This window comes from Hippopotamus amphibius, chromosome 1 (genome assembly GCF_030028045.1).
Source record: "Hippopotamus amphibius kiboko isolate mHipAmp2 chromosome 1, mHipAmp2.hap2, whole genome shotgun sequence".
NCBI classification, from domain to species: Eukaryota; Metazoa; Chordata; class Mammalia; order Artiodactyla; family Hippopotamidae; genus Hippopotamus; species Hippopotamus amphibius.
In genome coordinates this window covers 150,553,945-150,626,033 of record NC_080186.1, presented here as the reverse complement: position 1 = coordinate 150,626,033, position 72,089 = coordinate 150,553,945, and the positions used below count along the sequence as shown (strand labels likewise).

The following is a 72,089-nucleotide window of genomic DNA, read 5'->3' as shown; positions in this document are numbered from 1 at the left end:
GTTGGCGGCCAGTACCCATTTCCTCCTCTCTTTTCCTTTCAGTGACTCTACAAACATTAGCCGAGTATTGTGCCAGATATTAGGGGTACGTCAATAATTAAGACGGCCCTGCCCTCAACCCTGAAAGATCCCCTTTGATCTTTGCTCCACCCCCCATCTCCAGGGCTAAGCCCACTCTCAAGTTTGGTTGTAAGAGCAGCCCAGTCCCCAAAGTGGCGTGACTCAGCACCTAGTCCCCCACTTGCTCTAGAGATGTGGTTCTGAAAAGTGACACTGCCTGGTGCCCTGTACCTGGTCCCTTCCAGGGTTACCTGCCTCTGCCTGGGTTTCTCCCAGGCTTGGCAATAGCCTTTTGCTTCCTGGCACCTCCTCATATCTGCCCTCCCTTCCCAAACACATAGCTGGGATTATAGAAGGTGTCCAGGAAAGGCAGACTCACTGGCTGTGCTGAGAACCAAGGCAGACATCTGTTCTCAGCCACTGTCCCCCCTCTTGAAGGATCCCTCTGGTGCACGGGGTTTTTAACAAGCAGCTCCTGTTGACTTTGTAGCTTCATTCGCCAGACCCAAGACCACAAAGTAGATGTTAGCAGTGGTGGCTTCTTCATTAAGCAAAACACACAAACTATTCTGCTGTCCCCAGCTCAGGCCCACAACTTGTGTCCCTGGGTCGTCTGTTGTTGAGAACTAACTCTGAGCTGAGCAGATGGGCCTGAATCTTCCTTAGTTGGGAGCCGTGCCCATATCACCTGACTTGGATGTCTGTAGTGTAGAGGGTGATGTATTCTGCATGAGAACCAGCTTGGGGTAGGGCAGCAGTATTTAAATCTTTCTGAACAGCAGAACTCTTTCTTTTTAATGAAATTTTGGTTGGTGAGTCAAACTATACAACAGATAAAAGGACTCTGTTCTGAGTGAAGGAGGGCAGACTGGGATGACTGGAATGCATCTCCCTTCCCAACCTTGGGCTGGATTTGAGACCCATCTTTGTTATATGCTAACTTAGGAACTAGAGAAAACATTCCCCAGCTTGACTTCCGGTTCCTTATCTGTGATGTGGGGCTCATTCACTCATCCAGACAAGCTCTTAACACTTGATATGCACCAGACACTGTGCTCGGGTTGGAAACACTGTGATGTGCAAAACAGACATGGTCCCTCCCTGCACAGGGATTCCTTGAGGGAAAGGGAGGAAGATGCAGATGCAGATGTGAAAATGGAACCCATGACAAATGCAGGGAAGGGAAGCTTTGCTGCCCTGGGGGAGGTGTGGTGTGGCAGGGGCTGGATCTGGGGCCTGAGGCAAAGCAGGCCCTGTTGGCCAAAGAACAGGGTCCTTTGATACTTGACTTTCTCACCTTACAGGTATTGTGTGGCTAAATGAGATGGTTTGGTAACTCTTTGGCTTCACACACTTGTAAAAACTGCTTCTCGGCTCAAATGTCACCTCTTCTGACAGTTGTCCCTCGTCCTCCAACATCTAATGAAACCTCATGCCACTGGCTCTCATGAAATCCCTCACTCTTCCTTTATAGCCTTAATTGCAATAATTATTTATTTACTTAGCATCTGCTTCCTCTCCTAGGCCAAAAGGACAGGTATCATGTCAGTCTTCACCTGTCAAACCCCAGCTCTAAATATATCTGAGTAAAGGCTCAATAAATATCTAATGAATAAATCAATACAATGATTAGAGATGACGCTGAGCTCTAGTAGGTAAAAATCGTTGTATTCTGCAGATTTGGGAAACGTCTCATTTGGGGTTTAGAGACCATTAAATCAATCTCATGGACGGGAAAACAAGGCCCAGAGAGGGGAGGTGACCTTAGCTGAGACACACAGCAAATTATTAGTTGCGTCCAGGTTGTGATTCCCTTGGTTTGGGTTCTTATTTCTGCTACTGTGGCTGTTTTAGGTGAAGCAACATAAGCTCTTAGAAGCAGTGTCTCTTAAGGTTTAGGTTTCTGCCTCTGAATTGGGACTCAAGGCAAACAGAGGAACTACCTTAGATAGCCCTCTCCACCAGCCTGCTTTTGCTGCCTGGAATCTTGCCATTAAGGATTCATCATGTTGTGTGCAGTTGTGCCCTCTACACGTGCCTGTTTGAGAAGGCATGTGTGATTGTGAGATGTGGCCAGAGACTCATTTGGCAAAACATGTATCTAAGTGATTTGCTGCTTGGAATGCACAATTAACATTAATGTGAATGTTTGTTTCAAGAATGCGAACATGGTAAAGAGAGCAGCATACAGAAGTGATAACTGATGGGTAGGGAGGAGGCTCAGGGTACATGAGTTCAGCGGGATGCAGGGGGGCGCCAAACACACATGAAGAGCCAAAGGGAGATGTTTGTAGGAATGTGGCCTCGGCAATGAACACGGGCTGCTTCAAGTTGAAGGAGCTATGCTGTGTGGAGGAAAAGGAGGGCGCTGACGCATCAGAGGCCATGCAGTCATGTCATGTTTACATTATCTGAGCTGTTATTGACTGTTCCAAGGGGCCTGAGCCCTGTGCTAACTGCTGGGAGAGTGGGGAGAGCCCAAAGGCATGGTCCCCCCTCTTGGTGCTTGTGGAATAGAGGGAGAAACAGATCTTAAGCAAATGATCATGTAAATGGATGAATAAATAGAAACTGAGGTAATTGTGTGAAGGAATGGGATCTGTGAGAGCAAGTGATAAGGGACTTACCAGGACTGGGGTGGGGGAGGTGGAGGGGTGTGTGTGTGTGTGTGTGTGTGTGTGTGTGTGTGTGTGTGTGTATGTAGAGGGTGGTGGTCAGAGCAGGCTTTCCTGAAGAAGCAATTGTAAGCTAAAACCTGAAGGATGAGTTGGAACTAACTAAACAATGGGGCATGGGGAGAAGGGAGAGAGTTCCAGATGGAGGGGATAGTGTGTTAAAAAGCCACGAGGCATAAGAAAGAGGGTAGCGGGGACCAGAGCACAGTGGCTGTAGAAGGAGGGAGGGGGGACTCCTGTTGGATGAGGCTGGAGATGTCAGGGGTCAGGGGAGGGTGGAGGGTAGATGTGACTGAGCCTAGATGCCCAGTGCTACTCAAAGTGTGGTTTATGCACCAGGACTGTAGCCAAATTGTTAATTACAGATCTATGATGAGACAGGCACAGAATAGAGAGTGGGCTTTTATTGCAATCTGACAGTAATTTTATGTCTGTTAAATCTTGTATTTTTAATGTCTTTTTATTCACTTTTCAAGCAATTCATATTTATATTACTCAGTTTTTTCAGTGGGATGGTGTGGGAGAAGCCATCCTCATTGTTCATGGTGGGAATTTGGTCTTTTTTTTAAATTAATTTTTATTGGAGTGTAGTTGTTTTACAGTGTTGTGGGGATTTTGGTCTTTATCTGAAAGCCACTGAATGGTTTTGACTAGAAGCATGACAAAATCAGAGTTAAGTTTTGCAAAGATAGCTCCAGCTGCCGTGGGAACTCGGAGTGGAGGGGGCAGAGAGGAGGCTGGGAGGCAGAGAGGGCGCTGACCCAGGGGCTCAGGAGGCTGTGGCTCAGGCCAGGGAGGTGGCCGTGAAGATGGATTTGGGACTGGGCAGGACTTGAAGCCAAGGCAGATTTGTTGGCAGGGATTTTTGTCAAGGCAGACAAAAGAGAACTGGGAAGAAGTCTTTGTTTGGAGAGCATTTGGTGCGTTGGTGGCACGAAGTGTCATTGCTGGGAATGCAGAGGGATCTAAGTTCCCCTGGAAGAAAGGCCCTGGTTCCCTCCCTGACCAGGGAGCTGAGAGAACTTGTCTGGGCAGGCGGCAGGTGTCCGTGTTCTACCTTTCCCGGGCGCTGCCTCCTCTGGGCACATCTGGCTGTGTGCTGAGCCAGAGACAGGCACCAGGGAGGTTGTGACCCTTGACAGTGCTCACGAGCTCGCCACACCCCTGCAGCTTCATTTCTTACGGAGCTTCCAGCTTCCTAAGGCACGTGGGTGAGTACAGCGCTCTGCAGACTGGGCTGTGAAGATCAAGGAAGACTGTGTTCCAAAGACGGTGTTGCTCGGGGTGAAGGAGGTACTCGATTTGAACCTTGCCTGCAAAACACCATCCTTGAGATTCTTTTTGGATCATAGTTGCTGTCTAGCCATGTTCTAACCAGGGTGTCAGGAACAGTCGGGCAGAGGAGAGGCAGAAACGGTGAGCTTCACTGGCCTGATCTGTGCTCCTAAAAGGCTCCAGGAGACTGGCTTCTCTGAACCCTTCTCAGGGAAGCCTCAGCCCTTCTGTAGTTTCTACTCTACTGAGGATTTTTTCTTTCTCAACCATGACACTGCTCTAAATCAAGTTCACTTCTGGTCATAATCCTCATGTAGTGGAACTTGAGAAACCCATTCAGGTCTTTGCCAATTTGATCTCAGATCAGATCTGGTGAAGGCAAAGCTAAGAGAGTGACAGACTCCCAGGCTGTCTCCAGAGCAGAGAGGGGCTGGTGCTATCCAAGAGGAGCTGGAGGCAATGGTGTGGGGGAAGGCATGGTTCTCTCCCCGCATATCCCCCATTCACAATGCTTTTACTCCTGGAGGGGCATAGGGATTTAGGATTATAGAATCATATATTATCCGAGCATAAAGCTACCATAATGATTATCTAGCTAAAGGATGGCAAAAACCAAGGTTACTACTCCCTTCTCTCTGTAGGAAAGACATCATAAGTTAATCCCTGTATCCTATGCAGCCTCAGAAGCCTTCTCAATACACCCCTCCAAGCAGATACTGTCAATAAGTTGGAGTTAGCATGCGGTTTGGGGAGATTTATATTAGTTTCCTAAGGCTACTATTACAAAGCGCTGCAAACCAGCTGGCTTAAAACAATAGAACTTTTTCTTTTCACAATTCTGGAGACTGGAAGTTCAAAACCAAGATGTCAGCAGAACCATGTTCTGTCTGATAGCCTTAGGGAAGAATCCTTCCTTGCCTCTTCCAGCTTCTGTTGGTTTCTGTCCATCCTTGGTGTTCCTTCGCTTGCAGATGAATCATCTGATCTGTGTCCTCTCTTCACATGGCTTCTCCCCTGTGTGTCTGCCTCTTTCTATAAGGATACCAGCCACTGGATTAGTTATTATTATTAGTTATTATTATTATTAGTTATTATCTTATCTCAATTGATAATCAAGGTGATCTTAACTTGATTATATCTGCAAAAATCCCATTTCCAAATAAGGTCACATTCACAGGTTCCGAGTGAACATGAAGTTTTTTGGAGGGAGGGGCACTATTCTACCCAGTTCAAGACCTAATGCTATCCAGAGCCCCGTCTATCTTCCTATTTTGTAGATGAGAAATCCGAGGTCCAGGGTGAGAAGGGACTTGCTGAAAGTCACATGGCTATTAACATTTGGTCCAAGATGAGAGCACAGAATTCCAGACTGCCTGTCCGGCACTTTTGTGTTGTATATTTGAATGAACCATTAAAATCAATATTTCTCCTCTTCCTTGGGAGAGACTTACATAATCTAGTTTCATGGCTTGTTTCTGTGAATGCTTAGCCACAAGGGTAAGGCAGCTGGGCACGTAGAGATGGTGATTCTTGCTTTCTAGTTAGGGTGCTTTCCATGAGATCGAGTCTTACAGGAATTGCTATGTGTTGAAATCCCATGTGCTCAGATGACCCTAGCCTGGATCCTGGCACCACTCTGGACACACGAGAATAGATGCTCAATAGGTATTTGGTGAATTTGATGTGTAACATACGTTTGATAAATGAACAATCCATGCATCTGTTGCTTTTCTCTCTCTCTCTCTTTTTTAAGTAGAACCTTGGAATGAAAAAGCTGGTTCAGGAAAAGTGGAGAGAACTGAAATTCTCCCTAAACAGTGTTGAAGATGCAGATCAGGGAGAAATGTGAAGTGCAAAACCGGGGGCTGCCTCTACCTATTCATTAACAACATGCTCATTAAAACTGCAATTTCTGTTGAAGGAGACAAGAGAGCAAACACAGAACACTTTCTGTGGTGCTTTTGGGCTTTGTGTAGGGCATAGTGTTAGATGCTTTATAAACATCACTTACCTAATTTTCTCAATTCAGTGAGGTAGATGTTATTATGTCCACTTTATAGGTTAGGAAAAAATAATTAGGGAATTCCCTGGCAATCCAGTGGTTAGGACTCTGCATTCCTACTGCTGAGGGCCTGGGTTCAATCCCTGGTTGGGGAACTAAGATCCCACAAACCACATGGAGTGGCCAAAAAAAGAAAAAAATTAATTTGTTGAAAGTCACGTAACTAATAAATTTTGGGGCCTGGATTGAAACCAATTCTTTCTGACTCAAACCTATTTTATTTTAAAGATTTACATTCGAGTGGAATGTGGGTCTTACTTCCATTTCAGAAACAAGGTATGAGGAGCTCTAACTTTTTAAAGCGATTTGGTTTGTATGAAGCTGTTTCTTTTGGCCACCTGTAGAAATATCGTGTCATCTGAATATGTTTTTAAAAGTTTAAATTTCCCTGTATCCCTCAGAAATTCTCATATGACAGTGCTATCATACAGCTTTCACCTTCATTAGATAGTGTGATCTTCAAAATTATGTGGTGGGGTAGCAGAATGGGGGGATAGTGCCCATTTATAGGTGAGACAATTGAAACTTAGACAATGAAAATGACTTGGATGAGGGCACACTTGGAGATAGTGGAGAAAGTGGGCACTTAGCCAGGTCATCTGATCCCCAGTCCAGTGCTCTGTCATGTAATCAGTGATGCCCCCTATACTTAGGTGTGTGCAATGGAATTGTATTCCCCTGACCCTATCACTCTTGCAAAGGAACAGTGGGATTTACATACAAATTTTGGAGTAAATAACTCCATCCTTTTTTTCCCTTTATGCATTTGTCCAGCCACCCATTCATTTATCTAACCATCCAATTTGTCTGTCCATCTATCACCCTTTCACTCATCGTTCATTGAACCAACTGTTGATCCCTCGAAGGATCCTTATCCACTGTTCTCATAGTTTATAACAAACATGTACAGTTTGACTTCTAATCTGTGGAATGAATCAAGGTATATTTAAATAAAGAATGTCAAGGGAAGACGTGTTCCTGACTTTCATGGTATTAGTAGAAAAGAGAGACCTGTCTACAGAAAGCTGTACTACAACACAGGCTACGTTCATTTATTTTTTTTTCAGCTTTGAAAAAAATTTATTTTATTTTATTTGTTGGCTGTGTGGCATGTGGGATCTTAGTTCCTGGACCAGGGATCAAACCTTCACCCCCTGCATTGGAAGCATGGAGTCTTAGCCACTGGACCTCCAGGGAAGTCCCTAAATTCATTCAGAGAGATACCACAATATTTAGAGAAGGGAGTGCTTACTTCTGGCTGGCAGGGCTTCAGGGAGGAGGGACCATTTGATCTGAATCTCTATGCAGGTCAGTACTTCCTAGAGTGAGTTCCACAGGCATTGGAATCACATGGGCTGATTACTGAAAAAGCAGATTTCTTCTTCCACTTTTTTTTTTGGCTCTTTATTGGAATATAATTGCTTTATACTCTTGTACCAGCTTTTGAGGTACACCAAAGTCAATTAGCCGCATTTATACACATATCCCCATATTCCCTCCCTCCCGCGACTCTCCCCCACCCTCCCCGTCCCGGCTCTCTAAGGCATCACCCATCATTGAGTTGATCTCCCTTTGTTATACAGCAACTTCCCACTGGCTATCTATTTTACAGTTGGTAGTATATGTACGTCTATGCTACTCTCTCACTTCATCCCAGCTTCTCCTTCACCCCCCACCCCCCCAACCTCTTGTCCTCCAGTCCATTCTCTGCATCTGCATCTTTATTCTTGTCTTGTCACTGGGTTCATCAGTACCATTTTTTTTTTTTTTTTAGATTCCATATATATGAGTTAGCATACAATATTTGTCTTTCTCTTTCTGGCTTACTTTACTCTGTATGACAGACTCTAGGTCTATCCACCTCATTACATATAGCTCCATCTCATTCCTTTTTATAGCTGAGTAATATTCCATTGTATATATATGCCACATTTTCTTTATCCATTCATTTGTTGATGGGCATTTAGGTTGCTTCCATGTCCTGGCTATATTATGTAATGCTGCAATGAACATTGCGGTGCATGTTTCTTTTTGGATTACGGTTTTCTCTGGGTATATGCCCAGCAGTGGGATTACTGGATCATATGGTAGTTCTATTTGTAGTTTTTGAAGGAACCTCCAAACTGTTTTCCATAGTGGCTGTACCAGCTTACATTCCCGCCAACAGTGCAGGACAGTTCCCTTTTCTCCACACCCTCTCCAACATTTGTTGTTTCTAGATTTTTTTTTTTATTTTTTTTTATTTTTTTTTGGGGGTACACCAGGTTCAATCAACTGCTTTTATACACATATCCCCATATTCCCTCCCTTCCTTGACGCCCCCCCCCCTCGAGTCCCCCCCACCCTCCCTGCCCCAGTCCTCTAAGGCATCTTCCATCCTCGAGTTGGACTCCCTTTGTTATACAACAACTTCCCACTGACTATTTTACAGTTGGTAGTATATATATGTCTGTGCTACTCTCTCGCTTCTTCTCAGTTTCCCCTTCACCCCCCGCCCCCTCCCATACCTCGAGTTCTCCAGTCCATTCTCTGTATCTGCTTCCTTGTTCTTGTCACTGAGTTCATCAGTACCATTTTTAGATTCCGTATATGTGAGTTAGCATACAATATTTGTCCTTCTCTTTCTGACTTACTTCACTATGGATGACAGATTGTAGTTCTATCCACCTCATGACATATAGCTCCATCTCATCCCTTTTTATAGCTGAGTAATATTCCATTGTGTATATATGCCACATCTTCTGTATCCATTCATTTGTTGATGGGCATTTAGGTTGCTTCCATGTCCTGGCTATTGTAAAGAGTGCTGCAATAAACATTATGGTACAAGTTTCATTTGGGATTATGGTTTTCTTTGGGTATATGCCCAGGAGTGGGATTACTGGATCATATGGTAGTTCTATTTGTAGTTTTTTAAGGAACCTCCAAATTGTTTTCCATACTGGCTGTACCAACTTACAGTCCCACCAACAGTGCAGGAGAGTTCCCTTTTCTCCACACCCTCTCCAACATTTGTTGTTTCTAGATTTTTTGATGATGGCCATTCTGATTGGTGTGAGGTGATACCTCATTGTGGCTTTGACTTGCATTTCTCCGATGATTAGTGATGTTGAGCATCTTTTCATGTGTTTGTTGGCCATCTGTGTGTCTTCTTTGGAGAAATGTCTATTTAGGTCTTCTGCCCATTTGTGGATTGGGTTATTTGCTTTTTTGGTATTAAGCTGCATGAGCTGCTTGTATATTTTGGAGATTAATGCTTTGTCTGTTGCTTCGTTGGCAAGTATTTTCTCCCATTCTGAGGGTTGACTTCTTGTCTTGTTTATGGTTTCTTTCACTGTGCAAAAGCTTTTAAGTTTCATGAGGTCCCATTTGTTTATTCTTGATTTTATTTCCATGATTCTAGGAGGTGGGTCAAAAAGGATCTTGCTTTGATGTATGTCATAGAGTGTTCTGCCTATGTTTTCCTCTAGGAGTTTTGTAGTGTCTGGCCTTACATGTAGGTCTTTAATCCATTTTGAGATTATTTTTGTGTATGGTGTTAGGAAGTGTTCTAATGTCATTCTTTTACATGTTGCTCTCCAATTTTCCCACGACCACTTGTTGAAGAGGCTGTCTCTTTTTCCATTGTATATTCTTGCCTCCTTTGTCAAAGATAAGGTGCCGATATGTGCTTGGGCTTACCTCTGAGTTCTCTATTCTGCTCCATTGATCTTCCTTTCTGTCTTTGTGCCAGTACCATACTGTCTTGATCACTGTGGCCTTGTAGTATAGTTTGAAGTCAGGAAGCCTAATTCCACCAACTCCATTTTTCCTTCTCAAGATTGCTTTGCTATTCGGGGTCTTTTGTGTTTCCATATAAATCGTAAGATTTCTTGTTCTAGTTCTGTGGAAAATGCCAGTGGTAATTTGATAGGGATTGCGTTGAATCTGTAGATTGCTTTGGGTATTGCAGTCATTTTCATAATGTTGATTCTTCCAATCCAAGAACATGGTACGTCCCTCCATCTGTTTGTGTCGCCTTTGATTTCTTTCATTCGTGTCTTATAGTTTTCTGCATACAGATCTTTTGCCTCCTTAGGCAGGTTTATTCCTAGGTATTTTATTTTATTTTATTTTTTGTTGCAATGGTAAATGTGAGAGTTTCCTTAATTTCTCTTTCTGCTCTTCCGTTGTTAGTGTATAGGAATGCAAGAGATTTCTGTGCATTAATTTTGTATCCTGCTACTTTACTAAATTCATCAATTAGTGCTAGCAGTTTTCTGGTAGAGTCTTTAGGCTTTTCTGTGTATAATATCATGTCATCTGCAAAGAGTGACAATTTTACTTCTACTTTTCCAATCTGGATTCCTTTTATTTCTTTTTCTTCTCTGATTGCTGTGGCTAAAACTTCCAAACTATGTTGAATAATAATGGTGAGAGTGGACACCCTTGTCTTTTTCCTGTTCTTAGAAGGAATTCTTTCAGTTTTTCACCATTTAGAATGATGCTGGCTTTTGGTTTCTCATATATGTCTTTTATTATGTTCAGGTAATTTCCTTCTATGCCCATTTTCTGCAGAGTTTTTGTCATAAATGGATGTTGGATTTTGTCAAAAGCTTTTTCTGCATCTATTGAGATTATTGTATGGTTTTTATCCTTCAATTTGTTGATATGGTGTATCACGTTGAGTGATTTGTGTATATTGAAGAATCCTTGCATCCCCACTTGATCATGGTGTATGATTTCTTTAATGTGCTGTTAGATTCTGTTAGCTAGTATTTTGTTGAGGATTTTTGCATCTATATTCATCAGTGATATTGGTCTGTAATTTTCTTTTTTTGTGACATCTTTGCCTGGTTTTGGTATCAAGGTGATTGTGGCCTCGTAGAATGAGTTTGGGAGTGTTCCTCCTTCTGCTATATTTTGGAAGAGTTTGAGAAGGATAGGTGTTAGCTTTTCTCAAAATGTTTAATATAATTCGCCTGTGAATCCATCAGGCCCTGGGCTTTTGTTTGTTGGGAGATTTTTAATCACAGCCTCAATTTCCATACTTGTGATTGGTCTGTTCATAGTTTCTATTTCTTCCTGGTTCAGTCTTGGAAGATTGTATTTTTCTAAGCATGTATCCATTTCTTCCAGGTTATCCAATTTATTGGCATATAGTTGCTTGTAGTAGTCTCTCATGATCTTTTGTATTTATGTGGTGTCGGTTGTAACTTCTCCTTTTTCATTTCTAATTATGTTGATTTGTGTCTTCTCCCTTTTTTTCCTGATGAGTCTGACTAATGGTTTATCAATTTTGTTTATCTTCTCAAAGAACCAGCTTTTAGTTTCATTAATATTTGCTATTGTTTCCTTGCTTTCTTTTTCATTTATTTCTGCTCCGATCTTTATGATTTCTTTCCTTCTGCTCACTTTGGGGTTTCTTTGTTCTTCTTTCTCTAATTGTTTTAGGTGTAAGGTTAGGTTGTTTATTCGATATTTTTCTTGTTTCTTAAGGTATGACTGTATTGCTATAAACTTCCCTCTTAGCACTGCTTTTGCTGCGTCCCATAGGTTTTGGGTTGTTGTGTTTTCATTGTCATTTGTTTCTAGATATTTTTTGATTTCCTCTTTGATTTCTTTAATGATTTCTTGGTTGTTTAATAGTGTATTGTTTAACCTCCATGTGTTTGTATTTTTTGCAGATTTTTTCCTTTAGTTGATATCTAGTCTTATGGAGTTGTGGTCAGAGAAGATGCTTGATATGATTTGAATTTTCTTGAATTTACTGAGGCTTGATTTGTGACCCAAGATGTGATCTATCCTGGAAAATGTTCCGTGTGCACTTGAGAAGAAAGTGTATTCTCTTGTTTTTGGATGGAATGTCCTATAAATATCAATTAAATCGAGATGGTCCTTATTTGTTTTCTGTTTGGATGTCCTATAAATATCAATTAAATCGAGATGTGTCCCTATTTATTTTCTGTTTGGATGATCTGTCCATTGCTGTAAGTGGGGTGTTAAAGTCTCCTACTATTATTGTGTTCCTGTCAATGTCCCCTTTTATGGCTGTTAGCATTTGCCTTATGTATTGAGGTGCTCCTATGTTGGGTGTATAGATATTTACCATTGTGATATGTTCTTCTTGAATGGATCCTTTGATCATCATGTAGTGACCTTCCTTGTCTCTTGTAATTGTCTTTACTTTAAAGTCTAATTTGTCTGATATGAATATTGCTCCTCCAGCTTTCTTTTGACTTCCATTTGCATGGACTATCTTTTTCCATCCCTTTACTTTCAGTCTATATGTATCCCTTGGTCTGAAGTGGGTTTCTTGTAGGCAGCATATAGAAGGGTCTTGTTTTTGTATCCATTCAGCCAGCCTGTGTCTTTTGGTTGGAGCATTTAATCCATTTCCATTTAAGGTGATTATTGACATGTGTGTTCTTATTACCATTTTCTAAATTGCTTTGGGTTTGTTTTTGTAGGTGTTTTCTTGTGTTTCCTACTTAGAAATGTTCCTTTAACAATTGTTGTAAGGCTGGTTTGGTGGTGCTGAATTCTCTTAACTTTTGCTTGTCTGTCAAGCTTTTGATTTCTCTATTGAATCTGAATGAGAGTCTTGCTGGGTAGAGTATTCTTGGCTGTAGGTTTTTCTCTTTCAGGACTTTCAGTATATCCTGCCATTCCCTTCTGGCCTGCAGAGTTTCTGTAGAAAGGTCAGCTGTTATCCTTATGGGTTTTCCCTTATATGTTAATTGTTGCTGCTTTTAATATTTTTTCTTGTGTTTAATTGTTGTTAGTTTGATTAATATGTGCCTAGATGTATTTCTCCTTGGATTTATTCTGTATGGGACTCTCTGTGCTTCTTGGACTTGGTTAATTATTTCCTTTCCCATGTTGGGGAAGTTTTCCACTATAACCTCTTCAAATATTTTCTCAGACCCTTTCTTTTTTTCTTCTTCTTCTGGGATGCCTATGATTCAAATGTTGGTGCACTTAATATTATCACCAAGGTCTCTGAGACTGTCTTCCATTCTTTTTATTCTTTTTTCTTTTTCCTGCTCTGTGGCAGTTATTTCCCCCATTCTATCTTCCAACTCACTTTTTCGTTCTTCTGCCTCAGTTATTCTGCTGTTTATACCATCTGGAGTATTTTTAATTTCAGTTATTTTGTTGTCTATTGCTGTTTGTTTGTTCTTTAGTTCTTCTGAGTCCTTATTAACTGTTTTTTGTACTTTCTCTATTTTGTTATTGAGCTTTTGTATCATTTTTATGATCATTACTCTGAATTCTTTTTCAGGCATTTTTCCTATTTCCTCTTCATTTATTTGGTCTTGTGGGTTTTTTTTCCTGCTCCTTTGCCTGCATGGTGTTTGTCTTCTCATGGTAGTCCAAACTTCAGAGGTTGCTTGTCCCGGCTATAAAGGGGTGTAAAGAAGACTTTCCAAGCCCAACACTAATGGCAGAGTGTTGGGTCAAACATATACTAAGTCAAGGAAACACATACATGTATAAGACACACAAATACTGAATCCAATAGAACATAAGGCACTAGAAAGATCTAACAGAAGAACCCCAGTATGCTATCAGACATTTAAAGAGAAAACCAACAGAAATTCAAAACCAAAACAGAACGAAACAGAAACAAAAACAAAAGCAAACAAACACACTAATAATACCACACACACACAAACACAAGTCCAAGGAGATACTGGAAGCTAGGATCAAATATAATTAAGAGCTAGAGTACCACCAGACAGACTGAAGATTCTCAGAGTGAAATCAGACCATTATACTTAGAACTAAGATAAAGAGAAAAACCTAATAATAAATCCCAAAGCAGTGTGTCATCTCGAGAATAAAGCAAGGAGACAGAGCAGACTGATAATATTGCTTATGAGTATATTAAGATAAAATAAACTAAAGAAGGATAGAAGACAGGGCAACAGAAGAGCATAGTGTGACTGGAAATATGAACGTTAAAAGAAAGAAATAGAAATGTATAAAAGATAGGGATGAAAAGAAGGTAGGAGAGATACAGTCAGCACTACAAAAAACTTAGCTAGAAATAGAAATATATAAAAAGGTTAAAATAAAAATAGAATAAAAATGGAATAAAAATATGTTATAAAAACTTGTAGATCCCTTAGGACTAAGCTTGTAATTAATTAAAAAAAAAACAACAACCAGAACTGACCCCAGAATGGACCAGTTCAATAGAATCAATACCAATATTTCTGTTTCCTTGGGGTCTCAGCTGTAAGTGTCCTTCTACCCGCCTTGGGTTTTTTGTATTATTCTGTGACCAGCAGAGCTTCCTTTATTGTTTGTTTGTAAGTGCCGGTGTGTGGGGAGAGAGAGGGTACAATAGTGGTTCCTTCCCCTGGGAGTGAGTGAGCAGTGGCGCCCTGTCTGGGACTCGGCGGTTCCATCAGGTGTGGCGGTGCCCGTTGCAGAGGGATGCCAGCAGCTCAGGTGTAAACAGAATGTCTCAGAGTTGGGCCGCTCTGCAGGGCTTTTGGCTCATGGCTGCAGGCACTCTAGGCCAACCCCGCCCAGGGGCCTTTGTTATCCCTGAGTGCCTTAGCTTGGCCCACAGGGGTCCTTCCTCTGTCCGTCACAGGCGCTGAGAGAGAGACTGCGCCCACGGCTCCTCCGCCTCACTTGTGAATCAGCAGTGTTCAGCCGCCGCTATGGTCTCGCAGCTCTCTGCGGTAGGCACTCCTCGCTGTGGACCTATTCCCTCTTGTCCCATGTGTCCATCTCCCCACTGCCAACAATGTTTCTCACCCTGAACCAGCTCTCTGGTTCCCATGGTCCCACTCCCAGACCCTCTGTTGAGCTGTGAATCGATGTTTCAGTCCAGGCACTCTGAGCCGTGGTGTGGACCCTCCATGTATTTCTCACTCCCTCCCGTCTGCCACAGCTGAGCCGCTTCACCCTCTTTGATAGTCGCAAATGCCTCCCTACCGGTTATGTCAGGATTTTTGCAGTCCTTTCTGGTGTCCGAGGTCATCTGCTGGTGTTCAGCTGGTTCTCTGTGGGAATTATTGCGTCTTTTGGTGTATTCCTAATGCATCTGTGGAGAGGGATGCACTGCACATCCTTCTACTTTGCCGCCATCTTTCTTCCCTGCTCTTCTACTTTTACTGAATCAGAATTTCTACGGGTAGGGAATGGAAAAATGCATTTCTAATACATGTCCCTTGGGCGACTTAAAACAGGCTTTATTAAGGTATAATTTTTATATTGTAAAACTCACCCATTTTTAGTGTACATTTCAACAATTATTAGAATATTTACAAAGATGTGTAGTCATCACCACAGTCTAGTTCCCTAGTGACTTGTAGTTTGCACACTGAAATGGATCAATTATCAAAGAGGATGGGTGGGGGGTGGGGTCATTCTCGTCCAAGGAATGACTTAAGCAAATGTGTAGGGGGACGACGTATAGATTGTTTGGGGAGAAGTGGATAGCCCCATCTGGCTGGGTATAAAGTGAATAAAAAGAGGAAAAAATACTACAAAGAGGTGATGACAAATGATCAGATCATTTCCAGAGAGCGAGTCTGGTGGGGAGAGGGGACTGGGCACCTGTTGTCTAAGGTGAAGGTTGAGGGGGTAGAGAGAAGGGATGCTCAGAGATGCAAATCTTGGCTGCTCGCTGTACTGCAGACGGACCCCCACAGGACCCCCCAGACCAGCTGGATGAAAGCCTTTTTGCTGAATGATCGATTTGCCAGAAGAAGAATTCCTTTATGCGCTGAGGCTATTTTGTCTCGGCTTGCTCTGGGCTCTATCTGTGAATGGATAGACTTTCTTTGATGAGAACTTCACTGTCTCTTTCAATGGTCACTTATTCCCCATTCCTGCTCCCTATCCTCTGCCCCATGTCTCTGCTGCTGCTTATCCCCCCATATCTGCTCCTTCTGCCCACACCCTGGAGGGAGGGTGGCGGTGGCTAATTCTCTTAGAGTGAGCTTCAGTCTTTGTCTGACAGCTTTGTGTGAGTCAGTCCTTTGCTGAATTGATTTTCATTGCATTGGCTTTTGCCTATCCACTCTCGAGCCCAGACGGTTGGCCTTGATAGCTACTTTGCTGCTCTGTGATTTCTGCATTGACCTCTCGGTGCTTCCCTTTCCCCTACATGTAACAAGAAAGCCCTCAGCCTTCCTCAGCTGGTCCCAGGCCTCGAGAAGGAAGAATTGTAATAACAATTGTGAACTTCTTTGGCCTCCTCCAACGGAAAGGGTGAGGTAAATGGAAGGCGTTGCTATAGTTATTATGTGATACCACATATATTGGTTTTTCTCTCCAAATCATTGCCTGGGGCTCTGTTTTGAAATTGGTTTTTACCCTTCTCACTCTTATTGCATCCTCCCATGCTCCCATTCCATATTTAACTTTTCTGCAATTCAGCATCTGCTCTGTTAGTACACTTCCCTTCCAGGCTTTTAGCGGAAGGTACCTGCATTTAGATCAGCCTAAGCTATTGGGGGCTCTGGATGCCTTCACAGCCAGGCCTTCTAGACTTCCCCTCACTCTAAGCAAGGGAGGCCAAGGTACCTGGACCCCAGAAAGACCACTCCTCCCACCCTACTTAATGTAGTGATTAAGAGCCTGGACTCTGGAACCAGACTCCTGGTTTGAATCCTAGCTCTGCTACTTACCTGCTGTGTGACCTCAGACAAGAACCTTAACCTCTCTGTGCCTCCATTCCCTCATCTGTAAAATAGGGGCCACACTAGTACTAACCTCACAGGGTTGTAAGAAGGATTAAGTGAGTTAGTGTGTGAAAAGCACTTAGGATATTGTCTGGCATATAGCTAGCACCATGGAAGTGTTAGTGTTGTTTCCTAGCTCTTTAGTTTTCTTTCCTTTTTGGTATGTCAGGCTGGCATTGAGGAGCCTGAATTCTGTTCCAGGCACAGTTGCTAAGTTGCTGTGTGACTTTGGTATGTCATTTTTCCAAATTCAGCTTCCTCCTCAATTAAATGAGACTAATAGTCTCCAGCCTACGCTGTTCACTGCCTGGGGTTACTCTGAGGACGAAATGACATAATGGGCATGAATGGGCCTTATGAATGTTAATGCTTCGCCTGCAGGAATGGCGACAGGATGCTAGGTGTTCTGAGAAGGGTCGACTGTGTTAAGATCGTTTTTTGGAAGGCGCGGCTTGCTCTCAGGGAATGAGTCCAGCATGGAAGCAGTGAGATCCTGATTGGCTTAGCCCTTACGTGCCGCCCCAGTCGGCTTAGTCCTTACATGCGGCACCATTCTGAGATGTTCTCTTCCTGGGGTCTCCTGGAAGAACAGCTGTTGCACTACATTTTGGCATCAGGGTTCTTGGTTGCAAACCATAGAAACCAACACTTGCTCGTTTAGACAGTAAAGTATCAGGTAGCTCACAGAGTGTTCTGGAGCACCAGAGGACCAGGAGGCTGGGCAGCCAGGATCAATGTCCAAAGTCACACAGCAGAACTGATTCAGAAGGGAGGCTCTGGGAGTCACTGGCGCTCATACTCACATAGGGCAGCGGTATAGAATGCGGCACGTGGAACTGGGGGCTCATTGTGACTTAGAAATTTCTTATCACTGCTGCTCCCTGCAGAGTGGCTTCATTCTCTCCAACCCCTGACGAGCTTTTCTCTTGCCCAGGGATCGTGGGCCACAGAGAGATTGGCACCCATCTCTTTTAAGCTCCACCCCCTTTTTCTGGTTTCCAATGAAGAAGGTATCCCAGGAAAAGGATTGGCTCTGATTGGCTGAGCGTCAGGTTATTGTCCATTCTTGGACCAATCAGGATAGGCCTTGGTGGTGGGGTACCATTAATTGGCCAGCTTGACTCCTATGCCCACCCTTGGGAAGGAAACCATGATTGGCAGCCCTCAATGGAAGTGCGTGGTTGGGATGGTGAGGAGGAGGGTGGATTTCTCAGAGGCAGGAATAGGGGATGGGAAGGACTAGCCTAGGTAATATTTTCACCGTCCGGCCCTACTGGGACATTTGTGTCCTGACTTCTCCGCTCTTTCTGTTCTCACTGTGCTATGGCACTAGACCAGGCCTTCATAACCCCATGCTAGGATTGTCTCCTTTTCTCCACCAGGCTGTCTTATCACGTCTCTACCTGCATAGAAACTTTCGTGGCTTTCAGACTAGCGTCCAGCTTCACAGTATAATACTTAAAGTTTCAATTATTCTTTTTAAAAACTTTTTTTGTAGTGATAGATTTCAAATGTAAATATGATAATGTATTTTGAACATTCGTGTATCCATAATCCAGCTTTAACAGATTTTAATATTTTGCCTTCAGGTCTTTTTGAAAAGAAGTAAAAAATTACAAATAGATTTGAACTACTCTAGGAACCTCTTCCTAATCTTATTTCCCCCTTTTCTTCTCTGAAGTTTACCACCATCTTAAATAGAGTGGCTGTCATTTTCAAGCACAACTTTATGAATTGCCTACCTGTTTGAGTCCTTATAGAGTGTCTAGCATTGCTTTGTATGTTTTAGAACTGTATAGAAATATTCATACTATGCATCTTCTTTTGCAGTTTGCTTTTTTCACTGACTGTAATTTTGAGATTTATTCACATTGGTATATGTAGCTCTAGTACATTCATTTTAACCATTGTATGGTGTTTTATTTATCTCCTATTGACAGATTTTACTTTTTTCTTCCTTTCTTTCTTCCTTCCTTTCTTTCTTTCTTTCTTTCTTTCTTTCTTTCTTTCTTTCTTTCTTTCTTTCTTTCTTTCCTTCCTTCCTTCCTTCCTTCCTTCCTTCCTTCCTTCCTTCCTTCCTTCCTTCCTTCTTCCCTTCTTCCCTTCTTTCCTTCTTTCCTTCTTTCTTTTTGCCACTGTGAGCCCTACTGCAGTGAGCATTCTTGTGTAAACCCTGAGGGGTGTACCTAGGAGTGGAATCACACCAGGGGAGAAGGACAGGGAAAAACAAAGTCATAGCCCAGCAACTTCCCCACTGTCCAGAGCTAGCAGGTGATTAAGCCCAGGAAATCCCTGGCAAGGCTGTTCAAATAGGATTTAACAGCTTGTGAAATGGGACTTTATTTCTTTAACTAATCCCTTGCCGGGGAGAGGTCTCAGGCTTGATGTCAGCTTGCTCTGGACTGGGAGGGGCCAGCAAGCCTAGACAATTGAAAATATTTGCTGATTATGGGACTGGGCCTTTTGAACAACAGGAGATTGGCACAGTGTATCTTTGCTCCCCTTTCTTTCCTGTGAGTCAAGCCACAAGTGGTGTTTACCCTGCTTGGGATAAATGCAGTGGTGAGGAGAAGCATAGAATTTGGAGTCAGAGTGCACCAAGTTTGCATCCTTGGTTCTGCCATGTACCAGCTGTGTGACCATGTTCATGACATATTCTCTGAACCACAACTTCCCTATCTGTAGAATGAAGCTCAGTGATGTCCTCTGCTTTCAGAATCAGAGTAACCACTATTCTGAATTGTCGGGTTTGTGCTGTAACCAGAAACTTGGGGCCCACGGTGCCATGGTTCCTTGAGTCAGGGCTTGTTAGCTGTAGACTCTTATGTGGCCTCCGAATCCAGTATTCCCTCTTAACTCGGGACTTACCCCATCTGCCATCTGCCAGGACCTGAGTCTTTCCTTGGGAATCAATGCATGGCTGGATAGCCACCTAGTATTTGCCGGGCCTTTCCTTGGTGAGATTGGACCCCAATTCTTACAGAGCCCTTCCCTCTGTCCCCCACCTTTGGACTTGGGGCTTCCAGGAACCCGTATCCCATCCTCACCGAATATTGGCAGCTACTCATGTAATGCCCTTGCTCTAAAGGTGGCACTGAACCAAGCCTTCTATTTGTGTTCCCACAGAGGTTGTATAGGAAGGCATTGAGAGCACACATTTGGAGCTAGCTAGAATCAGATTCAGAGCCCGTTTCCTCAACTTTAGAAATGTGATAATAAGAACACATTTCTGCTGGGAGTCTTATAAAGAGTATAAATATAAGAGTAAGCTTTGAGCATAGTGCCCAAGTCATAGACAGCGCTCTGTAAGTTGTAAGTAAACATGCTGTGAGATGTTGAATACTCAAGGTAGAAGCAAGAGAGCAAAAGTGACCAGGAATGTGGGCTCTGCCATCAGATTACCTGAGTTTAAGTTCTGGACCCTCCATTTTTGTGTTGTAACCTTGGGTTAGTTATCAAGTTATCTAACCTCTCTGTGCTTAGTTTACCCATCGCCCCAATGAGGACAGTGATACTGAACCCATATGCCTATTGTGAGAGATAAGAGATATAATCTCTATAAAACTTGAGAACAGTCCTGGCATACGGAAGTACTCAATAAATGTAGTTGCTACATTATGTTAATTATTATTATTATTCTTACATTTGCTTATTTATTTTAAAGATTATTTTTGATGTGGACCATTTTTAAAGTCTTTATTGAATTTGTTACAATATTACTTCTGTTTTATGTTTTGGTGTTTTGGCCTTGAGGCATGTGGGATCTTAGCTCCCCAACCAGGGATTGAACCTGCACCCCCTGCATTGGAAGGGGACATCTTAACCCCTGGACCTCCAGGGAAGTCCCTATTATTCTTACTTAATTTAGATGTATGTATATAAATATATAGGTATATATGCCATAGATTCAGGTTACCAACATATAACTTTATTTTCCCGAAATAGAATCTACCTTCCTTCTTGAGCTCCATTCCACCGGAAGGCAGAACATATATTTTTGTCACTTCCAGCAGAATTCAGGCATTTCAGTTATTTTGCTCTTATGGGTGTAAACTCAGGAAACCTAAGGGTTTCCCCTCTTCTTCCTTCCCCATAGAGTTGAGGCTACGAGGTGACTCAGAGACGCTCCCTTGTCCTGACCTGGGCTTTGGTCCCCAGCACCAGGGTTGCTTGATTGGTGCACTGCACTGGGCCACCACTTGGTCCTCTTTGTCCTTGACCCCATGGGACCCTCTTGTTTCTCTACTCTCAGAATGGCATAGGGTTAGAGAGGAGGGGTTTGCCATCCTTCCAGAACCCCAGAAAGAAATTGGAAAACGGGATGAGGATGGTAGGGTTGGGACACAGGGCCTGTTATTAGTGTGTGAGATTTCTTTTTTCCTTCAATGGTTCTCTTCCCCCCAGGCTTGGAGAATTCTATAACATAGTGGTAGAGTGGAGGAATGTGTGCGTGCATCGACTGTTCCACTAGTCTTTCCTGTATTATACTTGAAACAAGGCCCAAAGGGGAAAAATTTTGCTCTCTTTGTCCTTGAGTTCTTTCGTTAAACTTCTCATTCTTGGGATAGTCTTGACCAAATTGTTCTGATCCGCTCAGTGGATAAGGGAAGATCTTGAACTTAGGAGAATGAAGGGGAAAAAGAACCTCATGTAGTATTTCTCACACCATCCCACCATGAAGACAGTTTTACAACAAGTTGGTTAACTAAATACTGTTACTGTTTATCCCATTTTCCAGATAAGGAAACAAACTCAGAGAAGCTAAGTAACTTGCTTAAGGTTATGCCAGTAACAAGAAGTGGACTTGAAACCAGGTGGGGGCTCCAACCCACATGTCAGAGTCTTTTTACTGTGTAGTAAGCATCTGGAAGAAAAGCATCACTTCCCCCTGACGGCAGTCACTGCTGCTCTCTTGAGCCTTTCTCGGCCATGACCTGCTAGGTGGCCCACATCACTCCCCATCAGTGAACTGGCTGAGCCATCCCTGAAATTGCACGATGTGCTGGTCACTGAACATTGGACTGTCCAACTGCCCTGTTGCCGAATAACATCAATAATGATGTGAATTTTCTCTTCTCGTCTTATTCAGTCTCAGATTTGCCCATTTCCTGCTTATTCAAGATACTGTCATGTCAAGCACATGGAAGCGTTCGAATTTTGTAAATCACTGTTAATCATGAATGAACGTGTGTCAAAGGGCCTTCATCATCCGGCGTCTATGGTACAATGGGGCTCCTTAGCTCCTGGAACCCCAGCTGTCAGATGCATGGTCAGGGACCTCTCCAGTGATCTCGGCCACACTTGCTGCCCCTTCTGTATGACCCAGAACAGAGCTCAGAGTGACGCTGTACTGACTTCATAGGAAGCCAGGCCTGCATTTTATTTTCCTTTCACTCCAGGTTTGTTGGCCCTTGCCTGCGAGATGGCTGAAGGCCATCATTTTTGTGCGGAGGATTAATTAGAATAGATTCCTTTGACTCAGGCTGCCAATAAAACCTGCGGTCCTCAGCTATCGATTTATGACTCTGAGCAGGAAATGATGGGTCCCCTCACAGGCCCCAAGAAAGTTGTGGTGACAGGCATTTTGATGCCCAGGGGGCTAATTATAGCAAACAGAGAAGAGTAAGAATGTGTGAGGAGATCTGGGGGGTAGGGTGGGGAAGGGAGATGGTACAAGGGCTACCGTGATGCGGTGAATCAGGAGAGAATCTCATTTCCTATGAACGACGTGGCTGAGAAATTGAAAGGGTCATTTGTGAACTTTGGAGGCCGAGATGAGTGTGAGCAAATTAATAGCTAGATAGCAGAGACATTTGTTCTCATGCAGATAATTGAGTTCTGAAGAGGGAGGTCACTTGTCCTTCAACTTCCCTGTTGTCTCAGAGTCCAAATTATGATCAAGTTCTAGCTCTTTCCCTCAAGATGATCTTTCAATTTAACTCAATTCAACAAGCATTTATTAACACCTGCTGTGCTGGCGGTGGGACAGGAGCAGAAGGCATGCCTCATTCTCTTAAGGGGTTTATCATGCATGAGCAGACATTCAAAAAAAATAAGTATATTTTGGAGCAGTTTTAGGTTCACAGAAAAATTGAGGGCAGGTGTAGAGATTTCCCTATCTCCCCTCCCCCCACACATGCACAGCCTCCCTCCCTATCAACATCGTGCACCAGGGGGTACATGGGTTACAAGTGATGAACCTCCACTGACGCGTCATCATCACCAGAAGTCTATAGTTTATATTAGGGTTCATGCTTGGTGTGGTACCGTCCAATACTTCATCTGTTCCTTGAACCACTGACAAGAAGTAACCTTACCTCCTGACTACAGGGAATGCTGTATTCTCTAGGCAGCCCAGTCCATGTATAGATACTTCCGATGGTTGGAGTCCAAGTCTATTTATTAGTATCTTCTTTTGTGTGTGTGTGTGTGTGCACGCACGCGCCCACACACATGCACGCACCCAAAAGAATAACTTCCAGGGCTATTTCACTGGTATTTTCACTAACATGGGAAGTGAGTCCTTAATGAAACATAGATTGTTGACAGGAGAATAGTAATAGAAAAAAATAGTAAGACAAATATTCAAGATTTGGAAATGTAGATGAAGAAGGAAAATCAATTGCAGCTACATCCATAATGAACCACTGTTTTTTTTTTTTTTTTTTCCTCCTTAGTGGAGGGATCTTCCAAATTCAATGAGAGAAACAGCTTCATGCAGCAGGAAGGATTTGGATTAGAGAGTCAAGGACTTTTTCCCTGGGAAGCGACCAGAGGAAGGTGAGTCTTCTCCTGATGGCTCCCATGTCCTGTCACATAGGCCAGGCTCTCGCTGATCTGGAGACCGAGGTGAACGAAAGAAACCTCAGAGGTGCTTTCATCCTAGGAATTTGCTAACTGCCAGAAGGGGAGGAAGGGAGGAGGAAAGGAAGAGTCTATTAAAATCCAGTCTGTTATAAAGAGGTTCAATAGAGAGGCTGGCGTCTGGTCTCAGAATGACTCATGCCCCACCTGACATCTTGACAGCTAGAGGGGCTTGGCTGGCTTGGGTTTCCCTGCTGGCATTGGCTCAGGAGGCTCTCGGAGGGGGCCTCCGGCCAGCTTCTTGGTGGACCTGGTTAGCACCAATATCTGCCACTGTGGGTTGTGAGAGAGTGCTTTGGTAATAAAAATAATAGCAATACAGTAAAAATCTTGGCTATCTAAAATGTCTCAGGAAATGAAGCATTTCGGATAGTGGAATTTTCCGTAAAGCTGAGGATTTTTCCATTTAAGTAGAGACTTATTTTTGTGTTTTGTTTATAGATGGATTGAATCAATATAACGTTTCTGGTTTACTTGGAGACAAGCGAATGATAGATGTTCCATGCCGTTAATATAGTCATCCCCTAGGGGGTTGATGAACTACGCTGTTCGCCCCAAAACTAAATGCTGACACCTTTGTGCTTATTGAGCTCTTCTGTCTGCTTTTTTGTTTTTCTGACCCTCCTGGCTTCAAGATATCTTCGCCTCTCATTTCTTGCCAATATCAGTGCATCTGCTTCTAGTGGTCTCATTTTTTTCTTTGCATTTGTCTCTTTTCTCTCCATTTGTAGATCATAAGCTACTGTTGATCTGAACTATCTTTATCCCGTAACTGGTATCAGACCAAAGGAGAGGCTCAATATTTGTATTAATTTATTTGTTCGATAAACAGGTATTGAGTGTTTACTCTGTAGTAGGCAACATGGTAAGTACTGAGGATACGATGATGAGAAACTCAGATGAACTGGCTGGCTTAGTGCCCTGATTTGGGAATTCACTTCTAAAGGAGGCTTTGGCTCAGCCTTTCTTGCAAGTCCACTCTTCTCTCACTATCTTCCAGTCCCATGTGCCTCAGAATCACCTGGAGGGCTTGTTAAACACACATGGCTGGGCTGCACTCCTGGAGTTTCTGGCTCACGTGAGACCCAAGAATGGTCCCTTCTCATAAATTCCCATGGGATGCTGATGTTGCTGGCCTGGGAGGGTCACAGCTGAAGCACCACTTTAACCGCACAGCCTTCACCGTCTGTCCCTCAAATGCTCAGTCTTGCTTCCGTCCCCAGGTGCTCGCCTTTGCTGTGCCCTCCGTCTGATCTTGGCCCTGGCGGCCTCCTTTCATCCTCTCCTCAGAGAGGCCTTGCCCGAACATCCAAGTGAATGCTGTTTTCCCCTTCCCAGGCCCTCAATGTCACATTCCTAGGTGTCATTTCCCCCTTAGACTTCTGTCACTCTCTGAAATTACCTTTATATCATTGTCTCAAGGGTGACTGTGATTGATGAAGAGATACTAACAAACCTGGGCAAAGGACTCACGTTTCTTTAATGTAATTAAAAGACGTTAAGAGTTTCAATGCCTGAAGACAGCTACACAAAACTGGGGAGGGAGCAGTGGTTTTTCGTTGGAAGTCACAGCCCTTCAAGTCCCTGTGGCTGGTGTGTCAGCCAGCTGAAGTGAGGATCCCCTCTGTCTCCTGGGAGCTCTGACCCATCTGTTCTTAGGGTCCTGTCACACTCCAGACGCCTGTTTACTAATCTGCAGACTCAGAGTGTTTCCTGCAAGCTCAGTTTCCCAGGTGAAACATCTAGGCAGGACGGAATTTCAGACTTGCCTGCATCTATTCCTGCGGTCTTATGTTTTTACCTTTTTTTTTCCTGTGTTATCTATCTTATTTGTTTAACTGTCTCTCTCCCCACTAGTGTATAAGCACCATGATGGGGGGAGGGGCATTGGCTTTCTTCTTTACCAGTATTTTCTCAGCACCCAGAGCAGAGCCTGGCAAGGAAGAGACATTTACTACCTATAAGCTCCCTCCTCCTTTCCTTCACCAAATAGGGAGCTAAGTATGTGCCTCTTGAATGTAATTTAGTTCTTTCAGGGACCCAAACAGACACACTGCCAAAGACAGCCTCTTCTGGTACCCTGAAGCTCATTTCAGAGAGCACCACAGAAGGAGAAAGGCGAATACGAGCGAGAGGACACGGTCCTCCCTCCATATCTTAATGTAGCAAGAGCTCTCAGGCAAGAGACGTCTGTTCATGTTCAGCTTTTTTTCTTCCTCTCATTTTCCCTGCTCTGGTGTGTCACTCTGACTTCAGAGCTATAATAACAAACCTATTACTGCAATAAGACGCCAGAAGGGGAAAATGAGACTAAGTTACCGAGGAAGAAAGAGACGCGGCACCAACCCTGAGCCTAGCCGAGAGCCTGCGGGCTGTTGAATAAGGGATGTCAGTTTAATTTCAGCTTTTCTCCTTTGGTATGGTCGAGAGGCACCTCTTTTCCTCTCTGTGTTCTCTATTAGGTTCACAAATTATTTTGCCATAAGATGCTAATGGTGTCTGCAAAGATGAAGCATCATTTTGGAGTTGCTATTCTTGTGCATTTCTCCCTCCGTCCTAGCTGCTCCTTATTTTAAAGGGTTCTCTACCTGGATGAGGAGCTCTTTGAAGACGGGGCCACATCTTGATGGGGGTTACCTGGTGTTTCTGTGTTCCTCTCAGAAGCACGTACAGGGTTGGCACATCCTACACATCTGCAAATTCCTGTGGAAGTGCGTTCCCCATTCCTTTTCCGAGCCCCTTCTCTTTTAGCTTTGCTGCTTGACTCAACTGAGGGGGGTGAGGAGCAAATGCTGACTTCCCTTCCTTGCTTTTCCCAAGGAGGGCTGATGGGTAAGTGGTGATTTGTTCATTTACTCAAATATATTTATCGGAAACCCTGCGAGGTGTCAGGCTCTGTGCCAGGCATGGGGAAGACAATGGTGATCAAGACAGACTCATTGCTCCCTCTCTTGGTGCTTACATGCAAATAGGGCAAGCAGACAAAAACAGGTTGACTAATAAGTAGTTATAAACTTTGTAAAAGCTGTGAATGAAAACCAAGGTGAATAAGATAGTGGGTAATGAGAAAGGTGACCTCCTTTCCGTGAGGCAGTTAGGAAAGGACTCTCAGAGAGTTAATCTGGGACGTAAAAACTGAGACTCAGCGAGCTATGTTGCAGAATGAGGGGATAAGCACATGCAAATGTCCTGAGGTAAGCAATGTCCTACTGGAGGAACTAAAAGAAGCCCCCTGTGGGAGAGGGAGAAAATGGCATGAATCTAAGCTAGAGGGCCAGGCAGGGGCTAGATCATGGGTTGTATGTTCATCTTGCTTAAACCCAGTATCCTACTCTATTCCTCTTGTCATTTGGATCCTGAAGAAGCCATAGATTAATTCTCAAACTTGAGTGTGTATCAGACTCTCCCAGGGAGCTTATAAAAATGAAACACTTGCTTAGAGCTTCTTATACAGTATGTGGAGTAATTAAGGCTCATTCTGTTACAAGTAATAGACAAATCAAAGTAACTTAAGTAGACACTAAACAGCTGTTAATGACTTTCCTACTTGGGAATCAAAGGGGTGTGTTGGCTTCAGGCATGGTTGGATCTAGTAGTTAAATTATGTCATTAAAGCTCCCTCTCTCTTTTTAAGAGTTCTTCTTATATATATAGTGGCTTCCTCCTTAGGGATGCTTTCTCTACATGGTGGTAAAAATGGGTATAGGAACTCTTGGCTTGTATCATTCATACAAGACAGTGATCACAAATATTGATCCCAGAGGAAAGAGTGCTAGAGCGTCTCTTTCAGTTTCATGTCAACTCCTGAAATAGACTCTGATTAGCCTTGCTTGGGTCACATGTCCACAAGAGGTGTCCAAAGAGATGGGGTATGCAAGGTGGCCACCTGAGTAGCAGAGAAAGCAAGGTCGCTTGAGTGATTAGCATCACCAGAATCACTTGGGGGGTGAGGAAGGGATAATTTCCATGAAGAAGAAATACAGAAGTCAAGAAGACTGAAAGCAGCAGATATTCACCACAGAAGGTCTGGGCAGGACAGGATTCTGATTTGCTAACAGTAACCCCAGTTGGTGTTTTGAAACAGACATTGTAAAACATTGCCAGAGATTGCTTTGCAGTTCGGGAACCTGAGGCTGTAGAGAGTGGGGGCGTCACAACAATGACAGATATGGACGCTATGAAAAAAGTCTTGCCAAAATCTTACAAGAGCCTCATGGTCATCTTCCTGGTCTCTAGGTCTCCTTTCTTAAATTCTGGTAATGTAATTCATGTTAGAATTGTTTTGACCCTTAGTTATAGGAAACAAAAAGCAACTTGCTTATTTTTACAAAGGGAGGAGGACTCCTTTGAAGGATATGATTTGTCAAATTTCTTAGAGTATTCTCCAGAAATTTTAATTAGAATTGCACATAATTAATAGATAAATAAGGGGAAAATTAACATCACTACAAATGTGAACTAATTGCATCCATGAACATAACTCTTTCTTCAATTCTTCTTTTATGTCATTAAATTTATTTTAAAATAACAGTGGTATACATTCTTCCTTTATTGTTCTTAGCTATTTTATCATTTTTGTTGCTATTATAATTACATTTCTGTTTTCTATTGGTTATTGCTGGTATAGACACATGCTATTGCATTTTATAAATTTATCTTAAATCTGGCAATTTTATCAAATTCTATTATTAGTTCTTTTAGTTTGTTTCTTGATTATGTCAGTTTTTAAAATACAAATGATTATATCATCTGCTAATAGTGACAGTTTTGTCTCTTTCCTTCTAATATTATGCTTTTATCTTTCTTGTGTTATTGAATCGGGCAAGGTTTCCAGAATTATTTTGAATGGTACTGGTGATAGTTGAAACCTTAACTTATTCTTGATTTAAAGAAGACTTGAAGGTTTGAGGTGAATATATCTAAAGGATTTTCATTAAACTGAATATTAGATGTAGGTCTATGCAATCTATATAAAAAGGAATTTTATAAAATGCCTTTTCTATAACTATTGAGATAAGAATGTGACTTTTTGCCTTTCTGTGTGTGATTGTAGAAAATTATGATTTTTTTCTGATGTTTAACCATATTTGCTTTTCTTGAATAAATCCTGCTTGGTCATGATAGACTGTTTCAAAAAAAATTAGAAGCTAACAGTTTACTCAAAATTTTCATATATATGATGAAACGAATAGACATAATTTTTCTTTACTTATAATTTTCTTTCCTAGCTTTTGGTAAAGTTTTATAAGCCTCATAAAAATTGATTGAAAATATTTTTCTCAAAAAACAATTGTTTTTAACAATTTGCATAAGAGAGGGATTGTTATCTCTTCCCTGAAAGTTTGTTAGAAGTCTTCTGTCAAATCATCTAATCTTTAGGCTTTTTTTTTTTGGAGAGAAGGAAGGACTTTTATTATCTTCTTAATTTCTTTAATGGCTAATTAGATTACTTAAGTTTTATATTTCTTTTTTGCACCTATGTTGTTAATTATGTATAGTTTAAGAAATTTACGTATTTCATTTGGATTTTCTTGTTTTATTCACATAATTTATAATTTAAAAATTAAAAATTTTATGTTTAATATCAATCTGTGGTTTTAAAAATTTGCATGGTATCTTTTAAATTTTTAAATCAGTCATTCCAGAGTTTGCCCATATTTTTACTATTTTCAAGCCCCATTTTGGATTTTTTCATTTTTGTTATTATTTTTTATTTTTGTATACATTTGTTTCTATATTTTTCTTTAATTCACCTTATCTTTTCGTTGTCTTATGCTCTTTTATTTTCTTGAGTTGAACACAGCTTGCTACTTCAATTTTTTATTATTTCTGTTAATTATATTTAAAGCTAGAATTTTTCTTTTAGTACTGCTTTGCCATTTTCTACAAGTTTTGATATGCATTGATTTCATTTTTGATTAGAAGTGTTTTGTAATTTCATTCTTGGATTTCTCTTTAACCCAAGAATTATTCAGTAGCAATTTGTTTTTGATTTTAGTTTGCAGTTATATTGACTTTTTGAGTTGTAATTAAAAATTGTTACTTTTATTCTGCTGTGATCAAAGAGCATATTCTACATGACGTTGATCCTTTGGGATATCTGGACCCTTCCTTTGTGTCCTTTATTTTTGTAAAAGTTACATAAGTGCTGGAAAGCATTGATGTTCTTCATTTGATGGGTGCAAAGTTTCATATATTTTATTAGGTCTAGGTTATTCATTGCATCAAGAACATCTTCTATATCTTGGTTTATTTTTTGTTTACTTAATCTATCAGTTTTGAGAAGGTGTGTTAAATCTCTATTTCTCCATATAGTTCTGAATGATCTAATAATGAAATATAAAGACCACTTTTCCAACTTTTTTTTTTCTGACCAGCAGAGCCCTTTGTCACATGAAGTCCTGTACAGAAGCACAGTTTAAAAATGGATAAAAGCAGAGCTAACCTGGTTGGAGGGGTGACATTTTGGGGGACTATATTCCCTCCTTATCATCTTCCTCATTCTGTAGGGACTCCTCCCAAACTCTGCAAAGCTCCAGCATTACAGGCAGCTGGCTTTTAAAGTCGCAGGGGAAGAGAAGGGAGGACAGACTTGAACTCAACCCCTCTCCTGTTTTTAATTAGTTTCACACTCTTAACCAAATTATTTTTCCTTTCCATAAAAATAAGGGGGTTGAGACAGATGTTTTCTGAAGTTAAGATATAAAGTTCTCTCATTCTAAATAGTTAATGATCATCTACTAAGTGACCAGCACTATAATCATATTTGCTTACATTGCACCAATAATCTCTACACTCTGTCAAGGGGCTTTTCTTTCATTATATCATTTAATCCTCCCACCTGCCACTGGGATAAAAGCAGTGTATCCACTGGGATACACTGCAGATGCAACAGGGAATAAGATGGGTGGGCCCTGCCCAGAGCTCCCTGTCGCCAAACCATTTGGAATGCCTATCAGAAGAGAGAGGAAAAAGCTTTGCTGTTAAGACTATTGGGTTTGGAGTCAGGGGTCAAATTCCATCCCTGCTACTTATTAGCTGTGTGTCCTTGCGCAAGCTACTTAACCACTCTGAGTTTGGGACACATTTTCCTCATCTGCAAGATGGTGATAGTAATGGTATATAGCACTGTGCTTGACTCAGAGTAGATAGTCCCTTAAGAAGTAGGGATTTGGGCTTCCTAGGTGGCGCAGTGGTTAAGAATCCGCCTGCCAATGCAGGGGACACGGGTTTGAGCCCTGCTCCAGGAAGATCCCACATGCCGCGGAGCAACTAAGCCCGTGCACCACAACTATTGAGCCTGTGCTTTAGAGCCTGTGAGCCACAACTATTGAGCCCATGTGCTGCAACTACTGAAGCCCACGCGCCTAGAGCCCGTGTTCCGCAACAAGAGAAGCCACAGCAATGAGGAGCCCACGCACCGCAACGAAGAGTAGCCCCCACTCACCACAACTGAAGAAAGCCCACGCACAGCAAAAAAAAGACCCAACACAACCAATAAAATAGATAAATAAATAAATAAATAAATTTATAAAAAAAAAAAAGAGAGAGAGAAGTAGAGATTCTTGGGAATTCCCTGGTGGTCCAGTGGTTAGGACTCTGCACTTCCACTGCAGAGGGCACAGGTTCAATCCCTGGTTGGGGAACTGAGATCCTGCGTGCTGCACGGTATGGCTTTAAAAAAAAGAAGAAGAAGAAGAAAAAGAGGTAGAGGTTCTAGCTTGGGAGAAAGAAACAACAGATGGGAAAAAAACTGTGGAAGATTGCTGTGTTCAAGCATCAGGAGAAAGGAGAGCTGGGGCTTCCTGACTTCTAGGCTAGATGTGTAAGTCTCAGACATGTTTCCCTGACACCTCTGAGCTTTGTGCGTATGAACTGCCCTCAGCTTTGAGGGCTGAGTTTCAATGGGTGAGAGAAACAGCACAGAAACTCCAGAGGCCCTGGCTTCAGGTCATCTGCGGGTCTGCCCACGACACACCCTGCCCAGGTTCATTATGCTGTCAGGAGGAGACACCGGTAATGAGCTGACCTTGTTAGAATTAATGGATAGTGGGGTAATGGGTCTGTGTGACTCATTAGATATAGAAAAGGGATCCAGCTTTCCTACATTTAATTTAATTGAAACTCTAAAACATTTATTACTTTGGGCACATGACAGTAACTTGTGATTTTAAATATCAAAGTGATAATTTCAGCTTTTTCCAAAAGGAAAAATGGGGCTGGAGGGGACAAAGCAAGAAAAAAGAGACTCTGGGGAGGAAGTTTCAGCCCAGAGAAAGGGAATTGGGGGGCTTGGGGTCTGTTTTGGTGAGTGACTTGGATAAGTCTCTTTACCTCTTAAGGCCACAATTTACTTATGGTGAGATGGTTACTCCTGGAAAGGCCACCATCATTACCACTGCCTCTGCCATTCATAGTTGCTGAGAACTTGCTAGGTGTAGCTAGCCCATGGCTTCATTTATATACAGTGTAGGTATTCTGCTTACTATCAATTTACTGAGGCTCAGAGAGGTTGAATCACCTGCCTGAGGGCACCAGAAGGTGTAGAGTGCAGGTAGGATTTGAAGGCTGGTTGGTCTTAGTCCACAACTCTTGCACCTTCCCCCATGCCGTGCACCACCATCTCCTCCAAGGCTTCTTCCTGCTTTAATGTTCCATGAGTTCTGTGGGCAGAGGGCTATTCTGGGCCCCCTGCCTTAAGAAACTGGTACCTGCTATTCCCTGAAAGTTTATGTACCTTGGAATGTATTGAACCCCTTTAAGCAGGGGAGATTTAGGTGTAGGAAGAAGGTATTAGCTAGCATTTTGTTAGAATTTCTTCCAGCCTCCTTTTCACCCCCCACCCTGCATTTTCTTTGGACCACAGTTGAAAGTATATGTATATGATCCTGTCTCCCTTTTTCCCCTCCTAATTTAGGAACATTAGCATTTCCAAAAGTTATTAAAATTCCTCAGGATCATCATTTTTCATTTCTGCCAAGTGCTCAGCCATAAGGAGGCGTTGTCATTTACCTGATGAATCCCTTATTTTTGTACATGGAAGTTATTTCCAATTTGTCATGATTATAAATGATAGTATGAACATTGTTGGGCATAAAGGATTTAAAAATTTTAGGTTATTTCTTTAAGATTGAAATCAATATTTAAAAAATTTTTTTCTTGGTTATAAATATAATACAAGGGTATTTTAGAAGGTTTAAAAAGCAAGGGGAATTTATTTATTTATTTTTATTAATAAATTTTTTTAATTTCAAAAGATTTTAAAATTATTTATTTTTAATTGGGGTGTAGTTGTTTTACAGTGTTGTGTTAGTTTCTACTATACAGCAAAATGGAGCTCCTTGTGCTATACAGCAGGTCCTCATTAGTTATCTATTTTGTATGTATTAGTATTAGTGTTTATATGTCAATCCCAATTTCCCAATTCATCCTCCCCTCCCCCCGCCCCACCCAGCCACTTTCCCCAAGTGGTGTGCAAAAGTTTGTTCTCTACATCTGTGTCTCTAAGGCAAGGGAAATTTAAAGAGGGAAAGAATAGCAGTTATTATTATTAGCTAATACTTATACTGGGCTTTCTAGGTACCTGGAACTATTCTAAGCACTTTATGTAAATTAACTTATTAATTGCTACAACAGCCATTTGAGATACATACATAAACATTTTTGCTATTTCTTGATTATTTCCTTAGGAAAACAAATTTCTTTAAAATATATAAACATTTTAAAAATCCGTCAGCTGTATTACTAAGCTGATTTTCAGAGATATGGTAGCTGTTTATCCTCAAACCAATAGGGCGTGAGTGTGCCCTTCTCTCTGCACTTTCACCAGCACAGTGTTTTATCATTTTAAAAATTCACCAGCACAGTGTTTTGTTATTTTGAAAAGTGTTTGAGTCCTGAATGTTTTCTACTGCATCATTCTACCTCCAAGGACGTTTGGAGCTTTGTGCTGATGCATCATAAATCTCCAGCTGGTAAAACTCAACAGCTCCTTGTGGCAGCTACTAAGATATTTGTACTTTGCTGGTGTGGAATCTGAGAGCTGAGTTGAAGACAGGGTGGGATAAAGAAAACAATGTGTTCGTGAACATCTCTGGTGTCATTCTGACCAAAGGTGCAGAAGTACAGGATCCTCCCTGTGTCTGTTCTTCCAGAGGAAATCTCCAGAGAGCTCTAGGGGGATGAGCTCATGTATCAGGTAGAGAAAGGTAAAGATGGTAGGCAAAGGTGTTTTACATTTGTGATTCAAGGGAGATGCCATAGACATTCAATTCAGAAAATAAAAGCTGATCCTGAATAGTCACAACAAAGAAAGTCTTCTCTCTGGACTCCCTGGAACCTGGCAGACTCTGATGAAGGAGGGAACAGGTAATTCAGAGTCATGATCTGCTAGGTCATTGCCATGCCTAAAATTCCTAATATCCATAAAGAACCAGGCATGATCCTGGAAACCTTGTAGACATATAAGGCTTCCATCTACTTTGATCAAAGATCATGGATCTCTCTTTATTTTTTTTTCTCCCTTTCTTCTCCCCTTTTCTTCCTCCCTAGGTCTGCTCCCTCCCTTCTTTCCCTCAGCTTTATTGGATTTTTCACTTTATAAAAGTAATGCATATTTATTTTTATCTTATCAAACAATTCAGTGGTGCAAGAAGGAAACGTTAATAATCTTCCTCTTTAATCCCATCCTCCCCGGATAACCAATGCTAATAATTCAGTCTGTATTTTTCCACACACTTTTTTTAATGCTCCTACCACTATACAAACTTCTTCCCCTTTTTCTTTTTTTAAAATAAAATAATAGAACCCAAACTCTATATATTATTTGCTTTTCTGACTTAAAGAAATATCAGAGAAAATGCTCTAGGTCAGGATATGTAAATCTCACTCAAATAATAATGGCTTCGTAATATTTCATCATATGGATATGCCATAAATGTATTTGGCCAGTCCCCTATTGAGGAGCATTCAAGTAACTTTCAAATTTGTTCTCCTTTTCCTTTCTGCCCTCCCTTCCTGTACCAACTGAACTGTAATAAGCATCCTCATAGATAACTCCTTTCATACAGATGCTTATATTTTTATAGGATATAGTCCCCAAAATATGGGATTATTAGGACAGAGGAAACGTGGATTTTATTCTTCAGTAGCTTGTCTTGCCTCTTTCAGTTTCTTATTTTTTGTTGAGCAGTTTCACCTATATTATTTAACTTGATGTTTATGGCAAGGTGAAGGGCATTGCTTTTACCTTGCAGGTGAGCCTCAGTGAGATTAAGTGACGTGTCCAAGGTCACACAGCCAGCAAATGGCTGAGATTGTCTTAGAGCTCTTGTGGCTCTAAGACTTGTGCTTGAGCCATTAAATGTTTCTTCTCTGCTCCTCCCTGGTTATATTTTTGAAGATTCCCTAGGAAAAGGAAAGGAGACTCCATCAGAAAGATGGCCCCATTTATTTAAAGAGAAGGATGGTGCTGAGGAAGGGGATACTGGCATGTAGATAAACATTTGTCAAGGGAAAGAAAGAAGAGGTTTCCTCAGAGTTTGATGTCAGGTTTTCAATAGTAGTTTTTAAGTTTTAAGAATTTTCAGTGGCCCTGTCACTGTTCAGTTTATTTCCTGCTTCTGGTCTTCTTTGCCTAAATACTCAGAAGAATGAAGAGACAAAAGCTGGCCTCTGGCCTCCTCCGTCTTCTGTCTCTGAGTCCATCTCCCTCCTGATGCCTCCCCAGTGTCTAGTTTCTCACATTCAAGGCTGTTGATGAATGCTTGATCCTCTCTTAAGGGCTGAAACCTCCTGGGGATGTTCAGTTTCTAAGCAAAGAGTAATTTGAGGCTCTCAGGGGAAACAAGCCTGGATTCAACCCTGAGAAAAACCATACAGAATATGCCTCCAGCCTCTCTGCTCCGCTTCTGCCACTAGATGTGGCCCAATTTCTTTTCCTGCTCTTTGTCAAAATCTGCCTGCAAAAGAGCACCTTTTCTTAGTCTTTATTCTTGGGCATGGCTACCAGCCCGTGGTTCTCTCTCTGAAGGATCTGCATTTTAAGACTCACGTCTCTTGGGGGAAATATTCATTGTTAAAGGAAGAATTAATAAATAAGTGAGGAAGGATTTGGGAAGCAGGGAGCCTTTTCAGTGTTCCTGAAGTACTTATCAGGATGACTAGCATTTAGGGAGCACTTACATTGTACCAGACATTATTTCGTCTTTACATCCACTCTATGAGGCAGTTAATATCCCAGTTTTACCAACGAGGAAACTGAGGCACACCCTGGTTAAGTGATTTAAAGTCACATACAATACTTTACCAATGTTGGTAAGTAATTAATGGTGCATTAACTGTAAGATTCACCATTATTTTATTTACATTAAGAAAAAAATGCTGCCAGTTAAGCTAAGAAATGACTTTAAGAAATGATAAATGTGAAAAAATACATCTTAGAATCAATGGCTGTACATGGCAGAGCCGGGGTTTGAAGCCCAGGAGATCAACTTCAGTATTTAATAGCTTTTCTACCATGTTACTCATGCCACAGGTAGAGTTGTTTGTTTGTTTGTTTGTTTGTTTGTTTGGCTGCACTCTGTGGCATGCAAGATCTTAGTTTCCCAATCAGGGATTGAACCCATGCCCTCTGCAGTGGAAGTGCGGAAACTTAACCGCTGGGAAGTAAGGGAAGTTCCGGTAGAGTCATTTCTGACTACTGTTTTATTAAGTCAGCACTCCTCAAAATGTTTTGAAAGAGTGTGGATATCATGGTGGAAAATGTGGACCAAGTAAGTTTGGGAAAGTCTGCATTACACAAAGTGTAATAGATTTTTCCACTCTAGGACTTCTTCAAAGACTTCAATATCAACATGTGCTTTGTACTTCTAAGGGAGGGAGATAGAATGTGCATCATTTCCCAAAATTTTTTTAAGTGATGGAGGCTTGTATGGAACCTCTGTCCTTTTGGATACATTTTAGGACACTTAGTGATAGGTCATGTCTCTAATCTGGCAACAAATGTGTACATAAGGTCAAGTTTTGTTTTCCTTAATGAGTCCAGTCTTTGGGGGCAATTATTGTATATCAGGCATGGCAGGTCTGTAATGACAAGTTTGAAACGAAGCCTACCTCTCTAGGCAGTTTTCCTCACATCTGGTCCACGTTTTTCATTCAGTATTAATTTAAGAAATATGTTTTAAATAGCTAGAGTAGTGTTTTTCAAAAAATAGTTTATTTTTAAAATGTTTTTATTTTAAAAATTTCTCTATTTATTTATTGGCTGAGTTGGGTCTTCAATGCTGCACGTGGGCTTTCTCTAGTTGCTGTGAGCCGGGGCTACTCTTCGTTGCGGTGCACAGACTTCTCATTTCGGTGGCTTCTCTTGTTGTGGAGCACGGGCTCTAGGCACACAGGCTTCAGTAGTTGTGGCACACAGCCTCAGTAGTTGTGGTGCATGGGCTTAGTTGCTTCGAGGCATGTGGGATCTTCCCAGACCAATGCTTGAACCCGTGTCCCCTGCATTGGCAGGTGGATTCTTAACCACTGCACCACCAGGGAAGTCCCCAAAGCATAGTTTATTTATGGCAATGGGATCCAAACTTTTAGAATATGGCATCCCTACCAGAAAATAGAAAATTGTTTAAAGCCAACATCATGATTACTCTGGGACTGACTAAATGCACTGATGAATGTGAAGGTCCCCTTTGGAGACTGGGAGGTACTAATTTCCATTGTTTGATTTAAAAAACTGTTTTGCAGAAATTCTTTTTATAGGTCACAATTGCTTTTAGTTATAAACAATAATCTACCTGATGCTTAATCTAACAATGTTTAAGCAATAAAGATATTTTGTTGTCTAACTTCCTAAAAGAGGAAGAAGTTCGGAGGTAGTTAGTCCAAGGTTCAAATGTGCCATGAGTGACCTAGACTTTTCTTTTTTGCATCCCCCACCCACTGCAACCCCACAATGCTGTCTTGATGCCTCATGGACATAGGATATGTGCTGCAGTCCCAGGCATCACCTCTCTGTTCAAAGCAGAAAAAGGGATAGGCTGGCACTAACCACAATTTTCCTTTTTATTAAGAATGCAAAACGTTCCTGGAAGTCCCCAGCAGCTGTCTCCTAATATCTAACTGGCAGAACTGCTGATATCCACGACCATACCTGGCTGCAAGGGAGCTGGAGACCAGGACTGTCATGATTAGTTTTGGCCAAGTGATTCTCCAAGGGAGGTCTTTGGGCCAGTAGCATCACCATCACCTGGCAACTTGCTAGACATGCCAATTCTTAGGCCCCACCCCAGACCTACTGAATCAGAACCCTTTGGAGTAGGGACTGTGATGTGTGTGTGTGTATGTGTGTGTTATTGAAGTATAATTGATTTACAGTACTATTTTAGTTTCAGGTGTACAACATAGTGATTCAATAGTTTTATAGATTATACTCCATTTAAAGTTATTATAAAATATTGGCTATATTTCCCTGTGATATACAATGTATCCTTGTGGCTTATTTATTTTATATATTAGTTTGTATCTCTTAATTCCATACCCCTATCTTGCCCCTTCTCTATCCCCCTCCCCACTGGTAATCACTACTTTGTTCTCTATATCTGTGAGACTGTTTCTATTTTGTTATATTCAGTCGTTCTTTCGATTTTTTAGATTCCACATATGACAACATAGAGTATTTGTCTTTCTGTCTGACTTATTGCACTAAGCATAATACCCTCTAGGTCTACTTATGTTGTTGCAAATGGCAAAATTTCACTCTTTTTTGTGGCTGAGTAATGTTCCGTTGTGCGTGTATATGTGTGTGTGTGTGTGTGTGTATTTCTACCACATCTTCTTTATCCATGCATCTGTTAATGAACACTTAGGTTGCTTCCATGTCTTGGCTGTTGTAAATAGTGCTGCAATGAACATTAGAATGCACATATCTTTTTGAATTAGTGTTTTCATTTTCTTTAGATGTATACCCAGGAGTGGAATTGCTGGATCACATGGTAGTCCTATTTTTAGGTTTTTGAAGAATCTCCATGCTGTTTTCCTTAGTGGAAGCACCAACTTACATTCCCACCAACAGTGTAGGAGTATTTCCTTTTCTCCACATCCTCCCCAATATTTGTTATTTGTGGTCTCTTTCATGACAGCCATTCTTTTTTTTTTTTAATTTTTTTTTTAAATTTTTTTTGGGGTACACCAGGTTCAATCATCTGTTTTTATACACATATCCCCGTATTCCCTCCCTTCCTTGACTCCCCCCCCCGAGTCCCCCCCACCCTCCCTGCCCCAGTCCTCTAAGGCATCTTCCATCCTTGAGTTGGACTCCCTTTGTTATACAACAACTTCCCACTGACTATTTTACAGTTGGTAGTATATATATGTCTGTGCTACTCTCTCGCTTCGTCTCAGTTTCCCCTTCACCCCCCCGCCCCCTCCCATACCTCGTGTTCTCCAGTCCGTTCTCTGTATCTGCGCCCTTGTTCTTGCATGACAGCCATTCTTAAAGGTATGAGGTGATATCTTATTATGGTTTTGATTGTTAGAGATGTTGACCATTTTTTCATGCTCATGTTAGCCATATCTAACATACATAGTATATCTAAGATATATATGTAAGATATATAGATACAGATATAGATATATAGATATAGATATGATATATATAAGATATACTATGATATATTTTATGTCTATCTATCTATATATATCTGTATATCTTATAAGATATATAAGATATACTATATATAGTATATCTTCTTTGGAAAAATGTCTATTAGATCTTCTGCTCATTTTTAAATTGGGTTGTTTGTTTTTCTGATATTGAGTTGTATGAGCTGATTATGTATTTTGGATATTGACTCCTTGATAGAACATTTTCTCACACCATATACAAAAATAAACTCAAAATGGATTAAAGACCTAAATGTAAAACTGGAAACCATAAAACTCCTAGAAGAGAACATAGGCAGAACACTCTTTAAATCGTAACAACATTTTTTTGGTTTTGTCTCCTCAGATAAAGGAAACAAAATAAAAAATAAACAAATTGGACCTAATTAAACTTAAAAGCTTTTGCACAGCAAAGGAAATCATCAACAAGATAAAAAGAAAACCCAGTGAATGGGAGAAAATATTTGCAAAGGATATGTCCAATAAGCGATTTGAATTTAAAAGACTCTCTGGGTAATTCTGATACGCTCAATTTTGAGAACCACTGGCTCAAATCAATTATTTGTCGTCCATGACTGGGCTTGTTGTTGCCCTGAACAGAACTGAGACTCCGTTTGTAACATGAAATTTAGAGATGGATATTGGGCCAGCATCTAAGTGTCTAACAGGGATATTAGCCTTTGGTTGTCAAATATGTTGCAAACAAGGATGATTATTATTAATGTGAAAGGCTTGCATCAGAGGTCAGCATCCTTAGGCTTGAGAACTTGTGCTTTGTATCTGTTTGCTGTGTGATCTTGGGCAAATCATCTTTCTGAGTTGGCTTCCTGCTCTTTTTAAGGAGAGATATCCTTGCAGGGTTCCTATAAAAATCACATAATATAATGAATATAGAAGGACCCTGAAAACCCTAAGGCTTCATGTGGTGCCTATTCCCACATGTGGGTGGATTGCTCTCTCTCTGCTCCTTAAGCATCCGGTTCAGCTCTCTTGGCCTGGCCCAGACAGTCCCTGAGCAATATTAACAGGGACCCTGCAGGCACAGCACACCAGGCTCCACTAACAAAGTCCAGATCTTCCACTTGCTCGAGGCAGGGGGTAATGTCTTGGGGAGAGGGATGGAAAAGGAGAAGAAACATTTCTGTAATGTGCCAGGGTAAGCCTGTGTTTTATTGTTGTTGTGATGGTTTTTCTCTCCTCTTTTTACATGCGTTTCTTGAGTTTAACAACCTGGGGCCTTCCAAAACAGCTTGCCAAATAGCTCACAGCCAAACAATGATAATAAAGAAGTTCAAGATGGGATACTGACAGTGGACGTGGGTAGATAATTCTCTCCCACCTTCTAGCACCCTGACACTTGCATGGTAACAGGAGGCAGAATGGGATTTCTTTAGGATGTGCTAAACATTTTAAATGGCTAGAAACTGTTTCTCCCAGTCTGCATGCATATAACATCACGCACTGTACTGTAATCTCAAGCAGGTTTACAAGCTTTGAAAGTATTATAACCGTAAAGACCATCTGAGCATAGCTCTCTACAATTCAATCAATTCACTGGCAAGGATTTGTGTAGTGGCTGGGAGAGGGTACATACTGGCATCCAGGCCAAAAAGGGCACAGAGGATGATTAGTTGGATATATTAGTTGGTTGCTGATACATCAGTGGTCGCCTTCCTACTAGTTAGCTATAAGAGCCATCCTTGCCTACCAGTCGCAGGTGGCAGGCAGTGGAAGAGAGAATGGCAGAACCCAGAGAACTGGGGACTCCAACTGTACAAAGAGGCTTTGAAATACAAGGTGTCAATTTGAGACAAGATGACCTTGTCAGGCTGAGATGTGAGGTTGTTTTGGAAAGAAGTTTGCTGAGTCCAATTCTTACAGCAGACGGAAGTCCAATGAAACTCCCTCTCAAGAGGGAATCAGAAGTTATGAACCAAGGACCATGATCATAAATCTTTTATGATTCTGGAATTCTTACAAGTTTCGTTAATTCCTGCATGTGTCCACAGAACAGTTAGCAGTCATCCTTACGGAGAAAGGCTTTAGGGTTTTTGTTTTTTTCTAGTAGGAAAAGCTGGAGGAGCAGCAAGGGATTAAGCAGAGGGTGGACTGAGGCAATAGTGGTAGCTGCTGGAAGAGAATCACCTGGGAAAGACTGGAGGAAGGTATCAGGAACTTGTCTGCACTTGAGAAAGATCCTTGAGTGTGAGTTGTAGAAATTCCCCGGTGGAATCCCTGACAATGAGATTACATATTTTACCCTCAGGCTACAGTGGAGTCAGTGTCATTTTCCTTTCCTGATACTATAGCAGATAAGGTTTGGAAACTTGTCTTATACCATTTACCAAACCTTGGACCAATAATTCATTTATCCAGTGTATATTTCATATTTATTGAGTACCTATAAGTGCTGAGCACCATATGTAGTGTTGTTACACAGTGATGAAAAAAACCTGCAAAATTTCTGCCTCACGGAGGTTATATTCTAATAAGGAAGACACACGAAAACTCCACAAATAAATAATTGTAACTCATCAGAAGTCACATGAAATAGAGTAATGAGTGAGAGGGTTACCAATGAGGCCGTGTTGAACAGGGTGGTCATTCAGGTCCTTTTTGAAGATGTACATTTGAACTGAGAGTTGAAGGATGAGAGTGAGCCAGCCATATAAGGCACTATCAGGAAAGCATTTCTGACAGGGGAGCAACCAACACAAAGGACTGGAGGTGGGGGAGAGCTTGGCAGTTTCTAGGAATAGAAAGAAGGCCACTATGTCTGAAGCATGGTGAGCAAAGGAGGGGCAGGGAGAATGCTGTGAAATGGGGTGGAGAGTTGAGGAGGCCCCAGATCACCAAGGACTTCGTAGGGCAAGGTAAGGAGTTGGGAGTTTAGTTTATGAGCAATGGGAAATTTTTTTTTATTGAAGTATAGTTGATTTACAATGTTGTATCCATTTCTGGTATACAGCAAAGTGCTTCAGTTACATATATATATGTAATCTTTTTCAGATTCTTTTCTCTTATAGGTTATTACAAAATATTGAGTATAGTTCCCTGTGCTATATGGTAGGTCCTTGTTGGTTGTCTACTTTATATGTAGTTGTGTGTATATGTTAATCCCACACTCCTCATTGATCCCTCCCCCCTTCCCCTTTGGTACCCAGAAGTTTGTTTTCTATGTCTGTGGGTCTATTTCTGTTCTGTAAATAAGTTCATTTATATCATTTTTTTTAGATTCCAAATGTAAGCAATGTCATATGATATTTGTCTTTTTCTGTCTGGCTTACTTCACTTAGAATGGTAATCTCTAGGTCCATCCGTGTTGCTGCAAATGGCATTATTCCATTCTTATTTATGACTGAGTAGTATTCCATTGTATATATGTACCACATCTTTATCCATTCTTCTGTTGATGGACATTTAGGTTGCATCCACATCTTGGATATTGTAAATAGTGCTGCTATGAACATAGGGGTGCATGTGCCTTTCCAAATTACAGTTTTCTCTGGATATAAGCCCAGGAGTGGGATTGCTGGGTCATATGGTAACTCTATTTTTAGTTTTTTAAGGAACCTTCATACTGTTCTCCATAGCAGCTATACCAATTTACATTCCCAACACCAGTGTAGGAAGGTTTCTTTTTCTCCACACCCTCTCCAGCACTTATTATTTTTATACTTTTTGATGATGGCCAGCAGTGGGAAGTTATTAAAGAGTTTTGAGCAGTAGATTAATAAAGACCATTGCTAAGAGTCATTCTGCCTGCCAAATGAAGAATGGATTAAAAGGGTCTAAAAGAAGGAGAGAAACATGTCAAGAGCTGTTGTAGTGGTACAGTGAGAAAGGATGGTGGTTCAGAATGGGTAAGACAGTGAAGGAGGAGAGGCATCAATGGAAATGAGAGGCTCTGCAGGTAGAATGACAGGTGCCCTGTAAGGAATTAAGCAGGTGGTGACAGCTACTGACAGAGAATCTTGAGGAGGGGACCATCAGGGAAGACCTGAAAGGAGATACAAGGAAGTATCTGTACTTGAGAAGCATTCTTGAATTTGAGCCCTAAAGGGTCCAGGGTAGAATCCCCTGGCAATGACTTTCATACCATCTCTTACCCTCAGGTTTTACCTGTGTCACATGTCACTATGGAGTCAGTGATGGATTGGCTACACAGAGATAATAGCAGTTATTGAGCATTTACTGTGCCCAACATTGTGGTAAATTCCCAAATTCTCACATTAAAACTATGAAATACATCCATTATTGAGCCACGATTTTTAGTAGTAGAGACAGGCTCGAAGGTCAAGAAACTTCTTCCAAGTCACACAGGTAGGAAGTGGCAGAGTGAAGAACTGAACCCAGGTGTACCTGACTATAAGTTCATACTTTTATTACTCTCCTCAGTTTTACAGGCTGTACTTGGCATAAAATTAATCAAATAAGTGTTTCCTGTGGATGCCCTAGCATGTGTTGTATCTATGAGAGAGGGGTGACTTTGAGATGCAGTTCCTGTCTTAGAGTTGATGCTGGAGCAGATGATAAAAAGTGGCCACAGGTGACTCCCCAGAAACTAGAAACTGGTGTATAACACACAAGAAGTAGAAACAAAGCACTTTTAGAATTCAAAGAAGGTGGAGAATTTTCCCAGCCTGTGGGTAGGAGGATGCAGAATCAGAGACTGTGTCATAAGAAGGTAGCAGTTAGGATGGGCCTGGCCACATATATCCAGAGAAAGCTATAATTCAAAAAGATATATGCACCCGATGTTCATAGCAGCACTATTCACAACTAAGACATGGAAGCAACCCACATGCTCATTGACAGATGAATGGATAAAGAAGATGTGGTGCATGTATATACAATGGACTAACAGCCATAAAAAAGAATGAAATAATGTCATTTGTAGCAACATGGATGGACCTAGAGATTGTCATACTGACTGAAGTGAGTCAGACAGAAAAAGACAAATATCATGTGATATCACTTTAAAGTATGGCACAAATGAATTTATCTATAAAACAGAAACAGACTCATAGACATGGAGAACAGGCTTGTGGTTGCCAAGGGGGAGAGGGTGGAGGAGGGATGGACTGGGAATTTGGGATTAGTAGATGCAAACTATTGATATTATATATAGAATGGATAAGCAACAAGGTCCTACTGTAAAGCACAGGGAACTATATTCAATATACCGGTATAAACCATAATGGAAAGGAATATGAAAAAGAAGGGATATATATATATATCTGTAACTGAATTACTTTGCTGTACAGTAAAAATTAACATGACATTGTAAATCAACTATACTTCAATAAAATAAATTAAAAAAAAAAAAAAAAAAGATGGGCCTGGCTAGAAGCTCACAGACAAGGCCAGCGCACAGCAGGAAAGCGCACAGCTACGTGTTATGTGATTGGCTTAGGGCAGAAATTAAAGTACAGTTTGGGGACACTTTGACGTGGGAAGTCAAAACTATTTTCATTATTTGCCTTTTTCACTCTCGTTCCCTCATGAGAGTACAGTTGAGTTTTCCAGAGGCAATATGACATGATATTGCAACAGACTGAATGCAGAAGCAGATATAAGAATCCAGCTGTCTTCTATTAAGCCAAGCATTAGAGATTTGTAAAAAAAAAAAAAAAAAAAAAAGTAAAACAATCCTGTGCTTCCCAGTATTTTTGTGTATGCACTCTTTGGGAAACACAGTTACTTTTCATAAAAATATGTTATTTTTGTTAATAGGTTTATTGTTAAGTTGTATTACAATAACTATTTTTTTTAAGCTCTCAGCTTAAATCTCTAACTCAGTAAATATTGATAGACATAACCTACATAAACCAAAGCTCTTCTGGATCTTCAGTGATTTCAGAGAGTTAAAAGGAGTCCTGGGACCAAAAAGTTTGCAATCTGCTGGTCTGATATAACAGTGAGTGTGTGTTGGCATCAATGCTTCCAGGTTGGGGGAGAGCCAGGCTCATGTCTCTGGCCCTTGGTGGGACTGTAGGACTTGGTAGGTTTACATGCATCATCGTGTGGCGGGATTCTCCTGTTCAGCTCCAGGCAGGCTTCTTTGCCATCGCCTCCTACAGGGTGGTGAGTGCTGAAGGTGGGATCACTCTGGGGAAGAGCCAATTGGAGCCTTTTGGAGCTAAACAGCACCTCCAGGCTTGGGGAGGGTTGCAGAGTGAGCAGCTCTCACTTGCCTTTCCTATTCTCACTTTGCTATCTGGGATGTCTTAAAGCAGAGGCTTCTTGTATACCTTAGTTGAAATCCTTAGTTGGAGTCCTCCACTGGAGGGGAGAACTAAGGCCTCTTAGTCATTGGGATGAGACATTGCACTGTGATTAAGCACATGAGCTTTTGCATTAACAATCCTGGTTTTCAATCCAGACACTTCAGTTTATTGTCTTCTTATGCTAGTTATTTAACCTCCCTGATCTTTCTTCATTAGTAGGTGGAGATGATGATATCTACCTCTTAGGTTCATTGAAGATATTAAATGAGAGAAGCTATGTAAAATATGTAGCATAGTGCCAGGCACATAGCCAAGGCCTCAGATGGCAGCTGTTAGGGTAGAATTAGGACCAGTGGGTTGAAACTATAGGCAGGCAGATTTCAGCTCCATGAGAGAATGCATGTTAAGACATTAGTATAGTGCTTGGTATCTAATGATCACTTGACAAGTGGTAATTGGTGTTATTGATATAATTATTTTAAATGTGAGTTGAAAAGTTGTATGATATAGAACTTACTTTTGCTTAGAGCTGTCCCTGAATAAATTTGAATGCATTATATTGGATTGTTCAGTTATTTGTTCATTCATTCAATAAACATATTGAATGACCCAACAAGTACTACTCTAGATGCTGGGATTAAAAACTGATTAAAAGAATTGGAAGAATTTAAGTAAAGAGTGGGCTATCAGTCATGGGATGCTGTAGAGGAGACTCATGCATTGGGTAAGCCAGGATAGGACTCAGGCACTTTGCAACAACTCCCCTGCCTGGTGACTTACAAAACGTACTCTGGTATGACATTAGCATTGCAGTGTCAGAGCTGATATTCTACAATGACATTCAGGCTCTAGATATCACTTAGTCTGACCTGTTCCTTGCACATATGGAGAAATTGAGGTCCTGTCTCCCAGTCCAGTTCCTGATAATATTCTCTTCAATGCTTACGATCCCCAAAGAATTCTGGTTTAGATGGAAGGCTGCAAGAAAAGGGAAGGATGATGAACTCTGGCCAGCTTTACAAAAGCCAAAGCAGTCAGTCAGTGAGTGGAAGTGTGTTGGGCTCAAAGCATCCAACATAGCCTTGTGTGCCACTAGGGAGGCAGTGAAGCCACATGGTTAAGAATGCCTGGTAACACTCTCAGGTCTTATATTTACTAAATGTGTGACCTTGGGTGGTCTTTGTAGTTCTCTGAGATGAAATTTTCTCAACTGGAAAATGAGGTGTGTAGTTAGAAATTACATTCAGCTGGTAGAAAGAAGAAAATCCCACAAACGGGTGACTTGAACGAATTAGGGTTTTATTTTTCTCACTTAAAGAGGTCAGTGAATAGGCAGACCAGGGCTTGTAATGGCAGTTGCACAATCTAACAGTGACTCAGGGTCCTTTTCCCTTTCTTCTTTGCCTTCCTTAGTGCATGGTCTTCATTCTTCATGCATGGTCACAACATGGCCGCTTCAGCTCCAACTATCACATCCATTTTTTTTTGCAGGAATATAGAGGAAACATGGGGAAAGAGGTCAGTTCTCTTTTAAAGAATGTTTCTCAGAAGCCCTGCTCACAAAATTCTTATGTCTCATGGCCAGAACTTGGCTATGTGACCATCCCTGCTTGCAAGAGATATTGAGAAGTAGAATGTTTTGTCTGGGTCCTTTGCAGCTCTGAATAAAACTGGAGTGGACCTAGTAAGGAAGAAAGAGATAATGAACAGGTAACTAGCAGTCTTTGCTATAGGAGCCAAATAATATTGAACTGTGTGACTCAGATTGGAACTCAAACCCAGGCAAAACCCAGATTGAGAGTTGAACCCACAGTCTTTTAACTGAGATCACACATCTGTCTCAGGACTTAATGAAGCTCAGGTTCTTGATGTCTCGTCACAAAAAGAATTCAGTGAGAGACAAAGTTATAAGTAAGAGGTGGATTTATTTTGAGAGAATCACACTCCACAGACCAGAGCGTGGGCCATCTCAGAAGGTGAGAGCAGCGCCAGGGTATGGGGTTGTCTGTTTATTGGGGTGGGTCATTTCATAGGCTGATGAGTGGAAGAAGTATTCCAGCTATTTTGGGGAAGGGGAGGGGATTTTCAGAAATTGGGCTACCACCTACTTTTTGACCTTTATGATCAGCCTTGGAACTGTCATGGGGCCTCTGCGTGTGTCATTTAGCTTGCTGATATGTTACAGTGAGCGTATATATACAGTGAGCTCAAGGTCTAGTGGAAGTTGACTAGTCCTCCATCTTGGACCTATTTGGTTCTAATCAGTTTATGTCGTGTCCTCGGGCTATGTCACTCTTTCAAAGGTTGTGTCCTGCCCCCTTCCCTCCTGTTTCAATATTACCTATCCGCTTAGGTTTTGTGAAGATCAGATGACATGATACACGCAAAGCACTTAGCTCAGTGCCCAGGCATATAGAGGGGCTTTATCCAAGAGAAGGTGATCATCCCTGTCCTCAACAAATTTATCCTTCTACTGGTGAGAGAGACAGAGATGATGAAATAATGACATGATGCTTTTTTTTAAGCTCTTTATTGGAATATAATTGCTTTACACTCTTGTACCGGTTTTTGAGGTACACCAAAGTGAATCATCTGTATTTATACATATATCCTCATATCCCCTCTCTCCTGTGACTCCCTCCCACCCTCCCTATCCTGGGCCTCTAAGCCATCACCCATCATTGAGTTGATCTCCCTTTGTTGACATGAAAATTTATAATAAGACAAACGTAAAATTTAGTCACTTCACTGGATCACCTCGGCTACAACCCTTCTGCCCTCCTACCACCTCAGAACTCAGTAACAAAAATCATAGGATCTGACCTTTGTTGAGCGCTTCTCATTGAGATTCTTTCTTATTGCTTTACATGTACGATGTCTTTTGCCCTCAAGTCTACCCAGTGTGGGTGGGTGATAGGAAGCAGGTACTTTGATGGGGAAATGGAGGTTCTTTGAGGTAAGTAACTTGCCTGAGCCACACACTTATGAGGGGCGAGTGGGGAGAAGAACCTGGGGCTGTGGGACTGTGAACCCAGTGCCAGGCACTAGGCCAGGCTTTGCTGCCCGCATCCCTGGGTCTGCAGACAAGTCCTGTCCCCTCTCTCAGCCTTAGTTTCCTCTTCAATGAAACACATTGAACTAGGGACTTCCTAGGTGGCGCAGTGGTAAAGAATCCGCCTGCCAATGCAGGGGATATGGGTTCAAGCCCTGTTCTGGGAAGATTCCACATGCCATGGAACAACTAAGCCCGTGCGCCACAACTATTAAGCCTGTGTTCTAGAGCCCGTGAGCCACAACTACTGAGCCCATATGCCGCAACTATTGAAGCCCACGCGCCTAGGGCCCATGCTCCACAACAAGAGAAGCCACTACAATAAGGAGCCTGTGCACCGCAATGAAGAGTAGCCCCCACTCATGGCAACTAGAGAAAGCCCGTGTGCAGCAATGAAGACCCAACGCAGCCAATAAATAAATTAATTAATTAAAAAAAAAACAACACATTGAACTAGATGAGCTTAAAGGTAGTTTCTGGCTCTGGCTATTCAGGACTCTCTCCTATGAACTGTTAAAAGAAAATTAAAAATAAAAGATAAAATCATGATTCTTATACAGATATAAGATTTTATTTAACTCATTTAATGAGGAAACAGCTGTGATATTACAACCAATTCAAAGGAGAATCCAAAGAACAGGAGTATTTAGAAATCAGGAATATTGAAATGAATTTGCAAATGGAGACAAAAGTAGTTTCTTTTGTTCCCCCACTGGACAGAATTCATTTGCATTGTGTATAGACAAGAAGTATTTGGCACTGTTATCACTTATCTACAATTTACAGAGTAAAAATAATTCCCAGAGTCAGATCAGATAAGGGAGAAAGGTGTGCAATGGACAATGCATCGTTTTCTGTTGAGACGCACATTTTCCACTACAGAACCTTCAGTAGAAGTCTTCTAGTCCAGTCAGCCTGATCCTGTTTCCTGCCCAGGCCTTATGTTTCTGCCTCTCTCAAACATGTAAATACCATCCTTTTCTCCGTGCAACTTCATAGACATCTGTGCCTTTTGGGTTTGGCTTGCAGGTTTTCTTTTTTTTATTTTATTTTTATTGAAATATAGTTGCTTTACAATGTGTTAATTTCACATGTACAGTAAAGTGACTCAGTTATACATATATATGTGTAAATATATACGTTTTTAAACATTCTCTTCTATTATAGGTTATTACAGGATACTGATTATAGTTCCCTGTGCTATACAATAGGTCTTTGTTGGTTATCTATTGTATACATAGTAGTGTGTATATGTTGATACCAAACTCCTAATTTATTCCTCCTCCCCTGCCCTGCTTTAGTAACCATAAATTTGTTTTATATGGCCTGCAGTTTTGCTGCTTCCAGAAAGTCTTCATTGATTGATCCTACTCTCTGAATGGATCAGGAAAACCAGTTGGAGGGCGGAGCAGTGGCAGGATCACCCTTGTGGAGTGATTGAACCAGGAGGCCACCCAACAGGAAGCTCTCCATCTAGTCTGCTTCCAGCTCTCGGCTCTCTTGGTGGCTCATTCAGCAGCTAGTTAAGTAGCCTTGGGCAAGTACTTGACTTTGAGTTTATCTGGAACATCCCAGAACTCCCCACATAGACTGAGCTGTCTTTGAGAGCTGGAAAGAGGTTTTTTCCTCTCACTCTCTTTCAGAGGGACATTTGGGAGGCCACATGATGGAGCTGAAGTGTCCTGAGCTTAGTGCTAAGGTTTGATTTCCATTTGTCTCTGTCGCTCACTGTGTGACCATAGATTAGTCTTCTCACCTTAGTTTGCTTATCTGTAAAATGGCAGTAATCATCTGTGTCTGGGGTGGGCTAAGCACCCCCTAGGAGACATTCTCATTCAAGTCTTGGAAACTATGAATGCTACCTTATTTGGAAAACGCGTTTTTTGCAGTTGTGATTAAGAATCTTTAGAAGAGGAGATTATGCTGGATTATCCAAGGGGTGCCAAATGCCATCACAAGTGTCCTTATAAGAGAAAGGCAGAGGGAGATTCAACACACAGAGAAGGTGGCGATCTGCAGATGGAGGCAGAGGTTGGAGTCCTGCAGCTCAGGAATGCCAGCAGCCACCAGAAGCTGAAAGAGGCAAGGAAGAGACGTGTTCCTAGAGCCTGCAAAGGCAGCATGGCCCTGCTGGGTTTCAGAGTGATGGCCTCCAGAATAGTGAGAAGATACACTTCTTTTGTTTTCCAGGCACTAAGTTTGTGGTCATTTGTTACAGCAGCCCCAGGAAATTAATACGATGTCCCACTGGCCTCACAGGATTGCTGTGAAGCTCAAAGGGGAAGGAATTCAATAGTGCTTTAGGAATGCTCAAATGCAAACTAGGGTTCAATGTAGACAAATTATTGGTAAGTAATATGCAGATATCCATCCAGTTTGCACATTCATACAGAACTGTGATCAGCGACAATGAAAACTGCATGAAAAAATAATTTCTCAAGAAAAATAGTATTTCAAGCAGATATTCCCCACTGACCTCACTTTACGTTGGCCTCCTATTGTCAGTGTAAAGGCCGGAGGTCACTGTCTCTCCCTTGCTGCTGCCCTACCCCGGGGTTACAGGATAGGCTGTCAGAGGATGGATCAGTGCCTCCCAAGCACCACTGGCTATGCTGAAATAGTGTTGTTACCACCAGGAGGCTTGGAGTGACAGCAAGAGCAAGCGGCTATTGTTTGGTGGGTCCCATCTCAGGGTGAAAACTGGCACAGCAGAGAGACGGTTGGATTGAGATGCCTTTGCCCTGCCAGGACTCAGTGCAGCAGACTGCAGCAGCTGCGGTGCAGCACCATGGGGCTGAAACACACTGGGGAGGCACGGCTTGCCAATGCTGACCGCATTCCAGGGGTGCAGATGCCAATCTGAGGCAGGTGCAGTGCCAGGAGCAGGTGGAAGGACTCAGCTTTGCCCGAACAGAGCTGTGTCCACCCTCCACTCCCAACACACACACACACACACACAAACACAGTCCAACCAAGGTGCTCTGTAAAGGGCGCCGGCCCAGCTTTACAAATGTGCCTCATGGACCTTTCTGGGATTGTGTCTTGCTCTTGTTTTTTTCTCAGTACTTAAGCCAAGATGCTTTACTTGCCAGCGCCTCTTCTTTGTCCCCTAGACCAGTCCTATGTTCCATTTCTTCTCTCTGCCCTGTTCCCACCTATATGCTCTGGAACTCACAATGATCACACCATTATTTAGCTGCTAATTAGTTAATTAACTGCTTACTGAGCATTGAACACCTACTATAAGTCAGGCAGCGACCTGCTGGTTATATGGTAGACAAAGCAGACCTACAGGAATTATGTGAGCAGGGGACAGTCTTTAAGCAAATGATCACAAAAGGAACTCTGTAACTGTAAACTATGATGTATTATGGAGAGACATACAGGGTCCTAAAAGAGAATTTTTCAGATTGGAGGAACTGGGAAGGCCTCTCTGTCAAAAGGATTTTTATCTAGGGTTTTCACGGATGAGTAGGAGTTCATCCGGTATACAGTTTGGGTTTGGTGGTTGTGTGTGTGTGTGTGTGTGTGTGGGGAGGGTGCTTCCAGGAAGAATGAACAATGGGGACAAAAGCTGACCTGCATCTGAAGAACTGGAAGGAGGTGATGTGGCTTCCTGGGAGTGAGTGAGGGGACAGGAGGTGGGAGATAGGGGTAGAGTCCATTCTAAGCATCTTTGTCTTTATTCAAATTATGAAGGCATTTGCAGAGGGGTTTGAAGCAGGAAAGTGATATGATCTGGTTTGGCTGCTGGAAGGAGGATAGGTTGGAGAGGGCACAGTGGCAGCTGAGACGATTAGGAGGCTATCCCGAGAGAGAAGGACCCTAGGAGCCGCTGCATCCAATCTTTCCCCACTGGTGGCCAAACTCCCCCAGTGAGTTGGCAGATGAGGACCTGAACCCTGGTTTAGTGATTTCTAGGCCAGTATACTTGCCACTGCACCATGCTACATTTAAGTAAATGATTTCCTTCTCATAGGGATAGTAATAATGGATGTCTGTCCTTCAATGGCAACTTAAGACATTTTATGGTCTTATTACCAGTATTTCATGGAGACTCATAAAGGAAAATTCAGCATGTAACTTTTTGTTAACTTGTAACCTGACCACATGGATAACCACTTTAGGTTCCCCGTCACCTTCAAGGAGGGATAATATGGTAGGTATAAGACTCAGGACTGCAAAGCCAGACAGACATGGGTTCAAATCCCAGATCCACTGTTTATTAAGCTCTGCCCCCTTAGCAAGTTACTTTACCACTCCGAGACTGAGTTTCTTCAACTAAAAATGAGTGTAATGGTGGTAGTTTCATATCATTGTTTTGTTAAAAGCAAATATGTGTCTGGCATATAGTAAGTGCCCGATAAATGTTGGTTATTAGCATGGTGGTGATGAGAATGTTGATCTACTTAGTCAAAGACAGAGTGTGCTTTCTAAAGTATACTTAGAAAAGCGTTGTTTAATTTCACTTTTAATTAATCAGTTCTATAAAACTTACGGTATACTATACACAAGGGTCTGTCCTAGGCATGGGTCACATCCCCAAGATGATTAAGTGGAGGGATGAGACAAGTCTACAAATAATTCCAATAATGCTTCCTAGGAGAAATCTGAAGGGAAATGGAGGTTCAGTGACAGAGGTGTGTCCTCCAACTAATGGAATTCTGAAAGTCTTAGGGAGAAAATGGTTCCTGAAATGTCGTTTGGAGGATGAATAGGATCTTATTCTTTTGAAGATGTAGTAGTTACCATTTTGGATATTTTCCTTTGCACTGCAGGAAAATACTTGATCTCTTTAGAAAATTTAGAAAAAATGCAGTAAACAAAAGGAAGAAAAATTAGAATCGCCCTGTGATTTCACCAGCTGAGTTACCATTGGGTTGTATAATTTTAAAACATTTTATTATGCAAGTATATATGCACACAGTTATACAAATGGGATTGTGTTAGTCTAGAGCCAGTGTTTTGTTTTTACGTCAAAACACGTTAAAATATTTTTTCATTCCCCTGAATGTTTTGTTTTGTATTCTTTTACAAGATGGTCAGTCAGGTGTGGCCACAAGAGGAGGCTCAGGGAGGCGCAGAAAAACAAAGTTTATTATATTCACAAGTCCTGGAGAGTCACTGTACACCACGAGGGTGAGGGTGATTCATGGGAGAAACGCCGGGTGGGGAGACGAGAGAGAGCAAGGGGCCATGGGCAAGCGTCTTTACTGGGGGTCAGGGTGGAGAATACAAGTAAAAGGCATGACGGGATTTCATGGCTGTGTTTGAATGCTACTAGGTCACAGTCAGAAGAGGACAAAAAGGGACCAGTGGCAGGGGTCAGCCTTCTCACACCGGTGCACTTGGTTGCCTGGCCACCGTACTCACAGCCTGTTTCTGGGGATGTTGAGGCAGCAGGAAAATATATTTTAAAATTCACAAGACATGGTCTCCGATCTTTTAATGGTTACGTGGTATTTGACTCTTGGAGATCCTATGGTATATTCAGCCAAGCTTCTATAGTTGAACATCTAAGATGTTTCCTGGTTGGTTTTTTTGGTTTGTTTATTTGTTGTATGCACAAACAACACTATAATAAACACAGTTGCAGCTAAATAATGCAATCACACATGATTTATTTCCTCAGGCTAATTTTTTAGTAGTAATATTCTTGGGCCCAAGGGAGATGCCCTTCTAAACAAATTATTTTATTCTCCAAGTTCTAGAAATGGTGAGTAGGCATGCACTTTAAAAAGGCACTTTATTTATAAGTGTTTGTTATTTAAATTTTTATTAACCTCAAAATATTATATTAGCAATAATTCCTTACATTTTTATATCATCTTCTAATTTTGACAGGCTGTTAATATACTTTGATTTGATTCTTGCAGCGATTTTGGAGGTAGGCAGGTAGACACTATTCGTCCTCTTTTTTCAGATGAGGAAAACAGGGCTCAGAAAATGAAGTAACCTGTTTAGGATAACAGATTAGTTACCCTAGTAACTAGTAAATGACAGAGCCTTCTGACACGGAGCCCTGCTGCCTATTTGCATTATACTAGGCTGCAGGCCTCACGTCCTCCCCAGTGACTATTTTATCTCTCATGATACTAGTCTGAGAGAGATTATTAGATTACTAATCTGTCATGCTCACTGGAGTTGTTTTTTGAAGTTTTATACCACTTTACTTATATTATCATTATTATTTTTTTTAAAGATTTATTTATTTATTGGCTGTGTTGAGTCTTTGTTGCTGCGTGCAGGCTTTCTCTAGTTGCAGACTGCAGGGACTACTCTTTGTTGCGGTGCACAAGCTTCTAATTGTGGTGGCTTCTCTTGTTGCAGAGCACAGGCTCTAGGCACGCAGGCTTCAGTAGTTGTGGCGTGTGGGCTCAGTAGTTGTGGCACACGGGCTTCGTTGCTCTGTGGCATGTGGGATCTTCCCAGACTAAGGCTCAAACCCGTGTCCCCTGCATTGGTGGATGGATTCTTAATCGCTGTGCCACCAGGGAAGTCCCTACTCATATTATTTTTAAAAAAATACAACCATGAGACATTTTTCTTGGTGGGATACTATGTTCTCAGATTATGAATGGGAAGGCTTTTAATCGGCAGTAGAGGAGGGGAGACTATTTTATGCAGTAGGAGTAAAGTAGTAAAGGAATAAAAATATTAGATCAAAGGCTTAAAACTAGTCTCTGTCAGGCTAACTTTGGCCCACAGAAATATGTTGTTTAATCTGTAGCATGTTAAAAAAATTATTACTTACATTTGATTATGAGGATATTTCATATAGACATCTACTTTGCTGAGTTCTCTTCATTCAGAAGCTCTGGCAGTCCTGAGCTTGCCTTCAAGCTGGGCTGTGATTGTTTTTTCCAGATTTATTGAAATATAACTGATATATAACATGGTGTAAAATTTAAGGTGTACAATGTGTTGATCTTATATATATATGTGTGTATGTGTATATATATATATATATAACAAAATGATTACCACGATAGCATCAGTTAACACTTGTATCACATCATATAATTGCCATTTCTTTCTTGTGGTGAGAATATTTAAGGCCAACTCTTTTAGCAACTTTCAAATATATAATAGAGTGTTATTAACTATACTAGTCACTATGTTGTATATTTGGTCCCCAGAATTTATTTATGTTATAACTGATAGTTTGTACTTTTTGACCAACATCTCTCTTTTCACCCATTCCCAGCCTTGGTAACTACCATTCTAGTCTATGTTCTTATAAGTTTGGCTTTTTTAGATTCCATATATAAGTGAAATCATACAGTGTTTGTTTTTCTCTGACTTATTTCATTTAGTACAATGCTCTCAAGATCCATCTGTGTTGTTGAAAATGGCAGAATGTCGTCTTTTCTCAAGGCTGTATATATACACCATGTATTCTTTATTCATTCATCTCTTGATGGACACTTAGGTTGTTTCCATATCTTGACTATTGCAAATAATGCTGCAATGGATGTGGCAATGCCGATATCTCTTCAAGATCCTGTTTTTATTTCCTTTGTATATATACCCAGCAGTAGGATTGCCGGATCATACGATAGTTCTATTTTTAACTTTTTTGAGGAACTTCCATACTGTTTTCCATAGTGGCTGCACCAGTTTAAATTCCCACCAACAGTGCGCAGGGTTCCCTTTTCTCTGCTTCCTCCCCAATGCTTGCTCATCATTTGTCTTTTTGTGACAGCCATTCTAACAGGTGTGAGGTGATATGTCATTGTGGTTTTGATTTACATTTTCCTGATGATTAGTGACATTGAACACCTTTCCATGTGCCTTTTGGCTGTCTGTATGTCTTCTTTGTAAAAATGTGTATTCATTTCTTCTGCCCATTTTAGAATCAGATTATCTGTTTATTTGCTATTGAGTTGTATGAGTTCTTTATATATTTTGGATATCAATCCCTTATCGTACATCTAATTTACAAATATTTTCTCCTAATCTGTAGGTTGCGTTTCCATTTTGTTGACTGTCTTTTGCTGTGCAGAAGCTTTTTAGTTTTTTGTAGTCCCATTTGTTCATATTTGCTTTTGTTGACTTTGATTTTGGCATCACATCCAAAAAATTGTTGTCAATACCGATGTCAGGATGCTTACTGCCTCTGTTTTCTTCTAGGAGTTTCATGGTTTCAGGTCTTATATTCAAGTCTTTAATCCATTTTGAGGTGATTTTTGCATATGGTATAAGTTAGGGATCCAGTTTCTTTCTTCTTCCTTTTTTTTTTTTTTTTTTTGCATGAGGTTATCCAATTTTCCCAAAACCATTTATTGAGACTGTCATCTCCCCATTATGTATTCTTGGCTCCTGTGTCATAAATTAATTGACCATATATATATGGGTTTATTTCTGGGGTGGCTATTTTTTTTCCATTGATCTATGTGTCTATTTTTATGCCAATACCATACTGTTTTGATTACTACAGCCTTATTTAATACAGTTTGAAATCAGGAATTGTGATGCCTCTAACTTTGTCCTTTCTCAAGATTTCTTTGACAATACAGGGCCTTTTGTAGTTACAAACATATTTTAGGATGGTTTTTTCTCTTTCTGTGAAAAATGCCATAGGAATTTTGATAGGGATTACATTGAATCTGTAGATCACTTTGAGTAATATGCACATTTAAACAGTATCAATTCTAATTAATGAGCATGAAATGTCTTTTCATCTATTTATGTCTTCACTTTCTTTCATCAATGTCTTATAGTTTTCAGTGTACAGGTCTTTTACCTCCTTGGTTAGATTTATTCCTAAACATTTTATTCTTTTTTTGACACATTTTATTCTTTTTGATGCTATTGTAACTGGGATTTTTTTTTTCTAAATTTCTCTTTTTGATGGTTTGTTGTTAGTGTGTAGAAATGCAATTGATTTTTATATATTGCTTTTGTATCCTGAAAACTTTACTGAAATTGTTTATTAGTTATAACAGTTTTTTTTTTTTGGTGGAATCTTTAGGGTCTTTTGTATATAATATCATGTTATTTACAAATAGAGACAATTTTATTTCTTCCTTTCCAATTTGGATGACTTTTATTTCTTTTTCTTGCCTAGTTGCTCTGGCTACAACTTCTAGTGCTCTGTTGAATAAAAGTGGTAAGAGTGGGCATCCTAGTTCCTGATCTTAGAAGAAAGGCTTTCAGCTTTTCTCTGTGAATGTGATATTAGCTGTGGGCTTGTCATATATGGCCTTTATTATGTTGAGGCACATTCACTCGATACCCAATTTGTTCAGAGTTTTTATTATGAAAGGATGCTGAGTTTTGTCACATGCTTTCTCTGCATCTATTAAGATCATCGTATAATTTTATCTTTTATTTTGTTGAGGTGGTATATCACATTTATTGATTTGTGAATGTTGAATAATATTTGCATCCCTGCAATAAATCTCAGTTGATAATGTTGTTGTATGATCCTTTTAAAGTACTGTTGAATTCAGTTTGCTAGTATTTTCTTGAGGATATTTGCATATATGTTCATTGGGGATATTGGCCTATAATTTCCTTTTCTTACAGTCTCCTTGTTTGGTTTTGGTATTATGGTAATGCTGATCTCAAAAAATGTGTTTGGAAGTGTTCCCTTCTTTTGTATTTTTTGGAAGAGTTTGAGAAGGATTGGTAATTATTCTTTAAATATTTGACTGACTTTACCAGTGAAGCCATCTGGTCCTAGGCTTTGTTTTGTTGGGAGGTTTTTGATTACTGATCCAGTCTCCTTACTGGTAATTCATCTATTCAGATTTTGTATTTCTTCATGATTGAGTCTTGGTAGGTTGTATGTTTATAGGAATTTATTTTTTCTTGATTGTCCAATTTGTTGGTATATAATTGTTTGTAGTAGTCTCTTATGAGCCTTTGCATTTGTATTATATCAAATATTTCTAATTTTATTTATTTGAGTCGTCTTTCTGGGTAGCTATAAAGGTTTATCTAGTTTGTCTATTTTTCAAAAAAGTCATCTCTTAGTTTCATTGATCTTTTCTATCGTCTTCTTACCCTGTCTTTCATTTATTTCTACTCTTTATCTTTGTAATTTCCTTCCTTCTCATAACGTTTGGCTTAGTTTATTCTTTGCTTCTATTTCTTGAGGTGTAAATTTAGGTGTAAACTGGGCCTTTACTGGCTGGAGGTGGAAAATTTCTGCCCCCTTTAAGGGCAGAAATCTTCCAGCTTGCCTTAGGCCTCATCATTCTACTGTTTTTCTAAAGGTCAGTAGTCATTAAAAATGTGCCTGACATATCGTTTTACTTACTTACTCCCAGCTTGTTCTAATCCATCACTTTTGTATCTGAATCTTTTAGGCATCTGAATATGAACCCCTTGGGTTAGGCTATGTACAGGGGAATAGTTGTTCATTTTGGTTGGAGGCTAGAGAACATGCAGGAGAGTATGGGAAAGAAAACTGGAAAGGCAGCTTATGATTGAGAAAGGGAGAGTGTTGAAACAAGTGATAGCACCTGAACTTTATTTTTTAGGCATAAAGAAGCCACCAAGAGATCTGAAACTCTTAACTGACATCCTAGTGTCCTGTCTTGGAACAGCTGCCTCTTGTTCATTTAAATGTTCTTTCCTTTTGCTCCATTTTCTCTTTGCCATCTCTATTCCCAATGGGGAGTGTTTTCAAACAGCTAGACAGCTGTTTACATCTCCTTTTTAATGAAGGCATTGTGGTTTTTCCCTCCCTCTAAGGACATCTTGTAACTTGTTCTCTCTTTGTGAGAAGAGCAGCCTTTGCTTCTGTGCCTGCTCTACCTCCCTGGGTAGAGGCTGGGGCAAATAGAACAGAAACACTTCATTCCACTGGTGTCCTGATTGATTTGCCAGGGCTTGGGACAAAAGGAAGGCTTTTGTTAGCTGTTTTCAAGCAGTTCCTGGTTGAAATCCATTTGTGGGGTTATTGGTTTGTGGGAAATCTTTGCTTGTTCCTAGGTGAGGTCCTTGGACATAACCTGGATATGATGGAGAGAAGTGCTGGTAAAGAATCTTCTAGCCCTGACTGTGTTGCTCATGAACTCTGTCACCCCATTCACCTTCACCCAGGTGAGCCCTCTGCTCCTCATTTGTAAGATTAGACTAATCCCTGCCTCATTTCCATCACAGGACCAATTTGAGGATTGAGTGGCAGAATATACAGAAAAAGAGCCAAGTGTTACAAAAAGACTCCCATGGAGGTGGGAGAATTGTTTCTGTGGAAGGAAGTGGGTCCTGGACAAGCACCTTAATTAATTCAAAGGGCTGAGATAATTCAAGCAGATGATTTCAAGGGGCTAGAACAGCTCTTTTGGGCAGCATATCACTGCTATCTCAAAATTCGGTGGTCCTGGTTAAACTGCAAACCTATAACAAGATACGTGGGCTCTGACCAGTGGCTTTACTTTTGGATCACACTCTTTCTTTCTGTGTGAAAATAAACCTTGTTTTTCTGATTTGCAAAGCAAGCATCTTAACAACATCTACATCATGAATTTATTGTGAGAGTTAAAGAAGGCAGTACAGGTCAAGCCCTCAGCAAGGTGTGCCTGGCCTATTGTAGGCATTAAATAAAGCCTGATATAAAATATAAATAAAATGACTCAGAGTCATTCTCAGCTGCTGTGGCTCCCTTTGGAGGAGAGTGAAGGAGTGCAGGCCTACCCCGGGGAGCAGACCTGGAGAAGCAGAGGCCCTGACCTAGGTGGGGGCATATAATGGAGGGGGCCCTGGGAGTGGCGGGAAGGACACAGCCCCGGGAGATGGATGGTAGGGAATTCAGATGTCACCGTCTCCAGAGTGTTGTTCTGGAAACCGTGTAGAGGTGACAGGCCAGTGCAGTTTAACTCTTTCCCTCCCTTCTCAGCAGGTGCTTTCTACCCTTGGTGGTGAGGAGGAGGAGGGTAGTCAGGTTCTGGCGTGCAATCAGGCATCAGCCTGTGGGGAGCCCAAGATGCCTCTGCGGTGGCTTGGTGCAGAGGGATGCAGGAGGCAGGCCGCATGGGCGAGTCACATCAAGCTGGTTGTGGCAGGTGCTGGTGTTTTATGGTTGTGGCGGCCCAGGCTTGCCAGTGGCTGTTTGTGGAAAGCATTATCGCTTGCCTTTTTATTACCAGCCTCCCAGACATTCCCTCTACAGAGCTTGTCCCTTTGCCCCTATTCTCCCTCCCTTATTCCCTGGTCTATCAGAAACATACGGACATCTGTTGAAGTATAGAAACCAACAAAAACATGACACACACTACACACATGTGCACATGTAACCCTGTGACCCATCTCCTGTACTTCTAGCACCCCCATGCCTGGAGGACAGGGGAGTGGGACCTGATGGGCCATGAAGGAGGCTCAGTTTCATCATGCCTGGCACAACTCAGCCTCCCTCTGACCTTTGGTCTCCCTCAACCCGCTCCTCCAAAGATCTGCTAAAAATGCAGACACAGAAATGAATAGTCAGCTTCACTAAGTCATCAATCCACACATATATAGTCTGCATCTACAAATACCAGGCCCAGCACTCTGATCACCAAGAGTAGTACAAGTTAGTCTAATCAGAGATGTGGGACCCACACAGGGACCGGGGAGGGCCATGTGTTAGGCAAGAGCCTGGTCCTTGTTCTGCTACATCCTCAGCTGTGTGAACTTGCTCTGTCCTTGCCCATTTCTGGGTTTTAGTTTGCCCATCTAAACAATAAAGACGCCATACTCCATTGTCTCTGTGTTGCTGTCTGTACTCCCCTCCCATATTCTGTGATTCTGTTGAATTTGTCATCTTGATTTCCCCAAACCCCTTCACTGTCTCTTCAGAATGAAGCACTATTGGTAACAGCCCATACTGCAATGCCTTTCATCCATACCTGCTAATGCAGTGTCTCCAGCTCCCAGCAAGACCCTTCAAGCTATTTCAGAGGGTCCCCAGGGAGAGTCCCATATGTGCTAACAAATAAATCTGGTCAGCTACTACGTGGCATCTGCCATCTCCCCCGCTCTGGATGCCCTCTGGAATGTTCCTAGCTGATGCTCTGCTGTATTCACTGGTTGGGGTAGTCACTTCCCCCAGTGCCCAGAGGTAGGCACCTCCGGCCAAGCCCTGCTATCTCCTCAGACCCCCATGGCCTCCAAGGGAGCTCTGTGGTGTCACTGCTCTTACCATGCCCCATCAGCCCCCAGGACCACTGTAGGAATTAGTTCTCACTTCTGTTAGTAGATTCTGCTCTGTTAGTAGATTCGTCCACCAGTGTAGTGAGTGTACTAGGGTCCAAAGGGCTGTCCTTGTATGGGACTCGGGCACAAAGTGGGGAAAGAATGCACCCCCCTTTTTCTTTAGGTTTCTGTTGGGATGTGTATTGCTTTGTCTCTCAGTGGCTCATGGAGCTTTTAATGAGAATTCTTTCTGTGTTTGTTTGCCCTCTAGATATAAACCTGTGAGAAGCTGGGTTGAGGAAAAATTGGAGAGTGAGATATTGCAGTGGACTCAGAATTATTCTATCTTCCAATAATAAAGGCTCAAAATTACTCTACCTTCCAGTCATAAGGCATTTGGTTAAGAAAGAACACATATTTGGAATATTCTTGCATGGGATTTGCTTAGGGAACATAGGAATATCTGCATTATATTCTGAACCATACCACTTCATTCCTCATGGCTCCCAAGGGTGTAATGGTTACGGGGGACTGTGATAAGTGGAAAGCAGGCATCATTTTACCCCAATGCAGAACACTAGCAAACTGAGCTAGAGTACCCAGCAGGAGTCCGAGATCTAAAGCGAACTTTCACTTTCTCCTATTCCAAACCTGAATCTGAGATCTGTTTATCTGTACACATCAGGAGAGTGCAGTGATGGACCTTGTCCTGAGCACTTACCATAGTACTTGGCGTGGAGGAGGCAGACAATCAGTATATAATGGTTGACTGAGTGAAGAACTAAATATAGGAAAGAAGAGAGAGACAAAGATTGAAAAAGCTGGGTTCAAGACAGATCAAGTCTGTCGTCTTGTCAAACTGATGAGAACCACTCGTTTTTTTCTCTTGGACTATCTCTAATTCCAGACTTTCCTTTGTAAATGACTGATTTTCAGCATATACACACATGGCATGTTCATTCCTCCAACAGTGGTAGCAGTGGGAATGCACAGTCTTGGCTTCTGGAAATGTGTATAAGTAAACCCAGGATTAAGAACTGTGGTGATGGTTTTAGTAAATGACATCACCTACTTGCAAATCCTGTTAGCTTGTCATATACAGCTAAAGCTTCTATGTCCTTTAAGATTAGGAATTAATTGGGTAGAAGCCACAGAAAGACAAAATTCCATTCAAACATAAAGGAGTGATTTTTAAGATAAGGTAGGTGATCCTTGGGGGAGTGAGTTCTCCATTACAGGAAGTATTTAATCAAAGACTGGATGACTACTGGGTGAGAATGTTATATGGGAGATTCAAGCACCAAAAGGGAATTAAACTGATCCCTAATGTCTTTTCTAAATGTAGGAGTCTATGTTTCTTAGTTTCTTACATACTATTCTCATGATAAGTATATAAGGGGATATCATCCAAACTCATGGCTTCGACTTCTTCCTTGAGCTTACTACAAGGATGGGAAGGATGCAAAAACCCTTCATGACCAGCAAGCCATCTAAGATTGTGACTTATACTGTCAAAAATGGGGTAAGGGAATTTTAGACCATCAATTTCAGTTCACAGCCTCAGTTGAAATATACTTTTTCTTATTCGTGTCAACTTTCCACTGGAGACATTCTCTTTTTCTTAATGACCCTTTCACTGATGATCTTATCATCAGTAAGATGAATTTTCTTTGCATTGGACTGAAAGGCTCACAGTAGCAGGGTCCATGTCTGTTTGATATATGGATGCGTGGTGAGTTCCTAGCATGGTGCTTGGCATGAATTGACTGAATCAACATATTTGTTGATTGAATACCAAATTTCTCCATTTAAGTCACAGTGTACTGAATACTATGAATTCAAGGATGGAAATCCTCAGACCAATACCAGAAATAGGAGAAATACTTCTCACTGCATTTTGGTCCTTGACCTAGAACATCAGCTTCATCTTAAGACTGCTCAAGGGCTAAGTTAAAGAGGGATGTAGGCATGTGGTTCATAGCTACTGAATCTTCTGAACTCAAGGGTCCTATTGCTTTTGATAGCAATGTAAATAATATATATCAGTATCTTTGGGTTTGTGTGTGTGGCTGGCTGGAGAAGGGCCAACATTCCCAAATAGTGTATATTTGACAATATTAACTGGAGAGGAACCGGTTATTCTGGGCTTGTTAGGTAAGGAAGATAGAGGACTATGCTGATGAGGCTAAGTTAGAAGGTTTAGTCTTCATTAAAAATCTTTTCGGGGAAGTTCCCTGGTTGTCCAGTGGTTAGGACTCCACAATTCCACTGCAGCGGGCACAGGTTCGATCCCTGCTTGGGCAACTAAGATCCTACAAACCACAAAGTGCAGCCAAAAAAAAAAAAAGAAAGCCAAATGTACTTTCCTTAAACTTGGCCAGCACTTCTGCAAATGCATTTCTTTGATTCCAAAAGGATGAGCTGGGAGAGTATTAATGATTGCATGTACTCCATTCAAGCAAATGGTGACAATCTAGAATATAACATAGTAACTGTTTCTATGGGTTTTCAATCTCAGTTGGATCCTCCATGCAGCTTGGTTATCCTTGCACATGTTCCAAATCACATCCCTTCTCTGGTTTCCCTCCGTGCTCTTTTACAGTTTTGCCCTTTCCTGAAAATCCCTGGTTCTGTCATATTTCTTTTTACACTCAGTGGATAACCTTAAATACTTTGCTGAGAAGATGTAGTCCATCATTCTAGCTCCATCAATTGCTTTTCTTGATATCTACAAGCTTATCTCCTTCCATATAGCTTTATTCCTCCTTCCTTATCTCAGGGAAAGAGAAATTCTTTCTCCTGGTCAAGGGTAATATCTTTGCCTGCCTTTCAGTACCATCCTCCATCACTCCCTTGTAAGCCTTATTCTGCCAGTCATCCACTTTGTGGTCTTATCCTCAATTGCCACCTCCATAATACTTGTTCTTTTTCATTAGTATATAAATATTATCAGTCTCACATTCCCCATGAGCTGCAGTCTGATTTCTTTCCTTCCATTAATGGTCAGTTTTCTTCAAAAGTAGACACTGGTTTTCAGCATTTTTATCACAGCCAGTTCATGAGAACCCAATTACTCCTCTACCAATGTAATGCTCTTTCCTCCCTCACACATTTAAATTGTTCCTGTTAACTGGTAATAACATCTTTCCAGCTCCTGTGGGTACTTCCTGCCCTTTTCCTTCTCAGCCTCTTTGACCATCTCCCTTGATTTCTGTAGCGCTACTGTCTCCTCGTTTTTCTCCTGTCTGTCCATAAGTCTTTCTTAAGCAGGGATCCTTACTTGAGTTACAGAATACAGAATATGGCTTTAGGGACTATTTCCTCAAGGTATGTAGGAGAAGTTAAAGTATTACATACAATGGATGCTTTAGGGCATTGGACTTTAGTATTCTCCATGTCTGAGAAAAGAGTGGCATCATCTCTGCTTTCTTCATGAATTTCTTTTTTTCTTTTCTCCTCACTCTGAGGAGTGAGTATTTATTCTTTTAACTTTATTTTTATTTATTTATTTTTTTATTCTTCTAACTTTAAACACTCTCCCTGGGTGACCTTTTGTATGCCGTTAGCAGAAACTATCAATTATAATTTCATGGCTCGGAAAACAAAACTCAAAACCACACATCTATGATAAATGCCATACCCTTGTTTATGTTTGCCTGCGAGACAACTCCCCTTAGATATCCCACAACTATCTCAGATGCAGCATTCAAAATAAACTTATCATCTTTTCCCTAAACTTTCTTTTTCCTCTGAATGGTATCATTATTCACCGAGATACCCAAGCCATATCTGGAGGTCATTTTAGACTCTCTATCCTATATATCCTCCCCCAATGCAGCTTTCCACTAAATTCCTTAGTACTTGCTTCCTTGATATCTTGTGATTTATTATCTTATTCTAAATTTAATTCAGGCCCTTAATGCTTAGATTTCAATCAGGTAGAAGGTTCCCAAGGGTCTCTTTATATCAAACTATACTTCTTTCCTCCCTCCTACCCCCAATAACCACAGAGTGATTTATCTAATATTCAAATATGGTTATTCTTCTTGCTTAAATAATTTCAAGGTTCTCCCTTACCCCATGATAGCTTTAATCTATCAGAATGTATTTCGAACTCCTTATTTTGTAGGACAATGTTATCCATGATTGGCCTGTCTCTCACCTCATTATCTGCCTACATAGCATTTATCCCAACCATTTCAAATACTTACCCATTGTCTGCCCTTTCCTTGGAATACTTGTTCATTCTATCTATCTATCTATCTATCTATCTATCTATCTATCTATCTATCTATCTACTTATCTACCTAAGTCTATATATTTTAGATTGCCTGTTTTATTTTTTATTTGTTTATTTATTTATGTATTTATTTTTGACATACAATAAATGCATATATTTAAAGTGTACAATTTGATATTTTTTTTCTTATTAGTAACGTATATATGGTAATCCCAATCTCCCAATTCATCACACACACCACCCCTCCCCCATTCCCTCCCTTGGTGTCTATATGTTTGTTCTCTACATCTGTGCCTCTATTTCTGCCTTGCAAACCAGCTGATCTGTACCATCTTTCTAGATTCCCCGTAAATGCATTGCTATATGATATTTGTTTTTCTCTTTCTGACTCACTTCACTCTGTATGACAGTCTCTAGGTCCATCCATGTCTCTACAAATGTCCCAATTTCGTTCCTTTTTACAGCTGAGTAGTATTCCATTGTATATATGTACCACATCTTTATCCATTCATCTGTCGATGGACATATCTATATATATTTATATTTAAGGTTTTTTCCAGCTTTATTGAGATATAATTGATATATTGTGTAAGTTTGTGTACAATGTGATGATTTGACACACATATATTGTGAAATGATTACCACAGTAGGGTTAGTTAACATCCTCAGAATACTTAACATAAGATTTACCCTCTTAACAAACTTTAAAGTGTACAATATGTTATTATTGACAATTATATGGGTGCAATTTTGTATGCCAGATATCTAGAGCTTGTTCATCTTGTTTGATTAGTAACTTATTGATTAGTAACTCCTCATTTCTCCCTCTCCCCCAAACCCTGGCAAATGCCATTCCACTCTTTTTTTGCTTTTTTGTTTTTACTTTTTGGGCCGCACCATATGGCTTGCGGGATTTTAGTTCCCTGACCAGGGATGGAAACTGTGACCTCGGCAGTGAAAGCAAGATGTCCTAACCACTGAACTGCCAGGGAATTCCCACCATTCCACTCTTTGATTCTATACATTTTACTACTTTAGATACCTCATATAATTGGAATTATGCAGTATTTGTCTTTCTGTGTCTGGTTTATTTCACTAATCCATGTTGTCCCATATTGCAGAGTTAGTTTCTTTTTAAAGGTTGCTTGATATTCTATTGTATGCATATATTTCATTTTATTTATTTTTCTGTTGATGGCCACTTAGGTTGCTTCCATGTCTTAGGCTTATTATGACTAATGCTGCAATGAACATGAGGGTAGAGATATCTCTTTGAGATACTGATTTTATTTCCTTTGAAAATATACCCAGTAGTGGCATTTCTGTATCATGTGGTAGTTCTGCTTTCAGTTTTTAAGGAACTTCCAAACTATTTTTCATTAAGGTTGTACCAATTTCCATTTCCACCAACAGTGTACAAGGGTTCCCTTTTGCACACACCCTTGCCAGACTATATTTGTCTTTTCTTGTGGTATCTTTGTCTGACTTTGGTATCAGGGTAATGCTGGGCTTGTAAAATGTGTTTGGAAGTGTTTCCTCCTGTTGAATATTTTTAGGAAGAGTTTGAGAGGAATCAGTGTTAATTCTTCAAGTATTTGAAGAATTTGACCATGAAGTCGTTTGGTCCTGGGCTTCTCTTTGTTGGGAGGTTTTTGATTACTCATTCAATCATCATACTACTTACAGATCTGTCCAGACTTTCGATTTCTTCATGATTCAGGCTTGGTATGTTGTACGTTTCTAAGAATTTATCCATTTCTTCTAAGTTACCCAGTTTGTTGTGGTATAATTGTTCATAGTAGTCTCTTATGATTCTATTTCTGTGGCATCAGTTGTAATGTCTCTTCTTTCATTTATGATTTTATTTATTTGAGTTGTCTCTATTTTTTGTTAGTCTAGCTAAGAATTTGTTAATTTCGTTTATTTTTTTAAACCAACTCATAGTTTTATTGATTTTTTCTGTTGTTGTTAAATTTTCTATTTCATTAATTTATGCTCTAATTTTTATTGTATTCCTTCTGCTAACATTGAGGTTAGTTCTTCTTTTTCTAATTATGTGAGGTATAAAGGTAGGTTGTTTATTTGAGATCTTTCTTCTTTTTTAATGTAATAATTTACTGATATGAATTCCCCTTAATGTTGCTTTGGCTGCATCTCACATGTTTTGGTATGTTGCATTTTTATTTTCATTTGTCTTGAGGTATTTTTTAATTTCCCTTTTGATTTCTTCTTTGACCCAACTGTTGTTCAAGAGATTGAGTTAATTTTCATATATTTAAAAAATTTTCAGTTTTCCTTCAACTGTTGATTTTTAGTTTCATTCCACTGTGTTCAGAAAAGATACTTGGTATGATTTCTATCTTGTTAAATCTATTAAGGCTTGTTTTGTGATGTAACATGTGATCTCTTCTGGAGAATGATCCATGTGTGCTTGAGAAGAATGTATATTTTTCTGTTGGTGGGTAGAGTGTCTTCTGTATATCTGAAAGATCCATTCATTCTATAGTGTTATTCAAGTTCTCTGTTTCCCTATTTATCTTCTTTTTGGATTTTCTGTTAATTATTGAAAACAGGGTATTGAAATCTCCACTATTATTGTATTGCCTCTCTTTCTCCCTTTAGTTCTGTCAATGTTTGCTTTATGTGTTTAGGTACTCTAATTGTGGGTGCATATGTATTTTTAAGTTATATCTTCCTGGTGGATTAAATATTTATCATTACGTAATGTCCTTCTTTGTCTCTGTGACAGTTTCTGACTTAATTTCTACTTTGTCTCATATAAGTATGGACAGCCCTGCTCTCTTTTGGTTACCATTGCTGTGGATTATCTTTTTCCATTCCCTCTCTTTCTATGTGTGTCCTTAAATCCAAAGTGAGTTTCTTGTAGACCGTATTTGGTTGTGTCTTTTTTTTTTTAAATCTTTTCAGCTACTATGGGTGTTTTGATTGAGAATTTTAAGCCATTTACATTTAAAGTAATTATTGAAAGGGAAGGATTTACTATTGCCATTTCATAGTTGTTTTTTGTTAGTTTTGTAGCTCTTTTGTCTATCCTTTCCTTTCTTGCTATTTTCCTTTGTGATTTGTTGGTTTTTTTTTTTTTGTATTGATGTGCTTTGTTGCTTTCTCCTTTTCTTCTGTGTAGCTTACACTGGTATTTTTTTGGTGTATGATTACCTTGGGGCTTACATAAAATATCTTACAGTTGTAACAGTCTATTTTAAACTGACAACAATTTGAGTTCCATTGCATACAAAACTCTACACTTTAATTCCCCCCAAAACTATGTTTTTATTGTCACCATTTACAACTATTCATATTGTCTATTGTTTAACATTTTTAAAGTGATAATTACTTTAAATACTTTCTATCTTTTAACTTTTGTATTGTATTTAAAAATGATTTACCCACTACACTATCAGTAATATAGTATTCTATGTTCATTTACACATTTACTTTTACCAAGGAGTTTCATGATTTCTTATGCTAGTGTGTTTAACATCTTTTCATTTCTGCTTAAAGAACTTTTGTTTATCTGGGAAAATCTTTATCTCTCCTTCATTTCTGAAGGCAGTTTTTCCAGGTATAGAATTCTTAGTTGACAGTTTTTTCTTCTAGCACTTTGAAAATATCATCCTAGTCCTTTCTGACCTGAAAGATTTATGATGAAAAATCTGCTCATAGTCTTATGGTGATTCCCTTGTGTGGACAAGTGGCATTTGTCCTGATTCTTTCAAAATTTTCTTTGTCTTTTGATAATTTGTCTTGGTGTGAATTTCTTTGGGTTCATCTTATTTGATTTCCTTTGGGCTTCCTGGAACAGATGTCCATTTCTTTCTGCAGATTGGGGAAGGTTTGAGCCATTATATCTTTTTAAAAATAATCAATTAATTGGCTGTGTTGAGTCTTTGTTGCTGTGAGTGGGTTTTCTCTAGTTGTGGCGAGCAGGGGCTAGTCTTTGTTGTGGTGTGCAGGCTTCTCAGTGTGGTGGCTTCTCTTGTTGTGGAGCATGGGCTCTAGGCATGTAGGCTTCAGTAGTTGTGGCACATAGGTTCAATAGTTGTGGCTCACAGTCTCTAGAGTGCAAGCCCAGCAGTTGTGGCACATAGGCTTAGTTGCTCCTTGGCATGTGGGATCTTCCTGGACTAGGGATTGAACCCATATCCCCTGCATTGGCAGGCAGATTCTTAACCACTGAGCCACCAGGGAAGTCCTACCATTATTTCTTTGAATAAGCTTTCTGGTCCTTTCTCTTTCTTTTTACCTTCAGGAAGAAGAATGTATTAGTTGGCTTGATGGTGTCTTCTAAGTCCTTAAGCTTTATTGATTCTTTTTCACACTTTTTTTTTCCTTTTTGTTTTTCAGATTGAATTATTTCAGAGACTCGTCTTTGAATTCATTTCTTCTGCTTCTCTAGTCTATTGTTGAATCTCTCTAGTGAATTTTTTCAGTTTAGTTTTTGTGTTCCCCAGCTGCATAATTTTTGACAGCTACTTCTTACTCTTTTCTATCTCTTTTTCCTATCCTCTTCCTTTGTTCATGCATTTTTCTCTTGATCTCGATGAACATTTTTATAAGAGTTATTTTTAATTCTCTGTCAGGTAAATCATATAATTTTGTTCTCTTAGGATCACTTTCTGAAGATTCGTTCCTTTGTTTGAAACATCTCTGCCTGATTCTTCATTTTCTTTGACTCTCTATGTTGGTGTATGTACATTAGACAAAATGTGCACCTCTCCCATTCTTCATTGTCTGGTTACAAACGAAGAGCTCCACCAATCAGCTCAGCTAGAGATTCTGGGAACCTCTATAAACTCTTTTCCTCCCCACAAAGAAGCAGATAGCTGTGGTTTTTATATGCTCAGTTGAGGGTGGGGGGTGGGGACTATGGCATTTACCAGCCCAATCTTCTGCCCCTGTTCTCCCTTAGGAGACTAAATTGTGTTGGACTCATCAGGGTTCCAGGACTGGTGAGACATATGGTAGTTCTTTGGGCAGTCTTAAAGGAGTTGGGGTGCTGATACATAGATCAACTCTTTCCCTCCCCAGGAAGAGGATGAGAGCTGGGATTTTTCATCTACTCACTTTGTGCTGAGTGGAAGTGGGGTGAGAGAAGGGAATAAATGGCATGTACCAGCCCAAGCTGCATCTTTTGTTCTCTCCCAGGCTGCTAAACTGTGCCTTTCAGAGCTCTAAAACTGCCAAGGCAAGAGCCAGTCCTCTGGGGAGCATCCTTGGAAAAGTTGGGGTGCTGGACACATAAACCAATCATTTCTCTCTCCTGGGTAAACCTGGGAGCTCAGGGGTCTCTTCCTGACTGTATGGCGCTGTGCTGGGGGCAGAATCTTCAGCAAGAGGAGGTTCTGAATTTTCTCTCCTGGCCTTGGTGAGTCTGGCTTCATGTTCTCCCAGGGTGCAGGAGCCTTTCAATTAGTTTCTGATTTCTCACAAAGAGATTTACCGGTAAATTGTTGCTGAATTGGTATGTCTTTGGGGAGGAGGGCTTCCTACTCCACCATTTTTCAGATGTCACTCTCCACTCGCCCATTCTTCTTGCTACTTCGAGCTCCTGCTCCCTATAACTAGTTGAGATCCTTCTCCTTTAAGTTTATACCCTAGTCACATACACACTATGATCACAACACACAATACACTGTAGTTTCTGACTTACTTATTGGTCTCCCCAATCAGACTTTGAACTTATTAGGAGCAGAGACAATGCTTACTTAATTTCTTCTTCCATGCAGGTGTTCAACCACAAAGAAGCCGCTAAATAAATGCTTACTTAATAAGCAGTAAGTCTTAAATATAATTTTCAAAAGCAGAATGGCGAATTACTTGTTTTAACTAATGGCGAGGAGGGGAGATCTAAATTTAGAATCAGATACCTGGGATCCCATCCCAGCCTACCACCAACCAGTGATATATCATTGTGTAACTCAGTTAACTTCATTAAATCTCACTTTCTTCATCTTTAATGTTGGGGATAAGACAGAGTACCATCTGAGGAAGATCACATAAAATGAATAATATGAATGGGGCTATATAAATGTAAGGAATTATTATTAATTTTTCATCTTTTGAAGGTTAGAAGACTAAACATTCTGTATAGGGTAGGAGTTGTGAACACTGTTCACATTCTCTGTTCAAATTTTCTA

At 40.8% G+C, this 72,089-nt stretch overlaps 1 non-coding gene across 1 annotated transcript; it reads left to right on the top strand.

Annotated features, from left to right (window-relative positions):
* Positions 1–31,197: 31,197 nt before the first annotated feature.
* TRNAG-UCC (transfer RNA glycine (anticodon UCC)) lies at positions 31,198–31,270 on the top strand. Its single transcript has one exon. It is a non-coding gene; the product is annotated as a tRNA-Gly (tRNA).
* Positions 31,271–72,089: the final 40,819 nt, after the last annotated feature.